A 72089-nucleotide genomic window follows, 5' to 3' on the forward strand; every position below is an offset into this window, starting at 1 on the left:
TGGGAATGTCTTCTGACATAACCACTTATAACCAAGATCCTGATCCCTGGTCCTACAATGAAGCACTCCAAGATAAAGATGTAGAATCTTGGCAAAAGGCAATGGTTTCTGAGATAGAATCTATGGATTCTAATCAGGTCCAGGAGCTTGTAGAGCCACCCAATGGTGTTAAAACCATTGGATGCAAGTGGGCCTATAAAAGAAAAATAGGGGCAGACGGTAAGGTTGAAACCTTTAAAGCAAGGCTGGTGGCAGAGGGCTTTACTCAGAGAGAAGGTATCGATTATGAGGAGACCTTTTCACCAATAGCCATGCTTAAGTCTATCCGGATTCTTTTATCTATCGCAGCTCATTTCAATTATGAAATTTGGCAAATGGATATCAAGACAGCTTTCCTTAATGGAAGTCTTGAGGAAACCATCTATGTGAAGCAACCAGAAGGATTCATTGAAAAAGGTCAAGAGCATCTTGCTTGTAAGCTTAAAAGATCCATTTATGGACTTAAACAAGCTTCTAGATCTTGGAACATTCGTTTTGATGAGGTAATCTAATCTTATGGATTCGATCAAAGCCCAGACGAATCTTGTGTGTACAAGAAATTTGATGGAAACGTAGTGGTATTTCTTGTGCTTTATGTAGATGACATCTTACTCATTGGAAATAATGTGAAAGTGTTGTCAGACATAAGGGTATGGTTATCAAAGCAATTTGATATGAAGGACTTGGGAGAAGCGGGTCATGTCCTTGGGATCAAAATTATAAGAGATCACAAGAAAAGGATGTTGTGCTTATCCCAGGCTACCTATATTAATACTGTGTTGACTCGTTTTAACATGCAAAACTCCAAGAAATGTTTCTTGCCTTTCAGGCATGGAGTTCCTCTATCAAAGGATATGTGTCCTAAAACACCAAAAGAGATAGAGGACATGAAAACGGTTCCTTATGCTTTGGCTGTAGGAAGCTTAATGTACGCCATGCTATGCACGAGGTCAGACATCTGCTTTGCCATAGGCATGGTTAGCAGATATCAGAAGAACCCAGGACAAGGGCACTAGACTACGGTAAAACATATTCTGACGTACCTAAAAAGGACTAAGGATTATATGTTAGTATACCATGCAGATAGTTTGGTTCCCTTAGGGTATACAGATTCTGATTTTCAGTCAGATAGGGACAAGAGTAAGTCTACCTCAGGTTGTGTGTTTGCCTTGGGAGGTGGAGCCATAGTATGGAGGAGTGTCAAGTAGAAATGCGTGTCTGACTCCACCATGGAAGCTGAATATGTGGCAGCCACTGAGGCAACCAAAGAGGCAGTTTGGCTCCGGAACTTCTTATTGGACTTGACAGTGGTACCTGGTTTACCTAAGAGTATCACACTTTATTGTGATAACACTGGTGCGGTATCTAACTCGAAGGAACCACGAGCCCATAAAGCAAGTAAACACATTGAGCGCAAGTACCACCTGATACAATCAACCGTAAAGAGAGGAGATGTCACTGTTACCAAGATAACCAAGCTGACCCCTTTACAAAGAGCTTACCGACTAAGTCTTTTGACAAGCATGTTGAGGGGATGGGAATCAGATGTTTGGCAGCATAGCTTTAAGTATAAGTGGGAGATTTACTAGTAGTATACTAAAAAGCAATGCTTTGAGTATAACTGGGAGATTGATAGGGTTATATACTAAAAACATTAATTTTGTATTAACTCTAATTCTTTATATTTTGAATGAGAATCATATGGGCAAATGTTATGCATATTATATATGTTATTACTTATATACATGTGTCTAATACTTTATGTTGTAGATGATATGGTGTGGACACATAGAAGATCATATCATCAATACCTTATAAAGTATAAGTAATTGTTCACAACCTAGATGGATTTGGACAAACTATTGGTACGGTTGTAGTATAATCTGGTATTAGTTTATCTTGACTATAGGATTACACTAGTACTTTGTGTGTATTGAACAGGACCAAGTGAGGTTGTTTCTCCTTATACTGACTATATAAGATAACAAAAGCCTTTGTTATTATGGATGTTTGTCCTCCTAATCCGGATATAATAATGGGCACTTACATGCATTGTACATTACTTTAAATCATCAATGAGTGAGATTCATTGGTGAATCAACAAACTCGATAGATTGGGTAATGACATTGTATGTAAGGTGTGATGTTGATTATAGAAGGAATCTGTGTCCCGCAAGAAGTCGGGTTGATGATGTCCCCTTGAGGAGCTCAAAAAGATTGTCATGTAAACCCTGCAAGTGGATTTATTCCGACATGACAATGAGGTTGAGTGGTACTACTCAAGGACATAAGAAGTTGATTAATGTAGTTGTCAGTAACTTGACTTAATCAACGGACATTCGATATCTTAAACACGAGGAGATCAACAAGCATATAATATGGAGCCCATAAATGCTGACACGTAATTTGGGATTAGGGCGGTAGTGCAACAATGGCCTTTAGTGGAATAAGTCATTTGTTGACAGACTTGGGCCGTGTGTTCGGGGCGAACATGGGAAGCCCAAGCCCATCAAGAGGCCCAACCCTAATTTCTCCTCATAGCCCCTGTTGTAGCCTATAAATAGAATACTCTTTCTCTCTGGCCGAAATTGACTATTCATTGTTCTGAAAAAGAGGCAAGAAAAGTAGATCTGAATTCGTTTCTGATCTTGAGAGAAAGAAGAGGGTTGGTAGATCGTTGTCCACACAACGTCCAATCTATTCTAAAGGAATCCAACAGAAGATCAAGAGGTTGATTTCGGATTTCATAAAGCTTGGATTCTCAGAGTTATCTAAATCGGATTCAAAGGTATGTTTTCTATTCAAAATCGTGAGAACCCCATTGATTCCGCTGCGCGTGGGTTCTCGCAGTTCGTAGAAATATTCGTTCTGAAATAACGGTTCCTACAGGTGGTGCTTTCACAGCGCGAGTTTGAGCAGCGGATCGGGGGGAATTCTCTTGATGGGATTGTTTAGGATTTTTTTTCAATACTCAGTTTCTCTTGTTTTGTTAGAGAAGGGATTTGTTTTCTTTTTTCATCAAATTGAAGTTTGAAGATATTGGGTTTCTGTTGACATGAAGATAAGAGGCAGAGAGAGGTTGGGAAGGTGCACAAAGGTTTATCTTTTGGACTTTCTATTTTTTGGTTTATTTTTAAGAACAATTGAAAAGGGCGTGGATTTTCCTTTTTCTTCTGCCGAAGGTGACGTGTCCCACATTAGAGTAAAAAGGGAGCTGGCGTGGCTTCACATTCTCAACTGTTCAGTATTAATGGTCCTTGATATAAAGACTAGTATACTGCATAGCAGTGGGGCGTGAGCGGAGAATTGGAAGGGCGTGGGCAGTAGAGAGAGAGAGAGGGAGAAGTGGGAGGACACACAGAAACCAACCAAACGACATCCTCCCCCCCCCGGCGGAACGCTCGGCTCACTTGATTAGCTGTGGGTGGGTTAGGCTATGGTTGAATTCCTCGTTTAATCTAACCATTCTTTACAGCACTATTCTAAAAATCAGTCTAGGCGGTGCCCAACCGACTAGCCTAGGCCTAAGTCATTTAAAATTCAGTGGACCGACTAGGCGGGTCTAAGTGGACCGATTAGGCAGGCTAGGTGGGTCTAGGCGGTCCAATCAATTTTTTTTTTTGAATGATTAAATGTCGAAAATTAAAGGCCCATGTAGGTTTAAGATTTGAATGAGTTTAAAAGACTAAAGTCTAATGTAAATTATCTGCCACTATAATAAAGAGTATGTTTTTATATAAAGTCGATATTCTTCAACTATTACGTATTTTTGTAATAAGTATCTTTGTTTGTGTTTATTTTTTGAGTTATGGTAAATAATTTTCTTCATTTCTTGTAGTATATCTGTGTATTACTATATATATTAGGAAAACAAACTGCCTAGCGCCTTGTCCGTCTAGGCACTGCCTAAAAAGCCTAGGCGCTAGGCGCTCTCCCACCGCCCGACTACCGCCTAGCACTTTTTAGAACGCTGCTTTAGAGAGTCAAATGCCCAATATTGTCTTGATGGTTTTGGATCATGGGAGTTCTTGTGAACATGATTCAAGACATTAGGTTCACACACTAAAGCCCGTTCGTGAAAGGTACTTATCAATCATGGGCTTCGTAAAAGGCCTATCGAAGCCACTATTGTGCGTAAGTCATCAATACTAGCATGATGCATGTGCTCTGCACATGATGTTTAGTAGTTGTTATGTGGTGTGGAATAAGTGTGTTGAGTCTAAATGACGTAATTGTTTTTGTTATTATTTCAAATTTATTTTAATATTTTGATTGGATCAATTGGGTATGGGCAATTCCGTCTAAACAAAATAGTTGAAGTGACTAAAAAAAAAAAAAAAAAAAAAAAAACAAACAAACTGTTGCGGAACTGTAGCTAACAGCTGCGTTCTTTAAAGTATTTTTTAGATGTAATTTTTTTCTGTTCACTTAGCAACTTATCAATTAGCAGCTTTTTCTATGCCTTTTCATAAAAACAAAATTACTATTTGTGGCTGGAAATTTGTAGGATTTTTAGATTCGATGCCTGAATGTATTCGTATATGCATCCATTTTACTCGGAAGCTTCTTAGTTATGTACTTATGTGTAAGTGTGTTCCTTGGGTCTAATCCAAAAACTGTTAATTACCTGATTTTCAAGAACTTCGAGGATTCAGAAGACAATATCCCATTAAGAAATCTGAGAGTGGTCAGCCCCAAACACAAAGATTCCTAACAGTTGTTAATGCAACATAACAACTACTTATTTCCATACATCTAACAACTACTTCAAAAGTTCAAAATGGAATCTAAGTCTAGTCCTGGTCCCAAATTCCCACCTCCATATACCCATCTTCTGAAGCACATCCCCTAAACATTCCAGTGGTGTTGAATCCACAAGCAACCTCCCCCTTATTAGAAACAGCGATGATCCCAGCTTTCCCTTCATCCAATCTTTCTTTCACCACAAAGTCGACCGCATCCTGAAGTCCTAGTCCCTTGTATTCCATAACTGCAGCAACCTCTCTGGCTAAAGTACCACGAATTATGGCCTCACCCTCACCAGTGCATGATACGCCACAAAGGTCACAAGCGTAGGTTCCAGCGCCTATAAGGGGCGAGTCACCAATGCGACCCATCATTTTGTTCATAAGCCCACCTGTGGATGTTGCAGCCGCACACCGACCTTGGCTATCAACCACCACACAGCCAACTGTCTCTGGTGCATATATGATTATTGGTAGGCCATTCATTTGTAGTGCGCTCTCAATTGCTCCAGCACCAGCACTACATGTTCCGAGGATTGGGATCCTATAATCAAACTGCACCAGAACGAAGGATGAATCTTGAGAATTGGTGATGGAACAAAAATATAGGGAAAAACCCAAACAAAACAAAAACTAAACTTATTTAATTGCTTCATATTCGTGGAATTATGCAATATTTAAATGGTGACTACTGTCGTCGGCCCGTCTTTGTTAGATTTCTGATAGGCATATTATCCTCTTTAATGCTCAACTTCATAGTTCATACTTCATACACCACAAGATCTATTCTTGTCCCCAAATTCTAACATCGTCCAGCAATCTAATTGGGGATTGGTTTATATTATATGTTCTTCAATCTTCTTGTCAGGAAGCATAATAGCATGGGCACTATTATTAAGGATAGAACTAACCCATATAGCCCAGCACAAAAAAACTTCCAAACTCAATTCTGATTGGTGTATTGTATTAAAATAATGAGTCAAATTCTCTCTCCTCTCTCTTCACCAGCCAATCACAACTGACTTCTGAAATATTTTTTTGTGCTGTGCCATGTGACAATCGCGCCCCACTATTAAGGGGCGACTATCACACATGGCCCAGTACTACGAAGTCAGGCCTGATTGGTTTAGAAAAATGACGTGCGGTAACTAAAACGAGAAATAAAAGAGAAAAATAGACAATAATAATAGTGAGTTCATTCTCTCCTTTTAGGTGATCTACACTAATCTCTCTCTTTCTTCAGCTAAATACGTTGATCTTTTGTTGGTGTTTTTATGTTAAATTCGGGGTTTGATCTCTCACATGGATTCATTAAGTTATTTTCACACAAACTCTCATCAAATTCACACAAACTTGAAGTGATGAAGTTTAGGCATCAAATTTTGACGTTTTTTTATTTACTGGTGAACTTATTAACAATTTTTATTAACTTGGCTCATCAACAACAAATATATTTCTTATATAGGCCTTCTTGTGGAAGTAGATCGAATGCCTATCAACAACAGATGGGCTACTTCCACACGATTCCGAAATCTCACCGGAATGACTTCTATTTTCATTATTTCCACCTCTTTCAGACCTTTTACAACGTTGGGTGTTTGCTGGTTTTCCAGAAATTGAACCAGAAGAGCTACAACTACTATTTATTGGTGTTGAAATTGGTTTTCCATAAATTACCTGAACAGATTGAATACAAATCAAATTCTCTAAAATATGGTTTTTGTTTTCACTAATCAACAGTATTGTTTTAAACCGATGTGTTGATGAATCAAGTCCAATTTCATAAATAGGTTTTCGTGTATTTGACATTTCTCATTAATCAATAAAATTTTCATTTTTATAATTAGGAGTGTGTTCTTCTTCATAACAGAAAGTTTGACTTCGGTAGTTAGGTTCTCTAGAGTCTATAAAAACTTGAAAAAAGAGAAACAAACACAAAGAAGCTGAGTGCTCAAAGAAGAAGACTGTTAATTTTCTCGTTTTGTTTTTCTGCTGTTGGTTTTTTAATTTCTATTTCTTTATCTCCTACTTTTTCTGGCCGAGATTTTGGTTTGGGTTTTGCCACGTCATTCTTTTAAGCCAATAAGAATTGACTTCGCAATTTTTTTGTGTGCTGGGCCATGTACTGTAGTCGCTCCCCACTATTAAACCCACTTTCCTCTGGCTTGAAGGCGCTTAATACTTTATTCTGACTTCATGTACCCCACACAAAGCTCAAGTTCAATGGTAGACTAAGCAAGTTGTTCTGACCTACTTCGTGGATGTCATGCACCATAGACCCAGATCTTTGGAGGCAAGTGTAATAATTGAAACATGATTCTGGACAAAATTTTCAAAGAGATTCCATTCTGATTTAAAACATCTCATAAGAAAATCTTTATCGCAGTACTGTATTCCCTTTTTCGCAACTAGATTCCTAAAACATAGTCTTATTAGATTAGGGTGTCAAAATGGCCCTCAAACAGTCTGTCCACCCGCCTGACCCGGCCTATGGGCCGAAAAAGCTCTTAAAATGAGGCACTCACACATTTGTAGGCTGGACCTACCCAGCTCTCAAGCTTTTGAGGGGAGGGTAAGGGCCTAGATTTTGAAACTTAAGCCCTCTCGTAACTCCGGCCCTCATTAGGCCCTCAATATTTATTACATATATTTTAATAAATTTTTTTACAATATATTTTATTTTAATATTAATATGCTAAAAATCACTTAAAAGAATGTTTATCTATTAAGTTTGGCAACCTTATAATTTCATTATAATATTTTACGAAATGAATTTAATTGATCATAATTGACTAATACAACTTTAACAACTTTTTTATTAGTTTGAAGGTTTAATTGTGAAGTGCATTCGATTTTATCATATTTAACTAATGTTTTTAAATTTATTTTGTAAATCAAATGTATAACATAGTATCCGGCCCTCACGTTTGGCCCTCAAGCCCGACACTTCAAGCCCTCTCGAAAGGGTTGAGGGGCGGATAAAGGCTTCAAGATTTAAGCATTGGCCTGACCCAACCCGGCTCTCGAGATAAATGAGGATAGGACTGGCCCGACCCTCAAAGCATGAAGGCTTTATTGTTTGAGAGCCGGGTCAGCCCGGCCCGACCCATTTGACACCACTACCTCTGATACATTTGTTTCATTTGTTGATTTTCTAATGAAGAACACCATTTCTATTTCTTGTGCACACTTGTATATTTCAAATTTGGTTGTGTAGATGATCCGATCTACTCTGCAAATAGTATATAGGTGAGTGCCAAGCCAGAATTTTAACTTGCTCGGCCCTTGCCATATATATATCTAAGTAGGTTTGGAAATACCATTAGTTTCGATAAATTGGAGAATTGAAAAGTAATCAATTTCAGGACAAACAATCTTAATTTTTTTAATTAATAATAGAATCTCTCGTTAACTACCTAAATATCACTCTGCAATCTGCATCAACACATAAAAATTATTTTAAAATGTCCATCCCAAAATTTTGTTTTGCATACTTAAAAAAATCTAGAAATTGGGCTCTAGACACTTTCTTTAATGTGTTTTTAGTCTAGAGAAAGACCAATATTATCTTTTGATTCTACTCCAATTTTAACAACACGTCACTTTTTGGGTGTATTAACTGTTTTTAAAATTTCTTAGTTATCTTTTTTATCCTTTCATTTGTAATTACCAATTTCTTCCACAAATAAATAATACTAAAATCTAATGTGCCCAGGCTGTAGGTGTGTGTGTCAATCGAGGCCACTCATCAGGCAAGGGTGCGTGTGTATTGCTCCAAGATGTAATGCAATCAAATAATACAATTGTCTTATAAAAAAAACCATTTGTCCTTTCACAATTTCACAATTTGAATTACATCAAACAAAGCTTAAACATGTTATTCAAAATTATCAGAGATGCATTTTAAATTGTTAAAATTGTATTAAAATTAGTTGTAATCAACATACATTTTTTCCGTTTTTGAAGTTGATGTTTTCCACATTGTTTTGGTCTCTCCAGAAATTCATCTCACTTTTAATTGAAATTTTGTAGATTTCGAATGAATTTTAGTTATTTTGATTAACCCACTACTCTTTTGGTAACTGATTTAGTTCGTAGTTTTTTTTTTGTTGGTAGTTGGCTTTTAGTTGGCTTTTTTAGTTAGGACTAATAAAATAGGTCAAAATTGTAAAAGTCAGTCTGACATTTGAGACAGATGTCAAATTTCAATTTTTATGAAGGAAAAACACAAAAAAAATTTGTTATTTCCTCTAAACTTAAGAAATATGGGCCTTTCGCTAAAGGAAAGCAAGCCCCCACACTTTTTTTTCCATCATTTAGTTACGTACATTGTGGAGTATTAGGCTTTAGGCTTTTAGCACAGAAATTATAAGATACGAACTACTTTATCAGTAAAGATGATCTGTAAAATCAGAGAATCAAGTCAACGTACCACGATGGAGTTTGCTTCCTTAGCCAACTTCAACATCCCCTTATTATCCTTTGTGATGAAATATTCATTGTCCACCATTTCTACGCCCTATCAAAACCCCCAAAATAAAATTAAAAGCACATGTTAAACTAACAAAATTAGAACAGACCAGACAAATCTACACACAGTTGTAAGTTGTAACCAAATAAAACTTTTCCAAACCTGTTTTCTTGCAAATTCTTCAGCGCCTGAGAAAGCAAGATACGAATGAGGAGACTTCTCCATAACAAGTCGAGCAAGCGAAACCGGATTCTTCACAGTGCTGATTCCTGATACGGCTCCACATCGCCTTTTCGGTCCATCCATTATACTGGCTTCCATTTCCACGGTTCCATTTTCAGTTAACGCCGATCCACGGCCCGAATTAAATAACGGATCGGTCTCCAATTCTCGTACCTACAATCAAATAAATCACCAAAATTAGTAACACATTGTGACACGTCTTTCATGGTATCATCATAGCAAGTTAATAAATAAAAACTTACAACAAGTTCTACAACATCGATGGCAGAGAGAGAAGAGCGAAGAGCGGAAATGCCGAGATTGAGGCAACGAGCGAGTAGTTGTTTGGCTTCTTCTTGGCGGTGTGTTGGGAGATTTGGGTCGACCCCTGCACCACCATGCACTGCTATAGCCCAGCCACCCATATTGTCTCTCTTGATCTCTTGCCCTTCACACTTTCTCTCTTTGTTTCTTTATGCCGGTGTCAGATTGTAGTGTCTCTCTTGGCGACGTTTATAAGCAATTTCGGATTTGAAAATATTTATTAACTTGATTTCAGTTGGATGAAATATTTGATTTGGAATCCATTTAAATTTAAGATTTTGTTGTATCCCACTTGTTGCGGAGTCCTGGTTTTGGAATCTAGGTGGTTTAGCTACCATTTCCGGCACGAGAGTTAGACACGATTTGGTTGGTGGCTCGGTGCACGTGCTTCAATGGAGTCCTTTTGTCTATGTTTCCAAATTAAACCTGTAGTCCCAAGACACATGGACAACATTTTTCGGAACACAAACTAACATCCATCCATGTTAGTGACACAGACGATGGAACCGGAACCGGAACTCGGAACTATGACTGAGGTTCATACTTCAAAATTTCAAAGCCTACACTTGAAATACTAGCATATTACCAATTTTAGACAACGGGCTTCGCCACTCGCCACTGATTGTTCCGGCAATGTCCGAGGGAATGTCTTTGAGTTGCTGGTGTCCCAAAAGAAAAGTTCAACGGAATAAAAAATGCACGGTTAAGTATCGTACCAATCTCTCATATTTTGGCATTTTGGACTATGGTACATATATACTTAACATTAGGCAAGAATCTTATTTGCAGGTCCCAGGAGCATTTGCAAAGATTTATATTTAGAAATTTAGGACACATGGAAATACAGGTAATAAAATTCAATATTTTTTAGGATTTTGTTTATTTGTTACCAAAGAAAAGAAAATTTGAGTAACTAAATGGCTCTTTTAAACGCTAACTACCAGTTAAAAACATCCGTGTCAGTTTAGAACATAGACATACTTGAAATACACAGTAGGATTGTTATTGATGTTAATGTCGATAATGTTTGGTGCTACCGTACTAGAGCATTTTTAGAGCATTAGGATTGTGATTCAGTGTTTTCGTGGGGCATCTTATTATTGTGTTTTTGGTGCGAGTTAAATCAGGTTTACAGCATTTTTACCATTTCGGAGTAGGCTCTGAGTCTCTAACTAACACTGCCCACTATGTATGGCTTTTGTGAAATTTGGTACTTTGGACAAATTGAAGTGAGATACGACTACACTTTCAGATTTGTGATATTCCTATTCTTTCTTTCTATTTTTATGGAAGTGAGATTCCCATTCAATTCTCAAAGAAAATTTATGTGAACAATTTTTTATATATATATTGACACGACTACACATTCAGATTTGTGAGATTCCTATTCTTTCTTTCTATTTTTATTAGGGGGTCTCTTTTTGCCGAATTTCCGATTTTTCCGAAATCCGACCCGAAATTGGTCTGGCTCTGGGTGTAGTTTTCATCGGCCGATTTTCCGATTTCCGAAAATTCCGAAAAAAAATTTAATCAGATTCGGATATAACTCTAAAAACCGATCTGATCCGATATCCGAGAATGAGCGACATCGGGTTCACATGTCTGCACATTCTCTGAATATTGCAAGAAAAGAAGAATGAATTATGTATCCTCGAGTTTTTGCTAAATATGATTAGAGAAGTTGGGAAGAGTATCGCACCATTTCCTGTTTTAATTACGAAGATAATGTTGTCTTGGGGGAATAAACCAAGAACTGAGCGGATAATGTTGAAATTGCATGCAAATGAAAGTAGTTATAAGGAGTGTATCCAAAAGACTTGGATGTTGCCGGAGGATAAGGTAGTGGATTCGGATGAGGAAGGGGAGGACATGACATGGTTAGATGAAGATGCCTTGGAGAGGTGTACGTCTGATTCAGAACGCATGTCAGTGTTGCATACTAGCGTGCGTTGCATTTATGCTATTTGTGAACATATACGAGATAGACAGATTATAGTTCGAAATAAACAAATAAACCTTAACACGAGTTTTGGAATACTCGAAAAGGGTTAGGAAGATATCTTGATTAACATGGAGAATATCCACCAGCGTCACCAGGCCCAGTATACAGCAATAAAGGCTAAGATGGAAGCACAACGTTTGTTCCATGTAGAGATTCTACGACGCATGCCACCCTTGGAGGGTTCTGTTTCAGATGAGTCTGAGAGGCATGAGCATCGTCGCCAAAGAACGAATGGATCGGGCCCTTTTTCATCCCATGACCAATCTCCATCTCAGGGCCCTTCTTCATCACATGGCTAGGTGTTCGAATAATTTTGTGTTTCGTTGTTATTTAGTTGTTTTTATTGTTTTATTAGTCGGATATTAGTTAAGTAATTAAATTTGAATTTGGTTGTTTTATGTTGTTTGAATTAAAATTTAATATAATTTGGTTATTTTCGAATTGTGCGTGGTTGTTATCATTAATCCCACCTCCCCGAATTGTTTGGGGGTGGTATTAAATAGCTTAGTATAATTCATTTATATGTTCGTCTATTTTAGAATTTGTTTTGGACTGAGGATTGAGAATATGACCGATATGGCTATCGATATGAATAGATATTGTGGTAGGATGAAATCTCGATGAGTTAGGCAGTTTCCATCCTAAATTCAACCTAAAAGATATTAGGGTTGTCTTAGAATCAAGAATATGAGTTATTTTCGTTTTCGGGTTTGGAAATTTTATTATTTTCGGCAATTGCCTTAAAGCTTTTTGGCAACTTCCCGATTCGTTTTAGCAATTTAAAACCTATAAAAATTGCATTCATTCTACACTCACAACCCCAACTACATCTCACATTCATCTCTCACGTTTCACTCTCACTTTACCTTATTTTTCCTTCGCACTTCGGCCTATCAACTCCCCGAGAAGCACACTGCGCTGAGGGAGCCACCACGCTCACACGCTATCGAGAAAATCCTACCCTCGAAAGCGCGACATGTGCCCTACTCAGCACAAACCAGCATGCTACCTGCGGCCAAAACACTAGAATTCTAGTTTTCATCCAGAGCGCCACATGCGCCCATCCCAGGCTAACAGTGAGCGCACCCTGCGCCCAAGTGCTTAGACTTCAAATATCACCAGAGCGCCACCCGCGCCCATCCTAGGCATAGCTTGAGAGCACCCTGCGCCCTGACCCCTGTGGGCACCAAAAATTTCCAGTTTTCCGAAGATTGTTCCAGGATCCTTCTCATCTTTTCCAGCAAGTTTATTGGGGATGACATTCCCTCGTATCATACCGGAATAGCCATTTGAAGATTTATTCCAAAGTAACACCTATGGTGTGTGGTTTCGCGAAGTGATCATTCTAGCAGGATGGGAGCCACTATTGGTAAGTCCTGATGAACTTTATTCTCCCACACTTCCATCTTATTTTTATGATAACTGTAACGTCTTTGATAAACCATTGGGGATGAACCAATGGAAATTTCCAGGTTCTTGATAGCCTTTGTGCTTGGACTTGCTATGCCGGCTGAAATACAAGACTCATGGGCCTATTTGGTAGATAATATGTACATGTATAACTATGATGATTTGCATAAGTATTACGGGGCAGGAATATTTATGATAAATGACCAAGGGGATTATAACGTCACCCTTTGTAGCATGTCTATGAACGTGGGCACTGTTATGTTTTGGATTATCCTCAACATTAGAGGGGAATGGCGTTATTCTTTTGTAAATGACGAAACTTGTGATATTTTCCTTGCTTTAGCTGGGGGACGTATACTCTATGATATTCCACAGACCTTAATGTCTAGTTTAGCCCGAGCCCATGGCAAGAGGCATGAGTACCTTCTTATGCCTGTTTTAATTTGTCGTATAATGCTATGTTTCTTCCCTGTTTTTTGTGCCCGTTTCATGGATTGGGTTGGGGTCGACATTGTGAGACCTACCAATTGTATTATTCGATCGTTCTGTGCAATGACTTGGCAAGGGTGGAGGATACAACCTCATCAGGTTGCGCCTTACACCCCATCCGACCAAGTGGCGCTTGACAGGTTAGCTATAGTAGACGATAAGTGGCGTGAAGCCTGGCAAATTACCATGGCATGGCAGGATGCGAAGGAACCTCATTTCTTTATTAAGGATGAAGAGGGAATGAGGAGGAAAATGTTTAAATGGGAGTGTAGGTAAGTTTTTATTTCAGTTAGTGTCTGCTTATGTCCCAAGCAAATTTGTTTCTCATTAACCTCATTATGGGTGTAACTCTTATAGAGTTGCGTCAGATATCTTTTCTATATTAGTATGTTATAACCTTGTTTTGCAGATGTTCCTGAATTTCACGCGTTTCAATGGTATTTTCTTATCCTCTTTATTTAAAATACTTTGAGGACAAAGCATGCTTCTTGTTTGGAGGGGGCATAGAAACACGTGTAATTAAGGCATCTGTTAGGATATAGATATGTATAATATGCACTTGTTTTCTAGCTAAAAAATTAAAAAAATTAAAAAATATAAATAAAAAGTATGCTATACACTTAGGAATATTGGTATTGTTTTCTTTCCCTATGCTCTCAATAATCTAAAAGTCTCACGTAACTTTTGCATTAGAATAGTTTTTAGAAACTTAGGCTAATATGTAGGTAATAATCTTTGCATCTATCTATAAATATGTTATATGAGTATCTATGATTGTTGGCAGTAAGTTTCTAAAATCTAAGCTAGAGTACTTATTCTACAAATCCTGTGAGAATATAGCCTAAGGCCTTATATGAGTGAAACATTTGAGAAATGACACAAGGGAGAAGTAAAATCCGGATAGAGAAATCACACGTCCACTTGCTTGATCACTATACCATATCCTAAGCGAGAATTTAGGCTCTCTTTGGATCGATATAGCTAGAAATTCAAACCTATTAATTATTTTCCGTTAGTCACCCCTCTGAGCCTTTCTTTAGCCTTTCATAAACTGCAAATCCTTTACCCTGTTACAAAACAAAACAAAATAAAAAATCAACCTACCCTATTCTTTAAATAAGTTTGTAAATAGAGATGAAGAATAGAAAAGAGAAGAACCTTTGAAATCAAGAATTCGTTAGTCGCTTCAGATAAGAAAAGGAAGTTTCCATCCAAATAAAAAGTAAAATAAAATAAAAATAAAGAAAATAAAGAGCTAGAACTCCAAAAAAAATAGAATCAAAGGAGTCAAAAGCCAAAGAAAAGAAAAATATGGCTAAGGAAGGAAACAAAGTGTAGAAGCAAAAGTAAGGAACAAGGTCTTCTCTAGTTATATAAAATGAAGACTCTATTATCTCAGACTCGTCCTTTTTGAATATCCATTTCCTTCCTTCTTAAACCACCTCCTAATCCCTGCAACACCTAATAAAGACCTCTAGCTCAATTAGGAATATGTTAGTATGATAGTAAATGGCAGATATGTTTGATCGACTCCGGCTTCCTTGTGTGTCATAGAGATTGTATGTAAAGTGTGTCCACTGCACACTAGAGTATCGAAACTTGAGCGGAAAAATCAGAGTGGTTTTTGTCTTGACATTTATGTGAGGACCTACTTAAAAACGCTATTCCGAGTTTTTAGAAACGGACCTGCTAGTTCATCTCATAGTATTACTCATTATATATATGTTTATTCATAGATGATAGATTATTATGCATATATTAGTTTAGGTTTCGACTTGATTATTCTGTATTCATTTGCTAGTGACATGTATAGATAATTGAGACATAGATAAGCAAACAATAGTTTTATTTCTGAGTCGTTGTAGTATAAATGAATTTTGTGAGTACCTTCACTGGAAAACTCTCACGAGGCTATAACTCGTCCACTAGGGAATTCCTAGTGGTTTAAGGCCTTGTTGCATATGGTCAATGCAATAGCACTCGGCGAAACGAGATTAGTTAGAACTCCATTTTTGGTCACTTATGCTAATTTCTCATATTTGCTTGAGAACAAGCAAAATGCTGTTTGGGGGTGGTTTGATAAGAGCCTAAAACTGTAGTTTTAACCCCTTAATAATACTACTTTTAGACTAATTATGTGAGTAATAAATAAGAGTTAATGTTAATTACGTGCTTTTATGTATTTCAGGCATGAAACTCAATTATGTGCAGAAACGTGCCACTTTGACGATATAAAGGAGAAAAGGGTTGGTTGCTAAGAAGTTCTGTGATAAAGGCCAAGATTCAAGGAGACAAAGCCATTATAAAGCCCGATCAAAAGCTGAAAAGTCAATACGGGCAGAAACAGTGCACAAGTCAACAGAATTTCCGAAGACTATATCTTTGGACTCATGCCTCGAATTTGGGCCTACCTTACATCAAAACGACCGGCTTGGAAAGAGCTTTCCAATGATCCAAGCCTTGACCCAATCAGAGGAGCAGAAGTGGATGAAAAGTCTACTGAAGTCAAAACCAGCTGAAATGGGCTCTGTGGACTGGAGAAATTGGGCTTTGGGCTCGATTTTCTGACCCAAAACATGGCTCCTCAGCCCATGCACGAAATTGTGGATCTGGTCTCCTTCTTTGCATAAAACAAGACTTAACTCTTAAGAAAGATATAGTTAGAGAATCTAGAATAGAAAGTAGCCATTAAAATAGCTTGTAGATCTAGTTTTTGAATTCAATTAGTTAAATTAATTAGTTTCATACATTGTTTTAGGTGAATTCTTTGAATCATAGTTCTTCATTGATTAGATAAATAAAATAGTTATTTCTTGTTCATTTCGATTTTGTCATTTAAAATTGTTAGATCTAATTTCAGTTGTTGTTATTCAATTCTTAGTTATTAATTTAAAATTCAATTATTGTTTAGTTAAATTTAATAAAGTTATAATCTTTATCACTACACCATAATAGGATATTTGCAACACGCACCTTTTTTGCTTTGCAACGGTTATTTACCGTTAGTAAGTTGCCAACGCTATATAAGCGTTAGCAATGTTGCAAAGCGTTACTTTATTTTGGTGAATTTATGGAATTAATTGCCAATGCTTGAAAATCGTTTGAGAAGTGTTACAAATCCAAAAAACCAAAACAAGATCGAAATTTCGAAAACAGGTAAACAAAAAAGAAATCGCGCTCGTATATAAAAAACCTCTCTTTCTCTCTCACAGCCGCTAGGTTAGGGTTTTCTTATGGTGACCTAACCTAAGAATGCTTCCCTCCGTGAAATCTCCATTCTCTCTCCTTCAATCCTCCGTGAAATATCCATTCTCAGAATGTTTTCTCTAGATCCCTCCATCGTCGAGGGTTTAAATAATCAATCTTTATTTATCATTATTAGGGTTTAATTAGTTTTTTTTGTTAAAATTAGATTGTTGGATGTTAAACAAGCACGTATAAAGAAGGGAAAAACTGTTCAGTATCTTGTTTTTGAATACATGAACACCGATTTGAAGAAGTTTATCGCGGAGTTTTCGTAATAATAAGGGAGATTTGCATGTTTAGATCAAAACTCAACATGAGTTCGGATCGTTCACTTGACTAATGATCCGTTAATCGATTTCACTTGTTGTGGATTTCATTTCTAGTTGTTTTTCACTTCATAACTGAGTGTTTTTCAGTTTTCATCGTTAATTAGAGTGAAACTTGTGTTTGATTAACTTCGGATCCGAAATATTTGTTGATTGTTCTCAATGAAACGAAACAATACTATTTCAACCTAATTTTGACGTTTATGTTTGTTTATTTATAGTGATTTCACAAGAAATCAATGCTGGAGATGTTAAGAAGCTTCAAGATGCAGGTATCTACACCTGCAATGGCTTGATGATGCAAACTAAGAAGGTGAAACTACTTCACAACTCGAATTTGCTGCTATTGTTGAAGTTTTGTGCCTTTTATGATAATTTAGAGATGAGTAGAGAGCTCAAATGCCTAATATGGTAATAATTATCTATGAAATAGACTTTTCAATTTTCTCTCAAATATTTTGTTCTTGAATCTTGGGATATTCTTTTTTCTGTTGCAGTTTGAGTTTCTATTGAAATCGGCAAAGATCGTTAACATGCAACCATGTCTTCTGCAAGTAAGTAGAAACAATCAATTTCCCTTTTTTTTGTTTCTGTTTTAAAATTCTATTTGTTTTAATTTTCTTTCCTACTGTTTTCAGTTTATGCACTACGGAATCCATGAAGTCAGATTTGCATTGCCCAGTGTGTAAAGTTCCGTATCCGCGAAGGGGTCAGTGTTTTTCTTCTTCAGTTTTTATAATTTATACTTTAGCTTTGATTAGGTTAACATAACCCAGAATGAAATTTTGTGCTTTGATACATGCATCACAGTATTAGAAACTTGGAATGAATCTAAAAGATGGACTTTACACTTATAATGTGGTTCACTCTTTTGATGTTTGGACTCGAGACAGCTTCTCAAAACTTTGTCAACCTACTTAATGACATTATGCATTTATGCCTATGTTGATATACCACCTGTTAGAAAGGTCATTGCTGTTGATATATAGTTAAACAAATGCCTTACACAAAATCTTTGAGTTTTGCTAAAGGATGTGTGGTAAACCATTTTGTAGAGTCAGTAGTTTTTAAAGGAGATAAGGGTTAGAAGAAAGTTGAATGACTTCTTTTTAGTTTTATACGAACAACACTTAGAATTTTACACACCTTATTTACAATAAAAGTAGCTCTTATTTGATCAAATCGTAGCACTAAAAAGGTCTAAAGATATTGGTTTTATCATTCTCATTAGGATGCACAGATGCAGTTCTGCTTTCTTTTTCATAGAAAATAAGAAAGCATTTCTCCTACATACTTTGCCTGAAGAAATAAATTTATTTTGTTCAATCTATGATTAACGAAAACTTAGTAGTTATTTGATTAATCAACCTTATGGCTGACTTTCATGTTCCATTCTTTGACATCTTAGAGTTAATTGAAAGAGATTCTGCATTATTATTCAATGTCGGCGTGCTCTAATATTTATCCAATATTTGACAAGCATATGTCTTGGCTTTTTCATACTAGTGTTTGTGCATCAGATAGATAATGCTAAGTCCTTTTCATCTCCAAATTATTCACTTTCTCAAATGATTATGACACAACATTGGAGTCCTGAGTCGCCACAAGAATTCAATAACTAATTTGTGTCAATAATCTCCCTTATTTCATAACTATCGTGGACCATGGTTTTGGTGCCATATCGTGGGTTTTAAACCATAAATCATCATTATCCTATGAGTCCATTCCTTTCATGTCCGAGATACACAATCCTTTTTAAGGGTCTGATAGGGATGGTGCAAATTGCATGAAGGGATATATCAATGACTGTTGATAAGATACTAAACTTAAACGAAATAATTATGAGATTGAAGATGTGAATTACTTATTAAACAAAGACATGTTTAGCTAGGTTTTGTGCTCAACGTTATTGTTTTCTTATCTGAGAAGATTGGCTCTGTTTTGGTTGTTTGAGGTAATGTCTTAAAGATAATTTGAAGACAACATATTAGAAATGTTTTGGTGTTTGACTGATTGGATATTGGATGTAACCGGGCGTTGGAATGAAGTAGTTAAACAACTTTGATCGGATGGTTGTTAATTGTGGTCCACTAATGAGTTGTGACCTTTATCCCATGGTGGTTGCTCTACTTATGGTAATTGTTGGATGGATGGCTAGTATATTGGAATGACTACGCTATTGGAATTTTGATGTGGACTTCTCCAACCATTTGGGTATACAACTCATTTAAAAAACAAAAGGTGCAAAACTGAAAAGAAACATGTGAAACAAACAACTGAAATTACAAAATGTTATATGCAAACCTGCAAAACTTGATTGATTATCTGGTTAGTGGAAACACACTAGCCATTAGTGTTTGATCTGTGCAGCAAGACTACTGCTATAATGCTGCATAATGGTTGGTTTTTTGATATGCACAGTACGACAGTCGAGTACTCGAGTCACATTCATTATACAAATAGAAGATATACGCAGAAGTCTATTTTTCCAATTATGAAGCTTTTATCTAATGCTTTTTGTCCCTGCAGCCTGACCGCGTCGCTGACTTCTGTAAGAGAAACAAATTGCAGCTTATTGTAAGAGCCCATGAATGTGTTATGGATGGTTTTGAACGGTTTGCTCAGGGGCAGTTGATCACTCTATTTTCTGCTACCAACTACTGTGGTATGCATAGTTTTGGTTTCCCATTCCCTTTTATGCATCAAATCAAATCTGCCGTATAAGGTAACACCTGTTTCAGGGACGGCAAATAATGTTGGGGCCATATTGGTAGTTGGAAGGGGATTGGTTGTGGTTCCCAAATTGATTCATCTTTTGCCACCTCCAATTCAGTCTCCTGAGACATCTCCCGAACGTGTCCTAGATGAGACATGGATGCAGGTGAGATATGGCAGGGTTTTTGACATATATATATAGTTGATTAAAATGTACCCAGTTGAATACTCACATAATTGGATTTTTGCAGGAGCTTAACATTCAAAGACCTCTAACTCCAACTCGGGGCCGGCCACAACCTGATCTTGATCGTAACTCGCTTGCTTATATTTGATTCTGATCTCGCGATGCATTTCGACTTAATATCATGTCAAGACGCTTTGAGCCTAACCTCTCTCCTGCATGATCATCTGCAACATTGCCATCAAACAGAAAACTCATTGCCAATGGTCTCATGTGCTGCAGGCAGTGCTTCCGAAGGAATGCTAATTAAATTGGCTTTATCAAGGTATGTTTTTAGTTGACACTAATGGGTTTTAGTATTTTAGACCAAAAGAAAGAAAGTGGATTATTAAATTAGGGACATGATTTCCTTTCTCTCTAAGGCTATTGAATTAATAAGATGCATATTATGATTTGTTGCTATTGTCTACACTTTTTCAGTATCGCTAAAGGGTGGAGTCTGCGTGCTGTGCTGGTGGAGATTGTTGTGATGAAGACATGTTTTTTTTGTGGTGAATTAGGACCTTAATAGACGATAAAAAGTTTGATTTCAGTGTGTTTAAATATGTTGGAGCAAGATTTATATGACAATTAGTTGTACTGAATATTCTCAGTAATTCTAGTTTATCATGATTACTGTTCCCATCTTAATTTATTTGCTATTACTTGATGTTTCGTCTGGTGTATCTTGATTTGAATGTTTGCTAGGAATCATATGGGATTTCTCTGGGTTCATCTGCTGATACTTATTGGCCCTTTGATTCAGCGAGTGATATAGGTGTGTTAGATTCATCTTAAGCTGTGGCTAGCTCCATGAACCGATAGTCCCTCAGCCTTGCCTCTTTGGCTCCAGCAGATATTTATAATTGTGCTGACACAATGTTAGCGTTCTCTCACCTTGGTTGGGGCAGGTTTAGCTGGTTGCTATAAAATATGGGATTTTTTTTTTATTATTTGCAACCCATCAGCAACGGTTCATAACCGTTACAAATTTAAAAACGTTGCTAAAATTTTGTACCAAATAGGCATAACAAGCGTTACAAATAATATTTGCAACGCTTAAAAACCGTTGGAAATTTCTGTTTGCAACGGCTAATAAGCGTTGGAAATTTCAATTTGCAACGGTTATTAACCGTTGCAAAAATTTCCAACACTTTACCCACGCCATATTTGCAACGCTTAAAAAGCGTTGCGAAAATTATTAGCAACGCTTTTTTGCCGTTGCAAATAGCCTGTTATGGTGTAGTGTATATTACGTCTAGTTTTAATTCACATCGTAGTATAATTCTCACCATTGCTCTAATTAGACTTTGAATAGATTAGTCAATTTAGGGAACTTGAATGCTAAAGAACTAAGAGTGGAATGAACTTTTTACTCCACTCTATTTCGATAGAATTGAGAGTATAGAAATCTTTGATAGCAACGCGTAATTAAGTTTAGTTTCACTTGTGTTTTGAGTTTCATCGTTCATTTCGTAGGTAAATTATTCAATTTTACGTTTATCACCACGCGCAGCGAAATTAATGGGTGTCCACGATTTGTGATTGGAAAACATACCTTTGAATCCGATTTAGATAACTCTGAGAATCCAAGCTTTATCAAATCCAAAATCAACAATCAACCCCTTGATTTTCTGTTGTATTCCTTTAGAATAGATTGGACGTTGTGTGGACAACGATCTACCAATTCCCTTCTTTCTCTCAAGATCAGAAACGAATTCAAATCTACTTTTCTTGCCTCTTTTTCAGAACCAGTGAATAGTGAAATTCAGCCAGAGAGAAAGAGTATTCTATTTATAGGCTACAACAAAGACCATAAGGAGAAATTAGGGTTGGGCCTCCTAACGGGCTTGGGCTTCCCATGTTCGCCCCGAATACACGGCCCAAGTCCGTCAACAAATGGCTTATTCCACTAAAGGCCATTGTTGCACTACCGCCCTAATCCCAAATTACGTGTCAGCGTTTATGGGCTCCATATTATATGCTCGTTGATCTCCCCGTGTTTAAGATATCGAATGTTCGTTGATTAAGTAAAGTTACTGACAACTACATTAATCAACTTCTTATGTCCTTGAGTAGTACCACTCAACCTCATTGTCATGTCGAAATAAATCCACTTGCAGGGTTTACATGACAATCTTTTTGAGCTCCTCAAGGGGACATCATCAACCCGAGTTCTTGCGGGACACGGATTCCTTCTATAATCAACAACACACTTTACATACAATGTTATTACCCAATCCATCGAGTTTGTTGATTCACAAATGAATCTCACTCATTGCTGATTTAAAGCAATGTACAATGCATGTAAGTGCCCGTTATTATATCCGGATTAGGAGGACAAGCATCCATAATAACAGAGATGTTTGTTCTCTTATATAGTTAGTATAAGGAGAAACAACCTCACTTGGTCCTGTTCAATACACACAAAGTGTACTAGTGTAATCCTATAGTCAAGATAGACTAATACCAGATTATACTACAATCGTACTAATGGTTTGTCCAAATCCATCTAGGTTATGAACGATTACTTATATTTTATATGGTACTGATGATATGATCTTCTGTGTGTTCACACCATGTCATCTACAACATAAAATATTATACACATGCATATAACTAATAACATATATAATCTGCATAACATTTGCCTATATGATTCTCATTCAAAATATAAAGAATTAGAGTTAATACAAAAGTAATGCTTTTAGTATATAACCCTATCAATATATCCACGATACATATCCAAAAATTGAATATCGATAAATACTTATTTCCTAATATTTTGTATTATGTTCTCAAACACCTTTTACAATGGCCCAAGTGTCTTCTTAATCAGTTTCACACTTCACTATGGGCGCGACTACAACACAGGCCTTGCACAAAAAAAAAAATTATCGAAGTCATCTCGAATTGGCTTATTGTAATGACGTGGCGAGAAATAAAAAAAAATGAAGTACGCTCTCCCTCCTCACGTTTCTCTCTCCTCTTTTATACTTTTCTGGCTTTCTCCGTCTCTTCAGCAAAACCAAAAAAATATCCCTTTCTCTTCAGTCCTCATAAAAAAAAACCCCCACACCATACTATTCAATTTTCAAGAAATTGGTGAAGAATTTCTTCTGAGTAGAGCATAAATTTTACAATAAGTTCATAGAAGTTTTACAAACGAAGACAAATTGCAGGTTTAAAGGTAAAGTTGCTATTACTGGTGGAACAAGAGGATTTAGGGGTGCAACAGCCAAGTTGTTTGCGCAGAATGCTAATCATTTCAAAATAACTGATATTCTTGATAAATTTGGTCCTATACTTGCCAACGCTACATACATTGTGACATGACACAAGAATCCGATATGGAGTCTGCCGTCAACATTGTGGAAAGGTTGTTAGAATTTTTTTCTTTAAGGTATACCTACATAGATCATACACATTTGATAAGAGCCCAAAACTGTAGTTTTAACCCTGTAACAGTCATACTTTTAGACCAATTATGTGAGTAATAATTAAGAGTTAACACTGATTACGTGTTTTTATGCATTTCCGGTTTCAAAGTCCATTACGTGTAGAAATGTGCCACTTTAGTGAGATAAAGGAGCAAAGGTCTGTTACTAAGTAGTTCCGTGATTAAAGGCCAAGATTCAAGAAGACAAAGCCTTCCTAAAGCGCAGTCAAAAGCTGAAAAGTCGACACGAGTAGAAACAACACACAAGTCATCAGAACTTTCGAAGGCCGTATCTTTGGACTCAGACCTCGGAATGGGGCCTACCTTATGTCAAAACGACCGGCTTGGAAAGAGCTTTCCAATGGTCTGATCCTTGACCCAATCAGAGGAGCAGAAGTGGACGAAAAGTCGGTTGAAGCTAACTGCAGCTGAAGAGGCCTTTTTGGACTGAAAGAATTGGGTTTTGGGCCTGATTCTCTGGCCCAAAACATGGCTCCAAGCCCATGCACGATTTTTGGATCTGAAAGTATAAAAACCAAAGCTTAGCTCTTTGTTAATGGTAGCTAGTTAGACCTAAACAATATAGATAATTCTAGATCTAGTTTCCAATATTTTAATTAAGTTTTAGTTCCATTTTCAATTCTTGTTTTAGATTAAGTCTTTGAATCATTGTTCTTGATTGATTAGATAAATAAAATAGTTATTTTGTTAATTTTGATTTTTGTCATCTCAATTTATAGATCTAGTTTTAATTCTTGTTGATTATCATTTCGTAGTTTAAGTAGATTGAAATATTGTTAGTTAATTTAGTTAAGTTAGAATTTTAATATGATGAGTAGTTATAATTCAATAGGAAATGATGGTTTGATGACTCAAGGCTAAAACCTCCATTAGATGGGTTGATGAAGCTTTGATGAAAACTTAGTGGTATAGTGTAGAAACATTGTAGAATCTATTCCACTCTAGAAGGTCGTGATTAAGCCATGAGAATGGGTGGGCGACCTCACATGCTAGTTAGTATTTGGTAGAAATGCCATGAACACTAGGGATTAGAACTCGAAATTCTTGCCGTAAGAACGTAAGAATCGAGATACAAGAATCTATGCTAGGTTATTAAGTTGGATTCGAGGTGGATTCAATTCCCCTCTAATCCTTTATCTAGATTCAAAAACAATCATATTTCCATAGCATTAAGTAGTTTAAATTCAACATAATCAATTTCATATTGTATCGTAGAATAACACCCTTCGTAAAGCTCTCATTAGACTTAAGACCGACTAATTAGATTAGAAAACATTCCATGCTAGAGCACTAGGAGTGGAACAAATTTGTGACTCCACTCTATTTTGATAGAATTGAGAGTAGAAACTTTGATAAAAATAGACAAGTAGATAGTTTTAGTTTACTTACGTTTTGAGTTCATCGTTCATTTCGTAGGTAGACTATTCAATTTTATCTTTTATCAATATTACACAATTGTTAATTGTCGAACTACATCTGAGTGACATTAGGAAGACTCACTAAACCGTAATCTTAAAGTAACATGACCGAGTCATTTACATGTCTTAAATCACACGTGTCAGGTCATGACACGTGTATAAAGTGAGTATGAGCTTAACTATATGTGCAGATACTTTTTTGGGCTTAAGCGTATTTCTATTATCATGATGGGCTATAATATAAATACACCCATAATATATAAGTTGAGGTCCCCACCCTAAATCCTATTATGATTCTCATAAGTTTTCCATCCACTATGAGAGAACACAAGAAGGGTTTTAGAGTGGAAGACAACAACATTCCATTGCTGCTTATAAGACTTGCTTGATCAACGTTATGGCTTCAGGTATGTCCTATTATTATTTGGTTTTCTTTATTGATTGACATGCATTCTGGGTAGTGGAGAAATCCTCACAATTGGTTGGGAAATGATAGTATAATGATATTAGAAAATTCACATCACACATTACTCTCACATTGTTCTTTGTGTCGAGTAGTTGAATTCTAATTTACGTCTTGAGGGTTTAAGAGTGGAACGAATCCTGACTCTCTGATATTACTTCATTATTGAGAGTAGGAATATTGATATAAACACGTATTTACGTAAATTGATTATTTATGTTTACGCATAGATAGTTAGAATACGTAACAGTCATACTTTTAGACCAATTATGTAAGTAATAATTAAGAGTTAACACTGATTATGTGTTTTTATGCATTTCAGGCTTCAAAGTCCATTATGTGTAGAAATGTGCCACTTTAGCGAGATAAAGGACCAAAGGTCGGTTACTAAGGAGTTCCGTGACTAAAGGCCAAGATTCAAGAAGACAAAGCCTTTCTAAAGCCTGATCAAAAGCTGAAAAGTCGACGCGGGCAGAAACAACACACAAGTCAGCAGAACTTCCGAAGGCCGTATCTTTGCGTCAGTTTTTTATTTCCTATATTAGTATGTTCTAACCTTGTTTTGTAGATGTTCCAGAATTTCACGTGCTTCCATGGTATTTTTCTACCCTCTTTATTTAAATGCTTTGAGGACAAAGCATGCTTCTTGTTTTTGGGGATAGAAACACGTGTAATGAAGGCATCTGTTAGGATATAGATATGTATAATATGCATTTGTTTTCAAGTTAAAAATTTCAAAAATATAAATAAATAAGTTTATGCTATACACTTAGGAATATTGGTATTGTTTTCTTTCTCTATGCTCTTAACAATCTAGAAGTCTCCGTGAGCTTTTGCATCGGAATAATTGTTAGAAACTTAGGTTAATATGTAGGTAATAATCTTTGCATCTATCCATAAATATATTACATGAGTATCGATGATTGTTAGCGATAAGTTTCTCAAATCTAGGCTAGAGTACTTATTCTACAAATCCTGTGGAGAATATAGCCTAAAAGCCTTATATGAAATAAACATTTGAGAAATGACACAAGGGAGAAGTAAAATCTGGATAGAGAAATCACACGTCCACTTGCTTGATCACTATGCCATATCCTAAGCGAGAATTTAGGCCCCTCTTTGGATCGATATAGCAAGAAATTCAAACCTATGAATTATTTTCCGCTAGTTAAGCCCCTCGAGCCTTTCTTTAGCCTTTCATAAACCACAAATCCTTTACCCTCTGTTACAAAACAAAACAAAATAAAAATTCAACCTACCCAATTTAGATAAGTCTGAAAATAGAATGAGGAAGAAAGAAGAAGAGAAAACTTGTGTAAACAAAAGTTAGTTAATGGCTTCGAAAAATAAAGAAAAGAAGTTTCCATCCAAAGAAAAGAAAAATAAAAATAGAAATAAAATAAAAACTCCAAAAATAGAATAAAAAGGGAGTCAAAAGCGAAAGAAAAGAAAAAAAAAAGTGCTAAGGATGGAAACAAAGTATAGAAGAAAAAGAAAATAACAAGGTTTTCTCTAGTTACATAATCTGAAGACTCTATTATCTCAGACTTGTCCTTTTTGAATATCCATTTCCTTCCTTCTTAAACCATCTCCTAATCTCCGCAACACCTAATAAAGACCTCTAGCTCAATTAGGAATAGGTTAGTGTGATAGTAAGTGGCAAATGTGTTTGATCGACTCAGGCTTCCTTGTTGTCATTGAGATTGTAAGGTAAAGTGTGCCCACTGCACACTGGAGTAGCGAAACTTGAGTGGAAAAATCAGAGTGTTGTATCTTGACTATTATTGTGAGAACCTACTTAAGGACGCTATCCCGAGTTTTAGAAACGAACCTGCTAGGCATTTCATAGTATTACTCATTGTATATATGTTTATTGTAGATGATTGATTATTATGCATATATTAGCTTAGGTTTCGACTTGATTACTCTATATGCATTGCTAGTGAGAGGAATAGTTAATTTAGAGCATGAATAAGGAAACAATAGTTTATTTCTTAATCGTTGTAGTATAGATGAAGTTTGTGAGTACCTTCACTGGAAAACACTCATGAGGCTATAACTCGTCCACTAGGGAATTCCTAGTGGTTTAAGGCCTTGTTGCATATGGTCAATGCAATCGCGACTCAAAAACGAGAGTAGTTAGAACTCCATTTTTTGGTCACTTATTCTAATTTCTCATCTTTGCTTGAGGACAAGCAAAATGCTGTTTGGGGTGGTTTGATAAGAGCCCAAAACTGTAGTTTTAAACCCGTAATGTGATCATACTTTTAGACGAATTATGTGAGTAATAATTAAGAGTTAACACTGATTACGTGTTTTTATGCATTTCAGGCTTCAAAGTCCATTATGTGCAGAAATGTGCCACTTTAGCGAGATATAGGAGGAAAGGTCGGTTACTAAGGAGTTCCGTGACTAAAGGCCAAGATTCAAGAAGACAAAGCCTTTCTAAAGCCCGATCAAAAGCTGAAAAGTCGACGCGGGCAGAAACAGCACACAAGTCAGCAGAACTTCCGAAGGCCATATATTTGGACTCGGACCTCGGAATGGGGCCTACCTTATGTCAACACGACCAGCTTGGAAAAAGAGCTTTCCAATGGTCCAAGCCTTGGCCTAATCAGTGGAGTAGAAGTGGACGAAAAGTTTGTTGAAGCCAACTGCAGCTGAAGAGGCCTTTTTGGACTAAAAGAATTGGGTTTTGGGCCTGATTCTCTGGCCCAAAATATGGCTCCAAGCCCATGCACGATTTTTGGATCTGAAAGTATAAAAACAAAAGCTTAGCTCTTTGCTAATGGTAGATAGTTAATGGTAGCTAGTTAGACCTAAAACTATAGATAATTATAGATCTAGTTTTCATGTAATAAAATTAAGTTTAGTTTTAAATTTAATTCTTGTTTTAGATTAAACTCTTAGAATCATTATTCTTAATTAGTTTGATAAATAAAATAGTTATTTTTATCAATTTTGATTTTTGTCATTTCAATTTATAGATCTAATTTTATGTTAAATTAATTACTTTAGAACAAGTAGATTATTAATTTAGTATTTGAATCATTGTTTTATTATTCATTAGATTAAGAAAATAGTGTTCTCCATAAGTTAGTTTCATTTCCATTAATTGTTTAGTTTCAATTAAGATTCAAATAATTGTCATTATTAGTTTAATTCAATTATTGCATTAGTAGTTTTGAATTGGGTTTAAACAAGCAAAGTTTCAATCTTTATATCATGTCTTGTTTGAATTCCATTGGGAATGATAAGCGTGATGATTCTCGGCTAAACCTCCATTGAGGGGTTGAGAAGCCTTGATGAAAGCTTTGATTATCGATTATCGTAGAGTCGCCGTAATTTCCTTTGCACTCTAGAAACGATTAGTTCACCATGAGAATGGGTTTAATCGTTCACATACTAGTTATGAATTGGTAGGAATGCCATGTGTAATTAGGGATTAGGAGTAACCATATTGTTCGCGGCGATTCAATTCGATTTCTGACGATTAAATCGATTAGTAGGATTAAGTCGAGTTAAGGTGGAATCAATCCCCCTCTAACTCCTTATCATAGAATCAACGTAGCATTCCATAGTTGTTCTAATAGTCGACTAGTTGCATCTTGTGGGTAGTTGCATCGTGGTCTAGTTGCCACTTCGTAAATCTCTCATTAGACTTTAGAGTTAAGAGTACTTATACGTAGAGAACATAGCATGCGGAAGGACTAGGAGTGGAACGAACTTCCTACTCCACTATATCTAATAGGATATGAGAGTAGAATTCTTTGATAAACTAGGCACATAACATAGTTTTAGTTTACTTACGTTTTGAGTTTCATTGTTCATTTCATAGGTAAACTATTCATTTTAACTTTTATCAACAACCTAAATGGATTTGGACAAACCATTGGTACAGTTGTAGTATAATCTGGTATTAGTCTATATTGACTATAGGATTACACTAGTACACTTTGTGTGTATTGAACAGGACCAAGTGAGGTTGTTTATCTTTATACTGACTATATAAGAGAACAAATGCCTCTGTTATTATGGATGCTTGTCCTCTTAATCCGGATATAATAACGGACACTTACGTGCATTGTGCATTGCTTTAAATCATCAATGAGTGAGATTCATTTGTGAATCAACAAACTTGATGGATTGGGTAATGACATTGTATGTAAGGTGTGCTGTTGATTATAGAAGGAATCCGTGTCTCACAAGAAGTCGGGCTGATGATGTCCCCTTGAGGAGCTCATAAAAATTGTCATGTAAACCCTACATGTGGATTTGATCCGACATGACAACGAGGTTGAGTGGTACTACTCAAGGACATAAGAAGTTGATTAATGTAGTTGTCAGTAACTTGACTTAATTAACGGGCATTCAATATCTTAAATACGGGGAGATCAACGAGCCCATAAATGCTGACACGTAATTTGGGATTAGGGCGGTAGTGCAACAATGGCCTTTGGTGGAATAAGCCATTTGTTGACGAACTTGGGCCGTGTGTTCTGGGCGAACATGGGAAGCCCAAGCCCGTCAGGAGGCCTAACCCGAATTCTCCTCATGGTCCTTGTTGCAGCCTATAAATAGAAACCTCTTTCTCTAGCCATTTTCTACACAAGAAAAATCAAGGTTTTTCTTAAGAAAAATAGATCCAAAATCAATTCCATTTTTGAGAGTGATAGAGGCCAAGTGAGAAAGGAGAGGTTGGTAGATTGTTGCCCACACAACGTCCAATCTAAATATAGGAATATAACAGAAGATCAAGAGGTTGATTTGGATTCATAGCTATTGGATTCTCAGAGTTATCATAGCCGATTCTAAAGGTAAATTTCTAACCAAACCGTGACACCCCTTATTCTGCTACGCGTGGGTGATTCGCGATTTGTAGTAAATCATTTGGCGAAACCATAACAGTTCCTACACCACATACCAGCATTTGATAAACAAGATGTTCGAAGGATTAATATGAGACATTGTGGAGGTGTATGTGGACGATCTCCTGCTCAAGAATTTGAAATGAGGAGATCATCTCTCCCACTTGAAACGAGCATTTGATGTTCTTCGAAAGTATCGCATGAAGCTCAACCCTGTGAAATATGCTTTTGCTGTATCATCAGGAAAGTTTTTAGGGTATCTGGTTACTAAGAAAGGGATTGAGGCGAACCCAGATCAGATCCAAGCGCTCATAGAGATGCCCTCACATAAAAACATGAAAGAGGTTCAAAAAGTTATAGGCAGGTTAGTAGCTCTGAGCAGGTTCATCTCCAAGAGTTTAGATAAGTGCAAACCCCTCTTTCAATTACTGTGAAATAACACCTCCTTCTCATGGATGGAAGAGTGCCAAAAGGCATTCAATCAACTCAAAACATTCTTAGGGGCACCACCGATCCTTTCGAAGCCTGTTGAGGGAGAAGTCTTGGGTTTCTATCTCTGTTCCTTTGACTACAACATCAATTCTGTGCTAATACACGTGTATGAAAAGAAGGTTGAGAAGCCTATCTATTTCTTGAGCCAGACGCTCCTACCAGCAGAAACAAGGTACCCTAAACTCGAAAGAGTCGCTTTAGCACTTGTTTTTGCCGTAGAGAAATTACGATCGTACTTCCAGTCCCACACCATCAAAGTGATCACAAAGTACTAACTGCGATCAATTATGGAACATAATATGATATTATTATTTACGTCCCCAGGATCTCAGAGGAAGGTCAGGCACTAGCAGAATTCTTGGGAGATTTCCCAATGACCTACACAGGATACGATTCAACAACCCCCAGTCCCAATGATGGCATCCTGCCTGAATCCCCAAACTCCCATCCAGACCCATAGGAGTTGAGCTCCGGATGGCGGCTGTTTGTGGATGGATCTTCAAATGACAGAGGTCAGGAGTTGGAGCTGTGTTAGTTACTCCAGACAATATGCAGCTAGAGAAATTTATCCAACTAGGTTGGAATGCCTCTAACAATGAGGTAGAGTATGAGGCGACAATTGCTGGCCTCACAATGGTCCTCGACCTGGGCCTAACACACCTCACAGTTTTTAGTGACTCACAGTTGGTTGTGTTTAAAGTTGATGGAGGGTGTGAGGCCAGGGACGAATGAATGGCCAAATACCTGGAACTGGTAGGGGTCTTCAAGGAAAGTTTGAGAACATTTAGTTCTATCAGCTGTCTCGATCCGAAAATCGACACGCAGATACTTTGGCATATGTTGCCTCGATGTTGGGCAACAACGAGTCACGTTCCATCCCTATAGATTTCCAAGAGAAATCTAGCATTCAGATCCCAGTTATAATAGTTTGTGTTGTTCCAGCCATTACTTCAAGTTGGATAGATCCATATAAGTCTTACTTCAAAGATGGAAAACTCCCTAAGGATAAGAATGTAGCAAGGCGTCTGCATGCAAAGATACAAAGATTCACCCTCATAGGAGACGATCTGTACAAGAAGTCCTTTTTGGGACCTCATCTCAGATGTCTCACCCCACATCACATCTTGCTGAACAGGTTATGCGAGAAGTATATGAAGGAATTTGTGGCAACCATGCTGGGAGGTAGAACACTAGTTCTCAAGATCCTAAGGCAAGGATACTTTTGGCCTTATATGTAAAAGGATGCATAGGTTTTTGCCAGTAAATGTGAAAAGTGACAATGGTATGCTCCTCTAATCCATGCTCCAGCAACATAACTGCACCCATTGGCCAGTCCATGGCCATTTGAGTAGTATGGAATTGATATCGTAGGACCCCTACTACCTGCTCCAGGTAATGTCCGATTCCTACTAGTTGCGATGGATTACTTCACCAAGTGGATAGAAGCAGTTCCCCTTGTCTTCATTCGGGAACATGATGTCAGAAAGTTCATTTGGAACAACATAGTCTACAGGTTTGACATACCCAAAGTTATCATCTCGGATAATGTGCAACAGTTCGTTGGAGGATTGGTTGCTGAATTCTGTGAAGAATTTCACATTACCCATTTGTTCTCTACTCCAAGATACCCACAAGGCAATGGCCAGGCTGAAGCCTCTAACAGGGTTATCTTCGATAACATGAAGCATAAATTAAACGACTGATAAAACGTAAAAATAATAGTTCTACTCAGAAATAGAATGATAAATATTCAAACGCAAGTAAAACTAAAACTATACGAAGACTATATTTATAAAAGATTTTCTACTCTAGAATCTATCGAAATAGAGTGGAGTAAAAGATTCGTTCCACTCCTAGTTCTTTAGCATCCAAAGTTTTCTACGACTATCGGTTTATCCAAAGTTAATGAGAGTAATGGTATGTAATTATACTATGATGTGAATTCAAATAATAAGATACGAATAACAAAATGACGGAAATACTAAGGTTTGAATATAGATAAAGAATTAGGAGAATTTGATTCCACCTTGAATCCAACTTAATAAACTAGCATAGATTGTTGTAATCAAATTCTTACGTTCTTACAATAAGAATTGGTTGTTCTAATCCCTAATCATTAATGGCAATCTCTACCAACTAATGACTAGCATGTGAGGAAGTTCTACCCATTCTCATGACGAATCAACTATCTTCTAGAGTGAAATAGCTCTTATAACGATTTTACACTACACAATCAAGTTTTCATCAAGGCTTCATCAAACCCCTCTAATGGAGGTTTGGCCTTGATTCATAAAACTATCATTTCCCAATGAAATTGAACAAGACATCATATAAAGATTCTAACTTTTCTAATTTAACTAATCAATAATCAAATCCAAATTAACAACTAAGAAATGATCTACAACTAAGATCGAAATTGATTCTAATGAATCTAATAATTAAACTAGAGTATGATTAACTAATTAGGAAATAAAGACAACTAATTTATGAATTTAACAATACTAAAACTTAACAAGACTTAAATCAATAACTAAATTGGAATGAAATTGAATACTTTATTATAAACTAATATTTCATTCTAAAATAATAATCTATTTGTTCTAATACTAATTAATTGAAAGGTAAAACTAGATCTAAAACAATAATTGAAAACTAATTAATGGAATAAAACTTCAAAACTAGATATAGAATTCTCTAATGGCTACTTGCTACCTAACCTAATTGATGCTTAAGAGTTAAGTCTTGTGTGTCGAAATGGAGGAGACCAGATCCACATTTTCATGCATGGGCTAAGGAGCCATGTTTTGGGCCAGAAAATCGAGCCCAAAGTCTAATTTCTTCAGTCCACAGAGCCCTTTTCAGCTGGCTTTGACTTCAACAAACTTTTCGTTCACTTATCCTCCTCTGATTGGGTCAAGGTTTGGATCATTGGAAATCTATTTCCGAGCCGGTCGTTTTGACATAAGGTAGGCCCAATTTCGAGCCTTGAGTCCAAAGATACGGTCTTTGGAAATTCTGCTAACTTTTGTGTGTTGTTTCTGCCCGCGTTGACTTTGACTTTTCAGCTTTTGACCGGGCTTTACAAATGCTTTTTCTCCTTGAATCTTTGCCTTTAATTACAGAACTTCTTAGGAACTAACCCTTGCTCCTTTATCTCACAAAAGTGGCACATTTCTGCACATAATTGACTTCAATGCCTGAAATACATAAAAGCACGTAATCAACATTAACTCTTATTTATTACTCACATAATTGGTCTAAAAGTATTATTATTAAGGGGTTAAAACTACAGTTTTGGGCTCTTATCAAACCACCCCCAAATAGTATTTTCCTTGTCCTTAAGCAAATAAGAGAAATTTGCATAAATGACCAAAAATGGAGTTCTAACTAATCTCGTTTCGCCGAGTGCGATTGCATTGACCATATACAACAAGGCCTTAAACCACAAGGAATTCCATAGTGGACGAGTTATAGCCTCGTGAGAGTTTTCCAGTGAAGGTACTCACAAACTTCATCTATACTACAATGACTAAGAAATAAAACTATTGTTTCCTTATTTATGCCTAAATTATCTATACATCTCGTTAGCAATGAATACAGAATAATCAAGTTGAAACCTAAGCTAGTATATGCATAATAATCAATCATCTACGAATAAACATATATACAATGAGTAATACTATGAAATGCACTAGCAGGTTTGTTTATTAAAACTCGGAATAGCATCCTTAAGTAGGTCCTCACATAAATGTCAAGACAAAAACCACTCTGATTTTTCCGCTCAAGTTTAGCTACTCTAGTGTGCAATGGGCACACTTTACCTTACAATCTCAATGACACACAAGGAAGTTGGAGTCGATTAAATACATCTGCCACTTACTATCACACTAACCTAATCCTAATTGAGCTAGAGGTCTTTATTAGGTGTTGCGGGGATTAGGAGATGGTTTAAGAAGGAAGGAAATGGATATTCAAAAAGGACAAATCTGAGTTAATATGGTCTTCATATTACGTAACTAGAGAAACCATTGTTCTTTTGCTTCTACACTTTGTTTCCATCCTTAGCCTTTTTATTTTGGCTTTTTGACTCCTTTATTCTATTTTTTTGGAGTTTTACTTTGTTTCTATTTTTATTTTTCTTTTCTTTTCTTTGGATGGAAACTTCTTTTCTTTTTCTTTTCAGAAGCAACTAACTAATTTTTGTTTACAAATGTTTTTCTTTTCTCTTTTCTTTACTCATCCTATTCTTAGACTCATTCTATAATGGGTAGGTTGATTTTTTTTATTTTGTTTTGTTTTTGTAATAGGGCAAAGGATTTGGGGTTTATGAAAGGCTAAAGAAAGGCTCAGAGGGGCGACCAGCGGAAAGTAATTCATAGGTTTGAATTTCTGGCTATATCGATCCAAAGAGGGCCTAAATTCTAGCTTAGGATATGGTATAGTGATCAAGCAAGTGGACGTGTGATTTCTCTATCCGGATTTTACTTCTCCCTTGTGTCATTTCTCAAATGTTTCACTCACATAAGGCTTTAGGCTATATTCTTACAGGATTTGTAGAATAAATGCTCTAGCCTAGATTTCAAAAACTTATTGCCAACAATCATAGATACTCATGTAACATATTTATAGATAGATGCAAAGATTATTACATACATATTAACCTATGTTTCTAAAAACTATTCTAATACAAAAGCTACGTGACACTTCTAGATTATTGAGAGCATAGAGAAAGAAAACAATACCGATATTCCTAAGTGTATAGCATAAACTTTTTATTTATATTTTTATATTTTTAAAATTTTTAATTTTTTTTAAACTAGAAAACAAGTGCATATTATACATATCTATATCCTAATAGATGCCTTAATGACACGTGTTTCTATTCCCCCCAAACAAGAAACATGCTTTGTCCGCAAAGTATTTAAATAAAAAGGGTAGTGAAATACCATAGAAACTCGTGAAATTCTGGAACATCTGCAAAACAAGGTTAAACATACTAATATAGAAAATAAAAACTAACGCAACTCTATAAGAGTTCCACCCGTTATGGGGTTAATAAGAAATAAATTGTTTGGGACATATGCAAACACTAACTGAAAAAAAAACTAACCTTAACTCCCGTTTAATCCTCAGCCTCATTTCCCTCTCCAAAGAGAGGAGGTTCCTTCGCATCCTGCCATGCCATGATAACTTGCCAAGCCCGCCGCCATATGTCATCAACTTGTGCTAACCTGTCTAGTGTTACTATGTTTGATGAGGTGTAAGGAGCAACCAAATGAGGTTGCACTCGCCATCCCGGCCAAGTCATTACTCAAAATGAGGGAACCACCCAATTGGTGGGTCTCATGACTTCAACCCTTTTCCAATCCGTGAACTGGGTACATAATTTAGGTAGACAACTGAGCATGATGTGGCAAACCAAAACAGGCATAAGAAGATACTTATGCCGCATGCTTTGGGCTCTCTTAAGACTAGCCACTAATACTCGGGGAATGTCATATCGGCGACGTCCCTCAACTAAAGCAAGGAAAACGTCACTAGCGGTACTATTTGTAGAGGTAAACTGCCAATCCCCTAAAATATTTATTAAGATGAATAACATGGTGGTGCCTACATTGAGGGACATGCTACCAATGGCTATGTTATAACGCCCTTGGTCCATTATACGAGACACCCCCCCATAATACTCATGGAAATATGTATAGTCATAGAGGTATGCATTATCGGTCATATATCCCCACGTGTGAATAGGATGAGGTATTGGTATTCCCGAAACTAATGCTACCACATACTTACTGAATTCTAGTGGTGTGTCATCAACAATGACGAAGAATTCTTGTTCTCCATCCTGGTTATAATAGAACTTAACATTATTGTAAAAAAATTCTGTAAGCTTAGGTGAATACGAGTTGTCTTCACTTACCAGAAGATGCCTCCATCCTAACTACATGATCCTTTCGTGGAACCACTGTCCATAAGTCTCGCTCCCCAACAAGTGTTCGAAAGACTGCTCCGGTATCACTATAGGAGAAGTCATCACAAAACTACTCTCTAGAACAGCTGCAACGATCCTGGAACAACCCAAAAAAAATTGGAATTTTTTGTGCCCACGGGGTCAGGGCGCGGGGTGTGCCTTGGTGAATTTCAAGTTCCAGGCACTTGGGTGTAGGGCACGATCACTTTTTGCCTGGGATGGGCGCGGGTCGCACTCAGGATGAAAATTGGAAGTCCAGTGTTTTGGGCGCAGGTCGCGCTCAGGTTTGGGATTGGTAGGGTGCGGGTCGCGCTCTAAAGAAATTTTGACTGGCAATACTTAGTGCACAGGTGGCGCTCCACTGGGGCGCAGGTGTGCTCCGAGGTGCTGAAATTCAAAAGTGAGAAGGAAAAAGAAGGAAAAGTTGGGAGCGAATGGTGAGAGATGAATGTGAGGTGTAATGGGGGTTGTGAGTGTAGAATGAAGGAAGTTTATATAGGTTTTAAGTTTCCAAAACGAATCGGGAAGTTGCCAAAATGCTTTAAGGCAATTGCCAGAAACAAAAAATTTCCAAAACTGAAAACCGAAACAACCCATATTCTTGATTCTAAAACAACCTGAATATCTTTTAGATTGAATTTAGAATAGTAACTTCTAAACTCTTTTAGATTTCATCCTATCATAACATCTAATCATAGGTATGCCCATATCAGCAATATTCTCAACCATCACTCCAAAACAACTTATAAAATGGAGGATCATATAATAAATCATGCTAGAGTAAATAATACCACCCCCAAACAATTCGGGAAGGTAGGATTAACAATAAAAACAATGCACAATTTGAAAAGAACCATATTATATTAAAAATGAAATTCAAACAACATTTTAACTACCAAATTCACATTTAACTTCAGAATTCAAGGTTTAACATCCGAACTAATAAAAAAAATACATAAAACATAAAAGGAACAATAAAAATAACATCTAATCCATAAGAGCCCTAAACCACTCGCTGCTGGTATTAGAAGGCACCTGAGCTCCCGATGGGCCAGAGCCATCCGTCCTACGGCGACGACGCTCGTGCCTCACAGAAACCTCCTCCTCAGAAGAACCCCCTTGGGGTGGGAAGCGTGCAAGCATATCTTCTCGGAACTTGCGCTGAGCTTCCATCTCGGCCTTCATCTGTTCCTAACGCTCATCCTCGCACTGGGCATGAGTCTCAAAGTTATGATGCATGGCAGCCTGCCGAGTCTGAAGATCTTTGCAAATAGTATTGAGAGAACGCATGCCACGATGAAGCACCGACATGCATTCTGCATCCGACCTACACCTCTCCAAGGCATCGGCATCAAGACATGCCGTGTCCTCCCTATCCTCCGAGTCATCCTCTTCAACTACCCTATCTTCAGGCAACCTCCAAATCTTTTGGGTACACTCCGTATAAATAGTAGGATTTCGGTGCACTTTCAGCCAAATCCTATCAGACATCAGAGTCACTCTCAAGGTCATCATGATCTTCGTTATCAAAACAGGGAGAGGTGCAATACTCTTCCCAACTCCCCTAATCATGTTACTCAAAAACTCCAGAATATAGAATTCATACATCTGCTCCTTGAGTATCCATAGAACGTGCAGGTAGTTCAGACTGATGTCACTGACCTTCTCCTTCCCTCTGACATTCCTACCAATCCACTGAGCTACAACAAGCTGGTTGGTTCGCAGAGACGACTGGCAAACACAATGTGAGCTCGCATTGTAGTTCTCTTCCAAAACAGTCGCGTTCATCAAAGGCTCGATCCCAGTAAATTGGGATTCCTGTAATGTGGCATCGAGATGGCGTCTAGGCGGAATGCCTAAAATCTTAGCCAACAACCTAGTAGATACTTTTCTCCTCCTCCCGGCCACCTTAACAAAAATTCTATTCCTATCCAACTCCCTCGTCCTATAAAACTGTCAGACCAAATCTTCGTGGTAAAAATCGTTTGTCGAGTACCACAAACCACTCCAATCTCTCCTAACCATCTCGTCACCGTAAAACGGTGCAAAGTGGTCGGCAGTAAATGCGTGCTCTGGCAAAATCCTCCGTCTTTGAGCCATTCAAAGTTTTGAAACGATTTGAGGGTTTAGATATGGTGTGGGAAGCAATGTGAAACAACCTCACTAGAAAAACGATGGTGGTGGTGCGACAACTCCAAATTTCTTGGATTTTTGGTGGTTTTCGGTGGTGGAAATTGTTGGGGGTGGTGGTGGGAATGGTTTGGAAAAGATTTGGGGTGGGCTTGTATTGTGGGCGTGGGTGTAGTTAGGTTTTTTTTTTTTTTTTTTTTTTTTTTTAATTTGGTTAGGTTTTTAATCTTTGTTAATGGTGGAATGAAACAACCCGTGACTGTTGGTTTGAAGATGGAGACGTACGTGCGTGGCACAGGCGTACGAGATTGGGCCCTAGCCCAATTTGACTTTTCGAATTTTTTTCAATTTTTCGCGCAACTTCAAACTAAATTTGCCGCTTCGTTATCGGTCCGATTTTTGCGAATGAGTTATGGAAATGATTAGGAGAGAATTTCCAATCTAATGATCCATAAAATACTCTATTCCAACCATGGATGACATATAAGAAGATGGAAAATGCCTCAAAGTGCGTGCATAACATAAGTTCTGTGAACGAATGAACTCTCATTTCATAGATAATGTCAACCCGAATCGAAATACAATTAAACGGCCTAAACAACACAAATGGAAAGTTGAACAATCCAGGATGGAAAACGAACACCCCACCCCCAAACAAATTTTAGACAACAGCGTTTAGAAAATTTGTTTTTAAAAGTGGGTCTTTTAAAGTCAGATTCCCGAGACTTCCTAAATTACTATGTTTGTGATTTTAATAAATTTTTTTTTTTTTTTTATGAATAAGATTTAATATAAGAAAAACAAAAAAAAAAACAATAAATAGATAATTCACACCATAGAAGAACATGACTCAACAATCGAGAAAACATGCACTAATGGAAAACGTGAATTATGTTAACCGTGGACTTAGGATCTGGTACTTACAGCCACACACTCCATAGGGAGGGCCCGGTTACCTGAATGGTACACTTACCAATATATGGAAATGAAAGGAAGTGCACCAACGAAAAAGTCAGTCCTCATAGATGGGGTCCTGTAAAAGGACTTCCTCTTCATCAGGGGACAAAAGCTCGTGGAAATGTTTCAACCGTTGGCCATTGACTTGAAATGTACTGTTGTCCTTGGGATTTACCAAGGTGATTGCCCCTTGAGGGGTGATTTCAGTAACCAGAAAAGGACCAGACCAACGGGTTTTTAATTTCCTTGGAAAAATATGTAGATGGGAGTTGTAAAGTAAGACCTTGTGACCTACTACAAACTCTTTGCGCAAGATTTGCTTATCATGAACACGTTTCATGTTAGCTTTATAATCCTTCGCGAGATCATAAGAATCACTATGGATTTCTTCAAGCTCATTCAATTGCAACTTGCGCTTGACACCCGCCTCATCAAAATTGAAGTTAAAGATTTTTATAGCCTACATAGCGCGGTGCTCCAATTCAACGGGCAAATGACAAGGTTTCCCAAATACAAGTCTAAAGGGAGACATACCTATAGGAGTTTTAAAAGCAGTCCTATATGCCCATAAGGTATCAGATAGACGCTTTGACCAGTCTTTCCTATCAGGATTTATAGTTGTTTCTAATATCTTTTGCTTTTGCTTTCCTATATACCTTACCTTACTTTTGCTTTTACACTTTGTTTCCATCCTTAGCCATATTTTTCTTTTCTTTGGCTTTTGACTCCTTTGATTCTATTTTTTTTTGGAGTTCTAACTCATTATTTTCTTTTATTTATTTATTTATTTATATTTGGATGGAAACTTCCTTTTCTTATCTGAAGCGACTAACGAATTCTAGATTTCAAAAGTTCTTCTCTTTTCTATTCTTCATCTCTATTCTCAGACTTATTCAAAGAATTGGGTAGGTTGATTTTTTATTTTGTTTTGTTTTGTAACAGGGTAAAAGATTTGTGATTTATGAAAGGCTAAAGAAAGGCTCAGAGGGGTGACTAGCAGAAAATAATTCATAGGTTTGAATTTCTGGCTTATATCGATCCAAAGAGGGCCTAAATTCTCATTTATGATATGGTATAGTAATCAAGCAAGTGGACGTGTGATTTCTCTATCTGGATTTTACTTCTCCCTTCTGTCATTTCTCAAATGTTCACTCATATAAGGCTTTAGGCTATATTCTCACAGGATTTGTAGAATAAGTACTCTAGCCTAGATTTCAGAAACTTACTGCCAACAATCATAGATACTCATATAACATATTTATAGATAGATGCAAGGATTATTACATACATATTAGCCTAAGTTTCTAAAAACTATTATAATGTAAAAGCTACGTGAGACTTCTAGATTATTGAGAGCATAGAGAAAGAAAACAATACCAATATTCCTAAGTGTATAACATACTTTTTATTTTTATTTTTAAAATTTTTAAAATTTTTGAATTTTTTTAGCTAGAAAATAAGTGCATATTATACATATCTATATCCTAACAGATGCCTTAATTACACGTGTTTCTATCCCCCCAAACAAGAAGAATGCTTTGTCCTCAAAGTCTTTAAAGAGAGTAGGCCAATAAAACCCACATTATAGAATTTTAGCAGCTATTTTCATACCACTGAAATGGCCACCACACTCTTTTTCATGCCAGAATGAGAGTACCTCATTTTATTCCCACTGGGGAATACAACGACGAATAATCTGATCCGCACAATACTTAAAAAGGTAGGGGCTCATCCCAAGATTATAGCTTAACTCCGCCAAAAACTTCTTCGTTCATTTCTTGACCCGGTCATAAGGAATAACATCGACGCTAAATAATTCCGCGATGTCGACATACCATGGTGTAGAAAATATAGCATACAGATGCTCATCCGGAAAAGAGTCTGGTATGGAGTGAGAATCACTATCATCGTCGTTTGTAAGTCTAGATAAGTGGTCGGCAACTACGTTTTTGACCCCTCGTTTGTCCTTTATTTCTAATGTGAATTCTTGCAGGTGAAGAATCCATCGGATCAACCTCTGCTTAGCATCCTTTTTTGCGAGAAGGTACCTAAGGGCTGTATGTTCCATATAAACTAGAGTCTAGAACTAACCAAATAAGGACGAAACTTATCTAAAGCATAAACGATAACTAAGAATTCTTTTTCAGTAGTTGTATAATTCCTTTGAGCATCGTTTAGAGTTTTACTAGCATAATAAATAATAGTAGATTTATTATCTAGTTTCTGTCCCAAGACAGCACCAACTGCATAATCACTAGCATCACACATGAGCTCGAAAGGTTTATACCAATTGGGAGGTTGTATAATGGGTGCAGAAGTTAAGACGGCTTTCAAAGTTTCAAAAGCCTGTTTACAGTTAAAATTAAAATCAAAGATGGCCTCTTTTAAAAGCAGATTAGTTAAGGGTCTAGCTATTTTTGAAAAATCTTTGATAAAACATTTATAAAAACCTGCTTGGCCTAGAAAGGATCTAATATCACAGACAGTCCGTGGTATAGGTAGAGTAGCTATCTTATCTAGTTTTGCCTTATCTACTTTGATGCCATCACTAGATATGATGTGAGCTAGTACTATGCCTTTTTTCACCATGAAGTGACATTTTTCCCAATTTAAAATGAGACCCTTCTCTTCACATCGCATTAAAACTTTAGACAGGTTAGACAGGCATTCAGTGAAAGAGTCTCCATAGAAGGAAAAATCATCCATGAACACTTCCATGAAATGCTCTACCATGTCACTAAATATATGGAGCATACACCGCTGGAAGGTACCAGGAGCATTACAAAGGCCAAAAGGCATTCATTTATAGGCGTATGTTCCAAAAGAACATGTGAAGGTAGTTTTTTCTTGGTCATCAATATCAATAATAATTTGGAAATAGCCGAGTAGCCATCCAAAAAACAATAAAAAGCATGACCAGCTAAACGTTCAAGCATCTGATCTATAAAGGGTAAAGGAAAATGATCCTTTCGTGTCATGGCATTTAAACGCCTGTAAGCAATACAGATCCTCCATTTCATAGGGCCATGCGTTGCAACATATTCACCCTTGGCGTTATGTACCATGGTAATCCCTGATTTCTTTGGAACTACATGAATGGGACTGACCCATTCGCTATCAGAGATTGGGTATATGATACCCACATTAAGTAACCGTAAGACTTCTTCCCTGACCACTTCTTTCATGGCAGGGTTTAAACGACATTGAGGTTCGCAGGAAGTATTTGCGTTATCCTCTATAGATGGAGATGGTTTAAATGATGATGAGTGCACACATTAGGGTCATTTCCCTTAATGTCGGCTAGGGACCAACTAATCGCAGAACGATGTTCTCTAATCACCCTGATCAACGTGTCTCTTCCTCCTTAGATAACAGAGAAGATATAATTACCTGATGACTACCATCCGGATTAAGTTAAATATACTTTAACTCAGGAGGAAGTGGTTTAAGCACCGGGGTGGGAGGAATATCAATAAATGCTTCTGGAGGGTCCTCATCTTGAGTAATGAATACTTGCTTAGGCAGCAGGTCTTCAAACTCTGTATATGGAGCAACCGAAGGGTCTACGATTTGTGTAGACTTGAAGATGGTGTTGACTTCCTCTATGTAGGAGTCATCAACAAAATCTAAACTTCCGAAAGAAAGGAATTTATGCATATGGTTTTTTGGAAATGTGTTATTAAAGTAATCTTGAGCTAAGCTCTCGATCATGCTAACCTCTCCATCTATAGACGAATCTGGTAACTGTTTCATTAGTTTAAACACATTTACCTCAACCGAAATATGGCCAAAAGACAAGGACATCGACCCATCGCGGCAGTTTATAAGCGCGTTGGCAGTCGCCAAGAAGGGACGCCCTAAAATGATCGGAACAGAGTCGTTAGCGACTTCTGTATTGAGGATAACAAAATTAGCAGGATAGTAGAAATCTTGGACCTTAACAAGCACATTTTCAACCACACCCTTAGGGTACTTAATTCATCGAACCGCTAATTGTAACGTCATTTTAGTAGGTTGCATCTCTTGTAGACCTATTTGTTTGTATAGATAATACGGGAGTAAGTGAACACTCGCCCCCATGTCTAGTAAAGCGGTCATCGTGTGGGAATCTCCTAAGGTGCATTGTACAGTAGGACGACCAGGGTCCTTGTACTTAACGATTCCATTGTGTTCCGTTAAAGTTGGAAATTGTTCAGTTAAAAAGGCATCTTTAGGAATATTTGTCTTACGCCTAGTAGTGCATAACTCTTTAAGAAACTTAGCATGGTGAGGTAATTTTTTTATCGCTTCAAGAAAAGGAAGGTTTATCGTTAGATTTTTGAAAACTTCCCTAGTCTCATCGAAATTCGTATCCTTAGTTAACATTGCTAATCTCTAGGGAAACGGTGGTTTCTCTCTATATTTAGCGTAATGATTAACAAGATATTTAACCTTGGCTTTTTGTTTCTTAGGTTGTGGTTTAACTTGTACCTCTACAGGGGTAGGCTCTTCAGTTTCTATTACGTTATCTAGTACAATCTGCGGTGTAGGGACAACTGGTGGGGTAACTATAGGCATAGTTACTTTGTTATCTACCACTCTCCCAGAACGGAGAGTGGAGATGGCATTTAGCTCTCCTATGTTTTTATTTTCCGTACTAGTATTACCATTTACCTCAAAGGCTGTGTTTGGTGTTTTCGGATTAGGTATCGCTTGTCTTGGAAACACACCTTTGGGTTGTACTTTCTCTTGAGCTAGCTGCTGTAAGGTAAGTTGGATGGGTTGTAAAATTTGTTGTTGAGATTGCATAAAGGTATCGAAACGATCCTGTTGGGGAAGACTGTTAGCTTTAGGTTGTGTGGCATGAACTATGTCACATTGATTATTAATGGGTGGATTTGGGTAGTTATTATTTACCGGAACGATACCTCTATTAGCATTATAATTATTATTATTATAATTATTATAATTACCCTAACCTTGTGCTTGACCTTGTCGTGGTTGCGCTTGGTTGTTATAATTATTATAATTACACTGACCTTATCCTTGTCGTGGTGGAGCTTGGTTGTAATTGTTTGCTTGCCTAACATTTTGATTATTAAACCCTGGAGGTGTTACTTGTTGATTATTTCTCTAACTGAAGTTGGGATGTTGTCTCCAAGGGGAGTTAGGAATAGAAAACTATTAATTGAGCAAACATTATCTTGTTGTGACTGTTGATGCTCATAGGCGAAAGGACAATAGGAGTCGGGATGCTCTGGACTCAAACATAAATTACATGGATTGGAGTTGACATTCATAATGGGGATAGGCGTTTGTTGCACAGAAATAGCCTCTACCTTTTTAGTTAGAGATTCGATAATATTTTTAAGTTCAGGATCGGGTTTCATCTCAAATATACCGGCAATCTTTACTGTTGTCAAATAACTAGCGTTGCGGGAGATATCGTCACTACCCCCCCAGTTATTATTACGCTTAGTCTGATCTTCTAAAAATTTATAAGCCTCTGAGGCTCCTTTACTTAAGAAACTACCCCCATTCATTATGTCAAGGACGTTTTTATGGTGGTGTAGAAGTCCCTTGAAAAAGGCACGAACTAACGTGTCTTTCGCGAGGTAATGATGTGGACACTCTATAAGTAGATCGGTGAAATGATTCCAAGCCTCTGAAAATGATTCATGAGGATTCTGTCGAAAGAAATGAATCTTGGAAAGCATTTCATCGGTCTTCAGTGGTGGGTAAAAATGTTCCATGAATAGTTGAACAAGTTTAGCCCACGAGTTCACAGAATTTGGCGCTTGGGCAGTTAACCAAGACGCCGCCTTATCGGCTAAAGTGAAGGGAAATACCCTTAGTCTAATTTGTTCAGCACCAATCGTAGGATGGTGAAATGTAGTAAGGACTTGGTCAATCCTACGCATGTGTTGATAAGGCTTTTCATGGTCTAACCCATGAAAAATGGGTAACAAATTAAATATATTCGGGGGAATTCGGAAATCCCCCACTGGGTCTGATAGAACGATGTAAGATTTAAGGCTATCGTTCAAGGCTTTGTAAAAGTCCGAGAGAGGAGTCTCTTTTTCTTCAGCCATTATTTCAGGTGTGGTGTGTGGTATGCTAGCTAGAGGTGTAGTGAATGGTATACTAGAAAGTCTTGTTTGTTGCCGTTGTCGGTTAATTACGTTGGGCGTTTTTCTTCGGCCTGACCTTAATCTCATGCAAGGCTAAGACCAATCTTAATGAAATACAACAACACTCCAAACAATCCTGATATGCTAGTATGAACCTCTAACAGAAGATGTGAGGTGTGGAAGAAAATAGTACCTGAAAGCCTCCTTGCTTCACTTATGAATAACGTCTTGTTTACGCGTGCTCAATGTATATAACAAGTTAGAACACTGAAAATCTTGAAGAAATGGAAGTTTGAATCAAACCTGTGGAAATTGGGCAGTTTCAGCAGAGGGCGCGGTCGCACTCAGAATAGGCCTAGGCTGGGCGCAGGTTGCGCTTTGGTCAAGCTGGAATTCCAGGCGTTTGGGCGCAGGTCGCGCTCCAAGTTAGCCTTGGTAGGGAGTAGGTCACGCTCAGGCAAAAAGTGGAATTACAGGTGTGTGGGCGTAGGTCGCGCTTGTGGTTTGCCTTGGCAGGACGCAGGTCGCACTCAACCAAAAGACGGAATTCCAGGCGTTTGGGCGCATGGTGCGCTCAATTTTGCTTTGCACAGGGCGCGCGGTCGCCCTCCAAGTAATTTTTCTGAGGAAAATTTAAGTGCTGAAACAGACAACCATAGTGAGAATGAAACAAGGGTGGGTGGGTTATGGGACTTTGAAAAACTATCAATTCTAAAGAAAACAAGACTAAAGAGTACTAAGATGGCAGCGACGCCATTTGATAACCCGATAAAAGTGAATATAATTCTACTACGAATAAACGATGAAGTCTAAACAAAAGTAAAACTATAAACTAGTCTGTTACTAGATTTATCAAAGATATTTGTTTTCTACTCTCGAATCTATTGACATAGAGTTGGAATAGAAGATTCATTCCACTCCTAGTCCTTTAACATTCAAGTTTTCTACAATTGACGAGTCTATCCAAAGTCTAATGAGAGTAATGGTGAAATTTATACTACGATGTGAATTCAAATAACAAGCTACGAATAACGAAATGACAAATTGCTAAGAGTTGAATCTAGATAAAGAGTTTGGGGAATTTGATTCCACCTTGAATCCAACTTAATAAACTAGCATAGAATTGTTGTAAACCAATTCTTAAGTTCTTATGGAAAGAATTGGTCATTCTAACCCCTAATTATACATGGCATTTCTACCAATTCATAACTAGCATGTGAGGTCGTCCACCCATTCTCATGGCGAATCAACGACCTTCTAGAGTAGAATAGATTCTTACAACGATTCTATACTACACAATCAAGTTTTCATCAAGGCTTCATCAAACTCTTCTAATGGAGGTTTAGCCTTGATTCATCAAACTATAATTTTCCATTGAATTAAAACTAGACATAATATAAAGATTTGAACTTTACTAATTTTAACTAACAATACTTCAAATCTAATTAGTAACTAAGAATTGAATAACAACAAGAATTGAAATTAGATCTACAAATTTAAATGACAAAAATTGAAATGATCAAGAACTACTATTTTATTTATCTTATCAATGAAGAACAATCATTACAATAACTAATCTAAAACAATGTATGAAACTAATTAATTAACTAATTGAAATTCCAAAAATCTAGATCTACAAGCTATTTTAATGGTTACTTCATATTCTAAGCTATCTAACTATCTCTTTCTTAAGAGCTAAGTCTTGTTTTATCTAAAGCAGGAGACCAGATCCACAATTTCATGCATGGACTGAGGAGCCATGTTTTGGGCCAGAAAATCGAGCCCAAAGCCCACTTTCTTCAGTCCACCGAGCTTGTTTCAGCTGGCTTTGGCTTTAGCAGACTTTTCATCCACTTTTACTCTACTGATTGGGTCAAGGCTTAGACCATTGGAAATCTCTTTCCGAGCCGGTCGTTTTGACATGAGGTAAGCCCAAATCCGAGGCCTGAGTCCAAAGATATGGTCTTCAGAAGTTTTGCTGACTTGTGCACTGTTTCTGCCCGTGTTGACTTTTCTGCTTTTGATCGGGCTTCATAAAGGCTTTGTCTCCTTGAATCTTGGCCTTTATCACAGAAATTCTTAGCAACCAACCTTTTGCTCCTTTATATCGCCAAAGTGACACATTTCTGCACATAATTGAGTTTCATGCCTGAAATACATAAAAACACGTAATTAGCATTAACTCTTATTTATTACTCGCATAACTGGTCTAAAAGTAGTATTATGAAGGGGTTAAAACAACAGTTTTAGGCTCTTATCAGGTACTTAATAGATCGATCCGCTAATTGCAACGTCATTTTAGTAGGTTGCATCTCTTGTAGACCTATTTGTTTGTATAATACGGGAGTAAGTTAACACTCGCCCCCAGGTCTAGTAAAGCGGTCATCGTGTGGGAATCTCCTAAGGTGCATTGTACAGTAGGACCACCAGGGTCCTTGTACTTAACGATTCTATTGTGTTCCGTTAACATTGAAAACTGTTCAGTTAAAAAGGCGTTTTTAGGAATATTTGTCTTACGCCTAGTAGTGCATAACTCTTTAAGAAACTTAGCATGGTGAGGTAATTTTTTAATTGCTTCCAGAAAAGGTAAGTTTATCGTTAGATTTTTAAAAACTTTCCTAATCTCGTCAAAGTTTGTATCCCTGTTTAACATAGCTAATTTATGGGGAAACGGTAGTTTCTCTCTATATTTAGCGTATGGATCAACTAGATGTCAAACCTTTGCTTCCTGTTTCTTAGGTTATAGTTTAACTGGTACCTCTACAGTGGTAGGCTCATCAGTTTCTATTTCGGTATCTAGTTCAATCTCCGTGTAGGGATAGTTACGTTGTTATCAACCACTCTCCCAGAACGGAGAGTGGTGATGGCATTTTGCTCACCTATGTTTGCATTTTCCGTACTAGTATTATCGTTCACCTTAAAGGCTGTGTTTGTTATTTTAGGATTAGTTATTGCTGGACCTGGAAACACACCTTTGGGTTGTACTTTCTCTTGAGCTAACTGCTGTAAGGAAAGTTGGATGGCTAATAAAATCTATTGTTAAGATTGCATAAAGGTATCTAAACGATCCGGTTGTGGAGAAGTGTTAGCTGTAGGTTGTGTGACGGGAATTATATCACGTTGATTATTAATTGGTGGATTTTGATAGTTATTATTATTAACCGGAATGATATCTCTATTAGCATTATAATTATTATTGTTATAATTATTATAATTACCCAGACCTTGTCATTGTTGTGGTTGAGCTTGGTTGTTATAATTATAATTACCCTGACCTTGTCCTTGACCTTGTCGTGGTGGGCCTTGGTTATAATTGTTTGCTGGCCTAACATTTTGATTATTAAACTCTGGAGGTGTTACTTGTTGACTATTTCTCCAACTGAAGTTGGGGTGTTGTCTCCAAGGGGTATTAGGAATAGGATAACTATTAATTGAGCAAACATTATCTTGTTGTAATGTTTGTTGTTCGTAAGCGAGAGGACAATAGGAATCGGGATGCTCTGGACTCAAATAGAAATTACATGGATTGGTGTGGACATTCATGACGGGAATAGGCTTTTGTTGAACAGAAATAACCTCTACCTTTTTAGTGAGAGATTCGATTAAATTTTTAAGTTCAGGATCGGGTTTCATCTCAAACATACCGGCGGCTTTAACTATTGTAGAAGAACTAGTGGAACGAGAGTCACTACCCCCCCAGTTATTATTACACTTAGTTTGACCTTCTAAAAATTTATAAGCCTCTGAGGCTCCCTTACTTAGGAAACTACCCCCATTCATTATGTCAAGGACTTCTTTATGGTGATATAGAAGTCCTTTGAAAAAGGCATGAACTAACGTGTCTTTCGCGAGGTTATGGTGATAAGAAGATCGGTGAAATGATTCCAAGCCTCTGAAAATCATTCATGAGGATTCTGTTAAAGGAAATAAATCTTGGAAAGCATTTCATCGGTCTTCAGTGGTGGGTAAAAATGTTCCATAAATAGTTGAACAAGTTTGGCCCACGAGTCCACAGAATTAGGCGCTTGGGCAGTTAACCAAAACGCCGCCTTGTCGGCTAAAGTGAAGGGAAATACCCTCAGTTTAATTTGTTCAGCACTAACCGTAGGATGGTGGAATGTAGTAAGGACTTGGTCAATCCTATGTATGTGCTGATAAGGCTTTTCATGGTCTAACCCATGAAAAACGGGTATCAAATTAAACATATTTGGGGGGATTTGGAAATCCCCCACTAGGTCTGATAGAACGATGCAAGAATTGGGGCTATCGTTCAAGGCTTTGTAAAAGTTAGAAAGAGGAGACTCTCTTTCTTCAGCCATTGTTTCAGGTGTGGTGTGTGGTATATTAGCTAGAGGTGTAGTGAGTGGTATACTAGAAAGGCGTATTTGTTGACGTTGTCGGTTGATTACGTTAGGCGTTTTTCTTCAGCCTAACCTTAATCTCATGCAAGGCTAAGACCAATCTTAACTAAACACGACAACACTCCAAACAATCCTGATATGCTAGTATGAACCTCTAACAGGAGATGCGAGGTGTTTGAAGAAAGAAGTACCTGGATGCCTCCTTGCTTCGCTTATGAATAACGTCTTGTATACGCGTGCTCAATGTATATAACAAGTTAGAACACTGAAAACCTTGAAGAAATGGAAGTTCGAAACAAACCTGTAGAAATTGGGTAGTTTCTGCAGAGGGGGCGGGTCGCGCACAAAATAGGCCTAGGTTGGGCGAGGGTCACACTCAGGGAAAAACTCAAGGTCCAGGCACTTCAGTGCGGAGGGTGCTCGAGTTTTTCCTTGGCAAGGCGAGGGTCGCGCTCAGCTAAAAGCTGGAGTTCCAGGCATTTGGGCCGGTGGCGCCCAATTTAAAAGTTTGCCTAGGCTGGTCGCCCGTGTAATTCTCATGAGGAAAATTTCAATGCTGAAATGGACAACCACAGTTAGAATCAAACAAGGGTGGGTGGGTTTTGGGACTTTGGAAGACTAACAATTCTAAAGGAAACAATACTAAAGGGAACTAAGATGGCAGCGACGCCATTTGATAAAACGTAAAAATAATAGTTCTACTCACAAATAGAATGATAAAATTCCAACGAAAGTAAAACTAAAACTATACGAAGACTATATTTATCAAAGATTTTCTACTTTCGAATCTATCGAAATAGAGTGGAGTCAAAGATTCATTCCACTCCTAGTTCTTTAACATTCAATGTTTTCTAATATTATCAGTCCTAGCCAAGTTAATGAGAGTAATGGTGTGTAATTATACTACGATGTGAATTCAAATAACAAGATACGAATAACGAAATGACAGAAATACTAAGGTTTAAATCTAGATAAAGAATTAGGGGAATTTGATTCCACCTTGAATCCAACTTAATAAGCTAGCATAGATTGTTGTAATCAAATTCTTACGTTCTTACGATAAGAATTGGTTGTTCTAATCCCTAATCATTCATGGCAATCTCTACCAACTAATGACTAGCATGTGAGGAAGTTTTACCCATTCTCATGGCGAATCAACTACCTTCTAGAGTGGAATAGACTCTTACAACGAACTTAGTTAATCAACATTAACTCTTATTTATTACTCGCGTAATTAGTCTAAAAGTATTATTTTTAAGGGGTTAAAACTACATTTTTATTCTCTTATCAACGACGCAAAAGGTTTATGTATTAAGGAACTACCTAGGGTCCTATGGGCATACCGAACTACACCCAGATGGTCAACTGGTGAATCCCCATTTTCACTGACCTACGGAATTGAGGCTGTCATACCTCCAGAACTGGTAGTTCCTACTCAGAAGTCAGATGTTGTACACACTCTAGACAATAAAGAGTTGTTATGTAAATAAATGGATCTCCTAGATGAAAAATGAGAAGGTGCCACACTTCGCTTAGCTGCTAACTAACAGATTCTGAAGAGATCATACGACAAGAGAGTCCGGATCCGATCTTTCAAATCTGGAGATCTAGTTTTGCATGAGATCCCAGAGCCCAACGACAAGCTTGGGCCCAACTGGGAAGGACCATACATTATCGACAAGGTTGGTCGAACTGGTTTTTATTATCTACGCACTAGTGAAGGGGACATTCTTGTCAAACCATGGAACGCGCAGCACCTTCGCAAGTACTATCAGTAAATTGTTATTCTATGCTTTTCAATGCATTGTTTGCTCCTCTCCAATTCATCAATAAAGTGCTTCACATTGCCATCGAATTTAATCCTTGCATTTGTTCTTTATTTATGATCCACAATGGACTAAGTCTTTAGGGAGTTATTTTCTCACTATATGTTCAAGAATATTGCATGCCAATTTGCTTTAGAACCAATGATATTGAGCATGGAAAAGTTGAACTGTATGCCAACTCCTTTCCCACGCAGCTGGAACTTTACGCCAGTTCCTTCAAAATGCAATTATCCTCAATGGGTTAAGCCTTTAGGGAATTCGACCACACTAACTGTTCAGTAAACTGTATGCCAGTTTAACTTGGAACAAGAGATAGTATTCTTGAGAGCTTGAACTATATGCCAGTTCCTCGTTCTCTCAAAACATTAACATAGGAGTTGCTAGGAAGATCTGGGTTGGATCCATATCCTAGCACGCAAATCATGAGCCTAGAATAGTATCGGCATGATAAGCGCTGATGAAGACTCCACCACTACTGTTCTGGCGATAACCTATTTATTTTTTAAAATAAATAGAACGTATCATTATTAAACACAGTGTTGTGCTTATGGCACCTAGTTCCTTTCGCAAAGACATAAGCTCTATTGCGATCGAACTCCTACTTACAGTTAACTTGAATGGCTCCCATGCTATCCTGATAAGATTCTGGTCATGCCTCATTTTAATCTATTTAGCCTACTAGGGTTACCTATTGTTGTTCCAAATGAACTTTGGGGGCATCAGCGGAACACATGTCATATAACATAAAGTGAAGATAGTGTATACATAAACTAGAAGAGCTACAGAGCTCAGTAAGTAAATAGTACGCATGCATAAAACAGAAGAGTTGCAGAGCTCAATAAGTAAATTGTATGTGAGCTACATAGCTCAATATTATAGATCCATAGAGTAATTGTTGAAAATAATTGTTTATGAGAATCATCAACTGAAAAACTTATTAAGCAGGGGTAGAATCAAACTTTGGTTCACCATCAGTGCTTGATGTTGCACCATCGTCAGGAACTCTGGATTCACTTTCAAGAACAGACTATGTAGTTAGATTAGTTGGAATGGTCGAAGGCTGAACAAAACACTCACCTAAAACTGGAACTGGCAGAAAAGGAAGCTGAACGGGAGGTATGTCATCATCAATATCTTTTTCAGAGGATGAGGAGGCATCAGGCATAAGTTTTTCCTGGATAGCTGAGATACTGGTGTCTAGATCAGGAAACAAGATGAAAGGGTTGGTCACTTGCCCCTGAGCATCCAACTGAGAGACATACCCAGTAGCCTCAATAGCTTCCTTAAACTTAACTTGTCTGGCAGCATCGAAAGACTCTCGAGAAACATCAAGTACTCTCAGAGCAAAGCAAATGGAATTTTCAGTTGACCTCTTCTTCGCCTCCTTTACCACTTGAGAATAGAACTCAGAGGTCTCCACCAGGAGGTCATCAACCTTCTTATCAGGGCGAAGACGTTTCTCTTTTAGAGCCCTCTCAGAGCCTGGCATGACCTCATTTGCATGGCCAATGACTTACCCAAAGGTCCTCATCTCGGTGTTCCTACGGTTAAGTTCCCTTTGGACTTGGTCATGTTTTGCTTGTAGGGTAGTGAAGTGGGCACGCAGTTCCAAGAACTTTACTTTCCAAGTGGCAGCATCAGCAGGTCCTTTTTGGGCTTTCTCCAGAGAGTTCCAAGGTTGGAGATAGTGTCCCTCATATTCTTGAAGCAAGTATCATATTTCTTCTCTTACACCAAGAGCTGGTCAACTTGGAACTGCAGCTTTGCAATTCTCTTCTCAGCTGGCCTCTTTCGCCCAGATTAGCTCACCAGTAGCCATGACATCAGTTGATGAATCAGAGAAGGCCGAAAAATGGGTTCTTTCATAGCCAAAAAATTATTCACTAACTAGAAAAGAATATAGGATGTGTAAGAAGCACAATCAAAGAAATCAAACACTAAACAGAGGAAAAAGTCTTACCTTGGCAAGGTGAACAACAGATTGGCAAAAAGGCATGTTTAGGGTCCTAGCTATGTTGGCTTCAACTTTGTCAACAGGAAAACGCGCAGTTTCCAGAACTCCAAGCGCGATATCAACATCCTTAACAGAGTGCTTGTTGGTAACAGGTAGTTTATCAGTTCGTCCCCAATGCCTCATCTCCACAATCATCTCTTTTTCAGGAGAATCTGGAGATCTTGCCAAAAAGGGCAGGTCGTCACCCACTCCCCTCCTATCACTGGGTCGAGGAGGAGGGAGAGTGACAGTTACAATAGTGGTTTCAGCAATACCCTTCCTTTTGCGATTATCAGGGAGGGGAGGTCAACAGTCAGAAGGACATTATCACTAGTTTGTTTAGAACCGGTTGAAGGAACTGAAACTGGGTACATCTACATTCTTACAAGACTTAACAGGTGGGGGAGTACTAGCAGGAACTTTAAAAAGTATATCTTCACTAACAGAGAGAAGGTGAAACTTTGTTTTCTCACCAGAGGGGGTAACATCAGAAGCGGTATCAGACCTTTTCAATTTTGAACGGTTGGACTCATGCATTCCCATTTTAAAATTGTTGGCCACCGGCAGAAAGAGTATGAGGCGCCTCGGGGCCCTTCCGCCAATGATCATGATTATCGATTATCGAAATGCCAGGCTCTCGAACTGATTTCGACAACGCAGCATCACTAGAGACGGCCTCCGAACTCTTCTCCTTGAGGTTTCCTCTTTTTCTAGTAATCAAAGAGGATTCATCCTGAACTGGAGGAGGAAGAAGTTCGGCATCCTGATCAACAGGAGGAGAAAGTATTATGTGCCCAGAATTCACAATATTTATCCCAAAGGGGGAATAGCCAGGAACAAGTTGCAGCAGTTCTTTAGTAGACATGTTGAAATATTTAAAAAGATGGGTGGGATCAGGAACTATCACCCAAGACATCCTCAGAACCTTGGAGATCTTCTTGATAATATCCACCATAGCAACATTAGTTGCAGTCAATTGATTCCAGGGAGAAGAGTCATCTAAGGAATAATAGCAAAGGATATTCAGGCAAAAGACTCCTATATCAAGTTATAAAGTACCTGAGTAGGAAGACTTAATGGTTGGAGCATGGGTGTGTTTTTTGGGAACAGGAATTCCCATTAGCTCACCATCAGCATTAGAGGGGCGAACGTCCCACGCATCACCCAACACATGAAGGTGGTGATCAGCCTAGCCTTCGTCACTCTGTTTCCCTTCAAAAATGACGATTGGAGAATTCTTGTCTCTAGTAATAAGGTAATAGTACGACTGGTCTCGAATACGCCGGACCTTATAAAAGTAATTGAACACCTAGTAGTTTAGAGCAAACCCATGTCTCTTGGCAAGAAGGGCAGAGTACATAACATTTCTGTTAAATAGGGGTGCTGCCTGACCAAGAGCAAGATTGAAGTAAATCAGACACTCTCTTAGCAATGGGTGGAAGGGAAGAGTGAGTCCGACCCTATGTTGACCATGATAGGGTTATATACTAAAAGTATTACTTTTGTATTAACTCTAATTCTTCATATTTTGAATGAGAATCATATGGGCAAATATTATGCATATTATATATGTTATTAGTTATATGCTTGCATCTAATACTTTATGTTGCAGATAATATGGTGTGTGGTGACACATAGAAGATCATATCACCAGTACCTTATAAAGTATAAGTAAACGTTCACAACCTAGATGGATTTGGACAAACTATTGGTACGGTTGTAGTATAATCTGGTATTAGTCTATCTTGACTACAGGATTACACTAGTACACTTTGTGTGTATTGAACATGACCAAGTGAGGTTGTTTCTCTTTATACTGACTATATAAGAAAACAAGCACCTCTGCTATTATGGATGCTTGTCTTCTTAATCCAGATAAAATAACGGGCACTTATGTGCATTGTACATTGTTTTAAATCATCAATAAGTGAGATTCATTTGTGAATCAACAAACTCGATGGATTGGGTAATGACATTGTATGTAAGGTGTGTTGTTGATTATAGAAGGAATTCGTGACATGTAGGAAGTCGGGATGATGATGTCCCATTGAGGAGCTCATAAAGATTGTCATGTAAACCCTGCAGGTGGATTTAATCCGACATGACAATGAGGTTGAGTGGTACTACTCAAGAACATAAGAAGTTGATTAATGTAGTTGTCAGTAACTTGACTTAATCAACGAGCATTCAATATCTTAACACTGGGAGATCAACAAGCATAGAATATGGAACCCATAAACGTAATACACTTAATTTGGGATTAGGGCGGTAGTGCAACAATGGCCTTTGGTGGAATAAGCCATTTGTTGACGGACTTGGGCCGTGTGTTCTGGGCGAACATGGGAAGCCCAATATCGTTAGGAGACCTAACCCTAATTTCTCCTCATGGTCCCTGTTGTAGCCTATATAAAGAAACCCTTCTTTCCTGGCCAAATATTGAGTGATTGCTAAAGCACAATTAGTCCCAAAATTCAGCCAAGAGAGAAAGAAGGGGCTGGTAGATCATTGCCCACACAACGTCCATTCTAAGATAGGAAAACAATAGAAGATCAAGAGGTTGCTGAATCGTAGAGCTTGGATTCTCAGAGATATCACAGTTGTTCAAAGGTATGATTCCTAACCAAATCGTGAACACCCTTATTCCGTTGCGCATGGGTTTTCACATTTTGTAATAGATGACATACAACCATAACGGTTCCTACAGACCAATGGTGATAAGTGCCACCTCCTTGTAGGCTAACTCATCAGATAACCTCCCCCACTCTAGGCCGATATCTTTAGGGATGTGAAATTTCTCGCGAATCAGTTCCAGGGAGGAAAGATCTCCGAAGTTTACAAGTGACCAGTTGGGATTCATGATCAAGAAAGAGGAAAAGTTTCAAGCTTTGGTTAAACCCTAACGGGAGATCAAAATGTTTAGTATGCATAAAAAGGTAGCAGAAGAGATAATGAAAGTTCTCTCACTAGATCCTTTATGTACAAATAAGATGGACGGTTAGGATGAGCCCAAGCGGTGCATCTTTTTGGGATGGAACTGCCATCATTACCTTTTTTGGGAAACGGTGTGTCTGTTTGAGCCGTCTTTTCAGGGCCTTAATTAGTTTGGTACGTCAGTAGTTCCAACAAACAATTTTGGAAAAGGATTCTCGCACCAAAAGCAGTGTCGCTTCAAGCACCCACGTGCTAGCTGGCATGAGCAGGGGCATTTGTAGGGGGGATTTCCTGTCATTGAACAGATGACACGTGTATGCCAAATAACCTAAGACAAGGACCATCAGATTAGTTCTGTGAATAAGTGATCTCGTGCAGCGCATAAGTGTTTAGTAGACATGTGCCAGGCACATGACTGACCGCCTTCAAACATAACAGTTACCCCAGTCATTAGGAACTGATATAGAGAGTTCCTTAATAGAAAGAAACTAAAGATAGCGATCTTTGATGATATGGAAGGAATCATGATGACATATCTTAGGAGTAACCTTTTAGATATAATCTTCCCATGCATGATGGGACATTATGATCAACAAGGAAACTTACCTCCCATAAGATATGGTATAGATTTAGACTTCCATAAGAAGAGGAATCCTAATAGGAAGGCAGAGTCCAAAGATGGAAGGGAACTCACAAGCGGTGAGGACAACCTTAAACCCTAGGACTCTCATCACCCTTCCTATTTAAACTATAGGGATTCACTCTTAGGAACTACGCATAATAGGGTTTGATTCTCCAATAGAACAAAGGAGATACGTAGGCAGCAATCAGACAGTTCAACCTTAAACTCACCATCATCTCATCCCTTCTCTATTCAGTAAAGGATTCCAGATCACAAGGCACAGAGGAAGATTAGGGGACACTTAGAATTTCCCCTATAACTGCCTAGGCGGCCGCCTAGATAGATTTTTAGAACAATGCTGTAGAGTAGGGGTGAAATTTGGGTTGGGTTAGCCTAAGTCTGATGGACTAAAATCCGAGTTTTGATGGTCCTATGCTAACATGTTAGATCACTAAAATCTGACTTTTGATGGTCCTGGGCTAACATGTTAGATCCGTGGTCTGGGCTTGGTTTCGTAAAATCAAAACCCGACTCGGTTTTGGGTTGGGCTCGGGTTAGAATATCAAAAAACTAAAAAACCCGAGCCTGTGTGCATATATGTACGTATATCTTTCGATCATTCTATTTTTGTAAAAAACAAGGTTGAGAATCTCTATTTTAGATAGAATAATATAATCAACAATGTTAGTTTCTCTTTCAAACAATCAAATCTCTTTGATTTTATTAGAAGATTTTAATTTTAGTGTTTTTTATATCATAACTCCAAAAAAAAACCCAAAAAGTTTGACCAACCCGACATAACCCGACCCAACCCAAATTGGTCGGGCTAGGGGTTGGATTGAAAATTTAAAGACTGACTAGGGCTTGGTCCCGAATCGGATTAAAACATTTGAAACTCGGGTTGGGCTCGGGTTATGTCTCAACCCGACTTAACCCGCCCAAATTCCACCCCTACTGTAGAGTGGTTGATGACTTGAAGTGGGCTTTATCGGGCTAGCCTCTCTCATTTTTGCCTGTGTGGAGCTATGTTGGAATGTATTGGCCATTGAAGGTGATAAGAGCCCAAAACTGTAGTTTTAACCCTTAACAATAATACTTTTAGACCAATTATGCGAGTAATAAATAAGAGTTAATGCTGATTACATGTTTTTATGTATTCCAGGCTTTGAAGTCAATTATGTGCAGAAATGCGCCACTTTGGCTAGATAAAGGAGCAATGGTTGGTTGCTAAGAAGTTCTATGATTAAAGGCCAAGATTCAAGGAGAAAAAGCTTTTAAAAAGCTCGGTTAAAGCTGAAAAGTCAAAGTCAACGTGGGCAGAAACAACATATAAAAGTCAGCAAAACTTCCGAAGACCGTATCTTTGGGCTCAGACCTCAGAATTGGTCCTACCTTATGTCAAAACGACCAGATTGGAAAGAGCTTTCCAATGGTCTAAGCCTTGACCCAATCAGAGGAGCAAAAGTAGATGAAAGGTCTATTGAAGTCAAAGTCAGCTGAGAAGGGCTCTGTGAACTGAAGAAATTAGGCTTTGAGCTTGATTTTCCGGCCCAAAACATGGCTCCTCCGCCCATGCACAAAAATGTGGATCTTGTCTCCTCCATTTTAGATAGAGAAGACTAAGCTCTGAAGTAATAATTAGGTTAGGTAGGAACTAGCCATTAGAGATAGTTCTAGATCTAGTTTTGAGTTTTTATTCCAGTAATTAGTTTCAATTATTGTTGTTTAATCTAGTTTTACCTTTCAAGTAATGATTGTTAGAACAAGTAGATTATTATTTTAGAATCAATATTAGTTCATAATAAAGTATTCATTTTCATTTCGATTTAGTTTATTGATTAAAGTCTTATTTAGTTTTAGTATTGTTAAATTCATAAATTAGTTGTCTTTATTTCATAATTAGTTAATCATAATCTAGTTTAATTATTAAATTTATTAGAATTAATTTCGATCTTAGTTGTTAATCATTTCATAGTTATTAATTTAGTTTTGAAATATTGATTAGAATCTTTATATTATTAAAGTTAGAATCTTCATATGATGTCTTGTTTGAATTCCATGAGAAATGATAGTTTTATGAATCAAGGCTAAACCTCCATTAGAGGGGTTTGATAAAGCCTTGGTGAAAACTTGATTGTGTAGTGTGGAATCATTGTAAGAGTCTATTCCACTCTAGAAGGTAGTTGATTCGCCATGAGAATGGGTAGAACTTCTTCACATGCTAGTCATTAGTTGGTAGAGATTGCCATGAATGATTAGGGATTAGAACACCCAATTCTTATCGTAAGAACGTAAGAATTTGATTACATACAACAATCTATGCTAGTTTATTAAGTTGGATTCAAGGTGGATTCAATCCCCCCTAATTCTTTATCTAGATTCAAACCTTAGTATTTTCCGTCATTTCGTTATTCGTATCTTGTTAGTTGAATTCACATCGTAGTATAACTTCCCATAATTACACTCATTAACTTTGGCTACGACTGATAATATATAGAAAACTTTGAATGCTAAAGAGCTAGGAGTGGAACTAATCTTTTACTCCACCCTATTCGATAGATTAGAGAGTAGAAATCTTTGATAAATTAGTCTTCGTAAAGTTTTAGTTTTACTTGCGTTTGAATTTCATCATTTATTTGTAGGTGGAAACATCATTTTTGACGTTTATCAAATGGCGCCGCTGCCATCTTAGTTCCCTTTAGTATTGTTTTCTTTAGAATTGTTAGTCTTCCAAAATCCTAAAACCCACCCACCCTTGTTTGATTCTAACTGTGGTTGTCCATTTTAGCATTGAAATTTTTCTCGTAGAATTACATGGAGCGCGACCCGCACCCTAGGTGATAAGAGCCCAAAACTGTAGTTTTAACCCCTTAATAATCATACTGTTAGACCAATTATGTGAATAATAAGTAAGAGTTAATACTGATTACGTGTTTTTATGCATTTCAGGCTTCAAAGTCCATTATGTGCGTAACGTACCACTTTAGCGAGATAAAGGAGCAACAAATCGAAGAGAACTTCCGAATGCCATATGTTTGGACTCAGACCTCGGAATTGGGCCTACCTTATGTCAAAACGACCGGCTCGGAAAGAGCTTTCCAATGGTCCAAGCCTTGCCCCAATCGGAGGAGCAGAAGTGGACGAAAAGTCTGTTGAAGCGAACTGCAGCTGAAGAGGCCTTTTTGGACCGAAAGAATTGGGTTTTGGGCCTGATTCTCTGGCCCAAAACATGGCTCCAAGTCCATGCACGATTTTTGGATCTGGATGTATAAAAACAAAAGCTTCATTATTTGTTAATGGTAGCTAGTTAGACCTAAATTAATATATAGAATTCTAGATCTAGTTTTATTAATTAAATTAAGTTTTAGTTCCATTTCAATTCCTGTTTTAGATTAAATCTTTGAATGATTGTTCTTGATTGATTAGATTAATAAAATAGTTAGTTGTCAATTCTTGAATTTTGTCATTTCCATTCTAGATCTAAATTAAATTCTTGTTATTATTCCATTCCAGCCATTAAATTAGATTCATTATTGTTAACTAAGTAAATCTCAATTTCTTCCATTATGTTTAGTTTAGATTCAATGGGAAATGTTGGTTTGATGACTCAAGGCTAAACCTCCATTAGAGGGGTTGATGAAGCCTTGATGAAAACTTAGTGGTTAGTATAGAATTTGGTAGTAGAATCTATTCCACTCTAGAAGGTCGTGTTTCGCCATGAGAATGGGTGGACGACCTCACATGCTAGTTAGTATCCGGTAGGAATGCCATGAACACTAGGGATTAGACTCGAAATTCTTGCCGTTAAAACATAAGAATCGAGATACAACAATCTATACTAGGTTATTAAGTTGGATTCGAGGTGGATTTAATTCCCCTCTATTTCTTTATCTAGAGTCAACAATCGTATTTCCGTAGCTTCGTAGATTATCTTTAGTTTATATTTTATCTTGTTATTTATTATATCTAGTTATTTAAAATAACGCGTCTTGTTAGCATAACATTTCGTAAAGCTCTCATTGACTTAGGACTGATTTCTTAGACTTAGGAAACAATCCATGCTAGGGAACTAGGAGTGGAACGAACTTCCTACTCCACTTAGTGCAATTTGCATCGAGAGTAGAAGATTTGATAATAGAAACGAAAGTTAGTTTAGTTTACTTACGTCGCGAATTCTCCGTTCATTTCGTAGGTAGACTAATCATTTCACTTTTATCACTAGGCAGCCTTAATTGGAGAGCCACCCGTGCCCAAACGCCTGGAACTCCAGTTTTTAGCCGAAGCCGACAGCGCTTTGCCAAGGCAAAAACTCGAAGGCCCTCGACCGGCACCTGGAGCTTGAGTTTTTCCCTAAGCGTGACCCGCGCCCTACCAAGGCTAAGTTCAAGCTCCCCCCGTGTCCAAACGCCTGGAACTCTAGCTTGACCTAAGTGCGACCCGCGCCCTAACAAGGCCTATTCTGAGCACGACCCGCGCCTTCTGCTGAAACTGCTCGATTTCCACAGGTTTGTTTCAAACTTCCATTTCTTCATGGTTTTCAGTGTTCTAACATGTTATATACACTGAGCACGCATTTACAAGACACTATTTATAAGCGAAGCAAAGAGGCATTCAGGTACTTCTTTCTTCAAACACCTCGCATCTCCTATTAGAGGTTCATACTAGCATATCAGGATTGTTTGGAGTGTTGTCGTGTTTAGTTAAGATTGGTCTTAGCCTTGTATGAGATTAAAGTCAGGCTGAAGAAAAACGCCTAACGTAATCAATCGGCAATGTCAACAAACTCGCCTTTCTAGTATACCACTTACTACACCTCTAGCTAATATACCACACACACCACTTGAAATAATGGATGAAGAAAGAGAGTCTTCTCTCTCTGACTTTTACAAAGCCTTGAACGATAGCCCTAAATCTTGCATCGTTCTATCAGACCCAGTGGGGGATTTCCGAATCCCCCCAAATATATTTAATTTGTTTCCCATTTTTCATGGGTTAGACCATGAAAAGCCTTATCAACACATGCGTAGGATTGGCCAAGTCCTTACTACATTCCACCATCCTACGGTTGGTGCTGAACAAATTAAACTGAGGGTATTTCCCTTCACTTTAGCCGACAAGGCGGCGTCTTGGTTAACTGCACAAGCGCGTAATTCTGTGGACTCGTGGGCTAAACTTGTTCAACTATTTATGGAACATTTTTACCCACCACTAAAGATCAATGAAATGCTTTCCAAGATTCATTTCTTTCGACAGAATCCTTATGAATCATTTTCAAAGGCTTGGAATCGTTTCACCGATCTTCTTATAGAGTGTCCACACCATAACCTCGCGAAAGACACGTTAGTTCGTGCCTTTTTCAAAGGACTTCTACACCACCATAAAGAAGTCCTTGACATAATGAATGGGGGTAGTTTCCTAAGTAAGGGAGCCTCTGAGGCTTTTAAGTTTTTTGAAGATCAAACTAAGCGTAATAATAACTGGGGGGGGGGGGGGGTAGTGACGATTTCTCCCGTTCCGCTAGTTCTTCTACCACAGTTAAAGCCGCTGATATGTTTGAGATGATACCCGATCCTGAACTTAAAAATTTAATCGAATCTCTCACTAAAAAGGTAGAGGCTATTAATGTTCAACAAAAGCCTATTCCCATCATGAATATCAACAACAATCCATGTAATTTCTGTTTGAGTCCAGAGCATCCCGGCTCCTATTATCCTCTCGCTTACGAACAACAAACATTACAACAAGATAATGTTTGCTCAATTAATAGTTATCCTATTCCTAATGCCCCTTGGAGACAACACCCCAACTTCAGTTGGAGAAATAATCAACAAGTAACACCTCCAGGGTTTAATAATCAAAATGTTAGGCAAGCAAACAATTATAACCAAGCTCCAACACGACAAGGATAAGGACAAAGACAAGGTCGGAGAAATTATAATAATTATAACAATAATAATTATAATTCTAATAGAGGTATCGTTCCGGTTAATAATAATAACTAGCATAACCCACCCATTAATAATCAACGTAACATAGTTCCTGTCACACAACTAGTAGCAAATCCTACTCCACAATCGGATCATTTCGATAACTTTATGCAATCTCAACAACAGATTTTACAAGCCATCCAACTTTCCTTACAACAGTTAGCTTAAGAGAAAGTACAACCCAAAGGTGTGTTTCCAGGTCAAGCAATAACTAATCCTAAAACAACAAACACAGCCTTTGAGGTGAATGGTAATACTAGTACGGAAAATGCAAACATAGGAGAGCTAAATGCCATCACCGCTCTCCGTTCTGGGAGAGTGGTTGATAACAACGTAACTATGCCTATAGTTACCCCACAAGTAGTCCCTACACCGGAGATTGAACTAGATACCGAAATAGAAATTGATGAGCCTACCCCTGTAGAGGTACTAGTTAAACCACAACCTAAGAAACAGAAAGCAAAGGTTAGACACCCAGTTGATCCATACGCTAAATATAGAGATAAACCACCATTTTCCCAGAAATTAGCTATGTTAAATAGGGATACAAACTTCGACGAGATTAGGAAAGTTTTCAAAAATTTAACGATAAACCTACCCTTTCTCGAAGTAATTAAAAATTACCTCCCCACGCTAAGTTTCTTAAAGAGTTGTGCACTACTAGGCGTAAGACTAATATTCCTAAAGACGCCTTTCTAACTGAATAATTTCCAACTTTATCAGAACATAATGGAATTGTTAAGTACAAGGACCCTGGTCATCCTACTGTACAATGTACCTTAGGAGATTCCCACACGATGCCGCTTTACTAGACCTGGGGTCGAGTGTTAACTTACTCCCGTATTATCTATACAATCAAATAGGTCTACAAGAGATGCAACCTACTAAAATGACGTTGCAATTAGCAGATAGATCTATTAAGTACCCTAAGAATGTGGTTGAAAACATGCTTGTTAAGGTCCAGGATTTCTACTATCCTGCTGATTTTGTTATCCTCGATATAGAAGTCGTTAACGACTCTGTTCTGATCATCTAAGGGCATCCATTCTTGGCGACTGCCAACGCATTTATAAATTGCCGCGATTGTTCGATGTCCTTATCTTTTGGCCATCTTTTTGTTGAGGTAAATATTTTTAAAATGATGAAGCAGTTACCAGATTCGTCTATAGACAGTGGCGGAGCTAGGAAAGTAAGTGAGGGTGAGCCAGCCAGACAAAAACCAAGCATACAAAAAAAAAAAAAAAAAAAATATATTATATATATTAATGTATTAGAAAAAAAAATCAAATCTAAACAAGTAGTTGTTCATAGTTGTCCTCGGCGGCCTTCTTTTTCGTCATCCTTCTTCATCTTCTGGAAGCGTTGTAAGATCAATTCGGTATCAATGCTATCAAAAACTTCTTTTTCAATGTATGTTATTAAACAATCATTCAACCACTCATCTCCCATCCGATTGCGCAAACGATTCTTTATGATATTCATAGCAGAAAATGCCCTCTCCACACGATTAAAGAGAGCAATAAAATCAGCCAACTTAATCAACAAATAAATAAGTGGGTACACAATGTCTTTCTTCGTCTCAACCATTTTTTTGGCTAGGCCGCTAATTCCATTTACTTCACCAAACTTAGTATCGGAACGCACATCAATGATATAATTCTCAAGTTGATCCGCTAATTCCATCTGATCTATCTCTGAAAAATCATCGGGATAAAGTCGAGCAAAACGGATCAACTTTTGCTTATCGAAAGCAACAAACGATTCACTAGGATCAAGACATGCCATACAAAGAAGTAATTCTGTGTTTGCTTCATTAAACCGGTCGTTTAACTCTTGAATTTGCAAATCAATACTGTGATAGAATAATCCAACACGATAGTAATGTAAATTGGTGTTTCCTTCTGCTCTTCGTCGAGACCTCCCTCGAGCCATATACCTCTCTTCCATATTTGGAACAACCACATCATGTTTGACACATAGTGAAGAAACTTCAGTTAGGAGACTATCCCACCCATCATCTCTCATCGCCTGTAAGCGTACCTTTGTTATTTTAACAAGAGTCATAGCATTGACAATGTCTTGGTCTTCACGCTGCAATGCCTTAGACAAATCATTGCTAATTCCTAGTATCCCTTTCATCAAATGCAAATTGAAGATAAATTCAAAAGACTGCACTGAATCTAATAATCCGAAAGCCTCACCTCTTTGTTCCGAGCTTGAACCATTTTCCGCTACATTATCAAGCACATCAACTACTGAACCATAAGTGGTTATCATGCCAAGAAGTGTATAATAGTGTGAGCCCCATCGAGTGTCACCAGATCGTTTAAGACTAGTCTCTTGATTCAACCCTTTGCCACTTGAAATTTCTCCACTTTGTAACGATGCAACAACTTTAGCCTTCATTGCATCGCAAGAACATATCCCGTAAACACATGATGCTCCAACAAGATTTACCACATTAGAGAGAATACTAAAAAGGTTAGCGATTGACTCATGATTCTTTGCAACCGCTATAAGGGCTAATCAAAGGCGATGGGCAAAACAATGAACATAAAATGCAGACTCATTCTCCTTCATTACAAGTGCTTTTAGGCCATTCAAATCACCTTGCATATTGTTGGCCCCATCATACCCTTTGTCCACGCTAGTCTAGATATGCTCAACCCATGCTTGGAGAACAACTCATCGATTGCCTTTTTAAGTGTTAATGCACTAGTTTTCTTAACATGCACAGCTCCAAAAAATCTCAATCAATCACGAACCTTTCTTATCGACATAACGCCAAAAAACAACTGCCATTTGCTCCTTAATTGATATATCACGCGCTTCATCAATTAAAATAGCAAACAATGAATTTCCATAATCTTTTAGAATAGCATTTGTAGTTTCCACAAAGAAATTAATTCACAATATCTTTTTGGATATCGGTGATGTCAATTTCCATTTTTAGAAGCATTATCAAGAACTTTCTTAATGACTTCGTTATGATCTTTCGAAAAACCGTATAAGTTCAAGAAAATTACCTTTATTGATCGACTCATCTGATTCATCATGACCACGGAAAGCTAAACCTTGTCTCAAAAGAAACCTAATGCAATCGGTTATTGCAGGTTAGGTGTATTCGATAATCCCTTCAACTTGGTCGATTGTGCGTGAAGAAATATCTCGATATGTTTGCTCTTGATTTAACAAAGCCCGTGCCGCCCTATAAGCAATATTATGAGAGCACTATTTGGTCCTCCAACGTGCTCCTTTAATTTGGTTTTTCTTTTCCCAATTAGTAAACCCCCGTGGAGAAAAAAACATCCCCACCTCCTTGTGCCCCCTTATTAGGTTTAAAGAGATAACAATATAGACAAAATGTGGCATCCTCGTGAATACTATATTCCAACCAACTAAACTCCTCATACCACTCAATCTGAAAGCGTCCGGATTCTTTGCCTCTTTGTTCTTGGAGGAAAAGCATGATTAGGGTTGGCAAGGACCCCTAAGAAAATATGCTCTTCTCACCGAAGTCTTGATCATTAGGATGATAATCTGAAATCTTTTTCTCGGTCGCGTGGTCTCCCCGAAGACTAGACAAGTCAAGTTCTTTTACGATTTTCACGTTGAACCCGCTTTGACGGGTTGTTCAACACCACCATCCTCAATTTCTTGGTGACTTCGGCTTTTGAGAAGATCCTACTTCAACATTGGCAACAATATTTGTTTTATTAGGTGGTTGAGTAGGTTGAGTGGGTAACGACTTTCCTTTGATCAAATACTTTAACATATCTGTTTAAACAATTAAAATAAACTATTAATCAACTGAATTGAAATTGCACTAATTAAAATAAACTACCAATGTTATTATGATATTCACAAAATAAAATTAAATAAAAATATGTGGTTTAATAAATTCACAAAAAAAAATACAAAAAAAATTAAAAAACATACTTTAGGAATCAACTTAATATGAAAAGATAAAAAAAATAAGACAAGAAATTTAATAATATTAGGCTTACCTATAAAATTTTAGAAATTATAGATAACTAATTAAAATAATAAAGAGAAAGGTAAATTTGTGGAAAAAAGTAGGTACCCAGTAGTGGGTTTTGCTTCAATTTTTTGATAAAAAGTCAAATTGGAGTAAGATATTTTTGTTTCTTTGTTTGTTTCAATTGTTTAGTTTCGGTTTGTGTGCGTGCTTTTTATTTTGTATTTTGGTCGGTTATGGGTTGTGGGTTTTAAGTTTGACTTCAAAGCCAACACCGTTAACTACTTAAGTGTTAACCGTACTTTAGTACTTTACATAGACACAGCTTAGCTTTTTGGAGATTGTTAAGTCTTTTTTCGATTATAACTGTTATGGGTCGGGGTTTTAAGTTTGACTTCAAAGCCAACACCGTTAATGCTTAAGTGTTAACCGTGACTTTACATAGACACAGCTAGCTTTTGGTTTGTGTGAATAGTAGAAAAAATTTGTTTCTTGAAAAGTTGAGGGTGAGCCGTATGCACTGGCCCCCCCTCGCTCCCAATCGCCTATAGATGGGGAGGTTAGCATGATTGAGAACTTAGCTTAAGATTACTTTAATAACACGTTTCTAGAAAACCATATGCATAAATTCCTTTCTTTTGGAAGTTTAGATTTTGTCGATGACTCTTACTTAGAGGAAGTCAACACCATCTTCGAGTCTACACAAATCGTTGACCCTTCTGTTGCTCCATCTACAGAGTTTGAAGACGTGCTGCCTAAGCAAGTATTCATTACTCAAGATGAGGACCATCCAGAAGAAATTATCGATATTCCTTCCACCCCGGTGCTTAAACCTCTTCCTCCTGAGTTAAAGTATATTCAACTTGATCCAGATGGTAGTCATCCGATAATTATAGCTTCTCTGTTATCTAAGGAGGAAGAGACACATTTGATCAGGGTGATTAAGGAACATCGTTCTGCGATTGGTTGGTCCCTAGCCGACATTTAGGGAATTGACCCTAATGTATGCACTCATTGTATCCATTTGGAGGATAACAAAAAGACTTCTCGCGAACCTTAGCGTCGTTCGAACCCTACCATGAAAGAAGTGGTCAGGGAAGAAGTCTTACGGTTGCTCGTTGTGGGTATTATATACCCAATCTCTGATAGCGAATGGGTTAGTCCCATTCATGTAGTTCCTAAGAAATCAGGGATTACCATGGTACGTAATGCCAAGGGTGAATATGCTGCCACGCATGGTCCTATGAAATGGAGGATCTGTATTGATTACAGACGTTTAAATGCCATGACACAAAAGGATCATTTTCCTTTACCCTTTATAGATCAGATGCTTGAACGTCTAGCTGGTCATGCTTTTATTATTTTTGGATGGCTACTCCGCTATTTCCAAATTATTATTGATATTGATGACCAAGAAAAAACTACCTTCACAAGTACTTTTGGAACATACGCCTATAAACGAATGCCTTTTGGCCTTTGTAATGTTCCTGGTACCTTCCAGCGGTGTATGCTTCATATATTTAGTGACATGGTAGAGCGTTTCATGGAAGTATTCATGGATGATTTTTCTATCTATGGAGACACTTTCACGGACTGCCTGTCTAACCTATCTAAGGTTTTGACACGGTGTGAAGAGAAGAGTCTGGTTTTAAATTGGGAAAAATGTCATTTCATGGTGAAAAAAGGCATAGTACTAATTCACATTGTATCTAGTGATGGCATCGAAGTAGATAAGGCCAAACTAGATAAGATAGCGACTCTACCTATACCATAGACTGTTCATGATATTAGAGCCTTTCTAGGTGATGCAGGTTTTTATAGGCGCTTTATCAAAGATTTTTCGAAAATAGCTATGCCGTTAACTAATCTGCTTTTTAAGGATACCATTTTTTATTTTAATTTTAACTGTAAACAGGCTTTTGAAACTTTAAAAGCCGCCTTAACTTCTGCACCCATTATACAACCTCCCGATTGGTCTAAACCTTTCGAACTCATGTGTGATGCTAGTGATTATGCAGTTGGTGCTGTCTTGGGATAGAAACTAGGTAATAAGTCCACTGTTATTTATTATGCTAGTAAAACTCTAAACGATGCTCAAAGGAATTATACAACTACTGAAAAATAATTCTTAGCTGTCGTTTATGCTTTAGATAAGTTTCACCCTTATTTGGTTGGTTCTAAGACTCTAGTTTACACGGACCATGCAACCCTTAGGTACCTTCTCGCAAAGAAGGATGCTAAGCGAAGATTAATCCGATGGATTCTTTTCCTACAAGAGTTCACATTAGAAATAAAGGACAAAAGAGGGATAAAAAATGTAGTTGCTGATTACTTATCTAGACTTACAAACGACGATGATAGAGATTCTGAGTCCATACCATACTTTTTTCTTGATGAGCATCTGTACACTATTTTTTCTACACCATGGTATGCTGACATTGTGAATTATTTAACGTCTGATGTTATTCCTTATGATTGGTCAAGAAATGAACGTAAGAAGTTCTTGGCCAGAGTTAAGTTATACTACTGGGATGAACCCTACCTTTTCAAGTATTGTGCAGATTAGATTATTCGTCGTTGTATTCCCCAATGGGAATATAATGAGGTTCTCTCATTCTGCCATGACAAAGAGTGTGGTGGCCATTTTAGTGGTATGAAAACAACTGCTAAAATTCTTCAATGTGGGTTTTATTGGCCTACTCTCTTTAAAGATGCCCAAGTGCATTGAAAGACGTGTGTTCGTTGCCAACAACTTGGGCAAATCACGAAGTGTAATATGATGCCATTAAATCTAATCATGGTGGTAGAAATATTTGATATATGGGGCATTGATTTCATGGGCCCATTTCCAGTTTCCCACGGTTTCATTTATATTCTAGTTGTCGTGGACTACGTGTCTAAATGGATAGAGGCCATAGCTTGTCGTAGCAATGACCATAAGACAGTTGTGTTTTTTTGTTAAAGAGTATATTTTCTGTTGATTTGGCATTCCCAAAGAGATCATTAGTGATGGTGGAACATATTTTTGCAACAGAGTTGTTATATCTCTCGTGAAAAAGTATGGAGTTACACATACGGTAGCAACTCTGTATCATCCACAAACTAGCGGACAAGTAGAAGTTTCTAATAGTGAAATCAAAAAGATATTAGAAACAATTGTAAATCATGATAGGAAAGACTAGTCAAAGCGTCTATCTGATGCCTTATCTGCATATATGACTGCTTTCAAAACTCCTATAGGTATGTCTCCCTTTAGACTTGTATTTGGGAAACCTTGTCATTTACCCGTTGAATTGGAGCACTGCACTATGTGGGCTATAAAAAGCTTTAACTTCAATTTTGATGAGGCAGGTTTCAAGCACAAGTTGTAATTGAATGAGCTTGAAGAAATCCGTAGAGATTCTTATGATCTCGTGAATGATTATAAAGCTAACATGAAACGTGTTCATGATAAGCAAATCTTGTGCAAAGAGTTTGTGGTAGGTCAAAAGGTCTTACTTTAAAACTCCCATCTACATATTTTTCCAGGGAAATTATAAACCCGTTGGTCTGGTCCTTTCTGGTTACTGAAGTCACCCTCACGGGGCAATCACCTTGGTAAATCCCAAGGAAAACAATACCTTTCAAGTAAATGGCCAATGGTTGAAACATTTCCACGAGCTTTTGTCCCCTGATGTAGAGGAAGTCCTTTTATAGGACCCTATCTATGAGGACTGACTTTTTCGTTGGTGTACTTCCTTTCATTTCCATATATTGGTAAGTGCACCATTTAGGTAACCGGGCTCTCCCTATGGAGTGTGAGGCTGTAAGTACCGGATCCTAAGTCCACGTTAAATGATAAGAGCCCAAAACTGTAGTTTTAACCACTTAATAATCATACTGTTAGACCAATTATGTGAATAATAAGTAAGAGTTAATACTGATTAAGTGTTTTTTATGCATTTCAGGCTTCAAAGTCCATTATGTGCAGAAATGTGCCACTTTAGCGAGATAAAGGAGCAAAAGTCAGCAGAACTTCCGAATGCCATATCTTTGGACTCAGACCTCGGATTGAGGCCTACCTTATGTCAAAACGACCGGTTCGGAAAGAGCTTTGCAATGGTCCAAGCCTTGAACCAATCAGAGGAGCAGAAGTGGACAAAAAGTCTGTGGAAGCCAACTGCAGCTGAAGAGGCCTTTTTGGACTGAAAGAATTGGGTTTTGGGCCTGATTCTCTGGCCCAAAACATGGCTCCAAGCCCATGCACGATTTTTGGATCTGGATGTATAAAAACAAAAGCTTAATTCTTTGTTAATGGTAGAAAAAA

At 37.6% G+C, this 72089-nt stretch overlaps 3 protein-coding genes across 4 annotated transcripts; 1 reads left to right on the forward strand and 2 right to left on the reverse strand.

Moving 5' to 3' along the window:
* Positions 1-4637: 4637 nt before the first annotated feature.
* On the reverse strand, positions 4638-10102 carry LOC147525707 (putative isoaspartyl peptidase/L-asparaginase 2). Its single transcript, XM_086557268.1, has 4 exons — positions 9741-10102; positions 9418-9651; positions 9217-9303; positions 4638-5339 (listed from the first exon to the last, which is right to left on the reverse strand). The coding sequence occupies exons 1-4, from the start codon at positions 9900-9902 to the stop codon at positions 4833-4835; spliced, it is 990 nt and encodes a 329-aa protein (XP_086413394.1). The 5' UTR covers positions 9903-10102; the 3' UTR covers positions 4638-4832.
* A 7345-nt stretch (positions 10103-17447) lies between these two features.
* On the forward strand, positions 17448-20882 carry LOC147525708 (serine/threonine-protein phosphatase BSL1-like). 2 transcript variants are annotated; one of them, XM_086565582.1, is made up of 7 exons: positions 17448-17587; positions 17772-17828; positions 17913-17983; positions 19804-19939; positions 20016-20155; positions 20241-20498; positions 20654-20882. In XM_086565582.1, exons 4-6 carry the CDS (start codon positions 19873-19875, stop codon positions 20322-20324), a joined length of 291 nt encoding a protein of 96 aa, XP_086421708.1. In that variant the 5' UTR covers positions 17448-17587; positions 17772-17828; positions 17913-17983; positions 19804-19872; the 3' UTR covers positions 20325-20498; positions 20654-20882. The 2 variants fall into 2 exon arrangements, with proteins under 2 accessions (XP_086421708.1, XP_086421714.1); XM_086565588.1 differs by having other exon boundaries at positions 17527-17685.
* Positions 20883-55573: 34691 nt separating this feature from the next.
* On the reverse strand, positions 55574-66210 carry LOC147525709 (uncharacterized). Its single transcript, XM_086580455.1, has 3 exons — positions 65741-66210; positions 65449-65656; positions 55574-55651 (listed from the first exon to the last, which is right to left on the reverse strand). The coding sequence occupies exons 1-3, from the start codon at positions 66208-66210 to the stop codon at positions 55574-55576; spliced, it is 756 nt and encodes a 251-aa protein (XP_086436581.1).
* Positions 66211-72089: the final 5879 nt, after the last annotated feature.

This window comes from Coptis chinensis, chromosome 1 (genome assembly GCF_015680905.1).
Source record: "Coptis chinensis isolate HL-2020 chromosome 1, ASM1568090v1, whole genome shotgun sequence".
NCBI classification, from domain to species: Eukaryota; Viridiplantae; Streptophyta; class Magnoliopsida; order Ranunculales; family Ranunculaceae; genus Coptis; species Coptis chinensis.

Coding starts and splice junctions, on each gene's coding strand:
- LOC147525709 (XM_086580455.1), bottom strand. CDS start 66,210: ATGAAGGCTAAAGTTGTTGCATCGTTACAAAGTGGAGAAATTTCAAGT. Junction 65,657..65,740: donor GTTCCAAATATGGAAGAGAG/GTATATGGCTCG, acceptor ATTCTATCACAG/TATTGATTTGCAAATTCAAG. Junction 55,652..65,448: donor TTGAGAATTATATCATTGAT/GTGCGTTCCGAT, acceptor GCTCTTGGTCAG/GCAGCACCCCTATTTAACAG.
- LOC147525707 (XM_086557268.1), bottom strand. CDS start 9,902: ATGGGTGGCTGGGCTATAGCAGTGCATGGTGGTGCAGGGGTCGACCCA. Junction 9,652..9,740: donor TCGATGTTGTAGAACTTGTT/GTAAGTTTTTAT, acceptor ATTTGATTGTAG/GTACGAGAATTGGAGACCGA. Junction 9,304..9,417: donor AAGAATTTGCAAGAAAACAG/GTTTGGAAAAGT, acceptor GGGTTTTGATAG/GGCGTAGAAATGGTGGACAA.
- LOC147525708 (XM_086565582.1), top strand. CDS start 19,873: ATGGATGGTTTTGAACGGTTTGCTCAGGGGCAGTTGATCACTCTATTT. Junction 19,940..20,015: donor TTCTGCTACCAACTACTGTG/GTATGCATAGTT, acceptor CACCTGTTTCAG/GGACGGCAAATAATGTTGGG. Junction 20,156..20,240: donor TAGATGAGACATGGATGCAG/GTGAGATATGGC, acceptor GGATTTTTGCAG/GAGCTTAACATTCAAAGACC.